This window comes from Taurulus bubalis, assembly GCF_910589615.1.
Source record: "Taurulus bubalis genome assembly, chromosome: 20".
Classification (NCBI taxonomy): Eukaryota; Metazoa; Chordata; class Actinopteri; order Perciformes; family Cottidae; genus Taurulus; species Taurulus bubalis.
This window is the reverse complement of record NC_136608.1, coordinates 4429408-4500967: the sequence shown is the minus strand read 5'-3', so window position 1 is coordinate 4500967 and position 71560 is coordinate 4429408. Positions and strand designations below refer to the sequence as shown.

General features: G+C 42.9%; 5 protein-coding genes across 6 annotated transcripts; 3 read left to right on the top strand and 2 right to left on the bottom strand.

The window, feature by feature from the left end:
* The first annotated feature begins 2638 nt into the window (after positions 1-2638).
* coa6 (cytochrome c oxidase assembly factor 6) lies at positions 2639-4216 on the top strand. 2 transcript variants are annotated; one of them, XM_079235743.1, is made up of 3 exons: positions 2639-2759; positions 3327-3476; positions 3632-4216. In XM_079235743.1, the coding sequence occupies exons 2-3, from the start codon at positions 3333-3335 to the stop codon at positions 3728-3730; spliced, it is 243 nt and encodes an 80-aa protein (XP_079091869.1). In that variant the 5' UTR covers positions 2639-2759; positions 3327-3332; the 3' UTR covers positions 3731-4216. The 2 variants fall into 2 exon arrangements, with proteins under 2 accessions (XP_079091869.1, XP_079091870.1); XM_079235744.1 differs by having other exon boundaries at positions 2687-2759; positions 3331-3476.
* Positions 4217-5986: 1770 nt separating this feature from the next.
* slc13a4 (solute carrier family 13 member 4) lies at positions 5987-23277 on the bottom strand (the record flags this gene model as incomplete). Its single annotated transcript, XM_079235926.1, has 16 exons — positions 5987-6124; positions 6392-6529; positions 7332-7493; positions 7725-7852; positions 8735-8847; positions 9027-9128; positions 9551-9652; positions 9852-9971; positions 12157-12341; positions 12443-12505; positions 12587-12623; positions 13331-13394; positions 13679-13854; positions 13959-14095; positions 16545-16673; positions 23155-23277. 16 exons carry the CDS (start codon positions 23275-23277, stop codon positions 5987-5989), a joined length of 1917 nt encoding a protein of 638 aa, XP_079092052.1.
* A 12439-nt stretch (positions 23278-35716) lies between these two features.
* On the top strand, positions 35717-51124 carry LOC306752302 (uncharacterized protein; the record flags this gene model as incomplete). Its single annotated transcript, XM_079236051.1, has 5 exons — positions 35717-35993; positions 48557-48748; positions 48844-48997; positions 49103-49288; positions 50803-51124. 5 exons carry the CDS (start codon positions 35717-35719, stop codon positions 51122-51124), a joined length of 1131 nt encoding a protein of 376 aa, XP_079092177.1.
* Positions 51125-54261: 3137 nt separating this feature from the next.
* Positions 54262-55701, top strand: LOC306752301 (P2Y purinoceptor 1; the record flags this gene model as incomplete). Its single annotated transcript, XM_079236050.1, has 4 exons — positions 54262-54339; positions 54518-54626; positions 54939-55166; positions 55304-55701. The coding sequence occupies 4 exons, from the start codon at positions 54262-54264 to the stop codon at positions 55699-55701; spliced, it is 813 nt and encodes a 270-aa protein (XP_079092176.1).
* Positions 55702-58922: 3221 nt separating this feature from the next.
* Positions 58923-70514, bottom strand: LOC306752300 (basic helix-loop-helix ARNT-like protein 2; the record flags this gene model as incomplete). The annotated part of the gene is made up of 18 exons (XM_079236049.1): positions 58923-59080; positions 59395-59491; positions 60340-60430; positions 60585-60696; positions 60808-60863; positions 61055-61205; positions 61417-61523; positions 61757-61991; positions 63467-63616; positions 63714-63828; positions 64679-64771; positions 64862-64944; positions 65034-65191; positions 65350-65391; positions 65481-65519; positions 65663-65756; positions 70246-70347; positions 70508-70514. 18 exons carry the CDS (start codon positions 70512-70514, stop codon positions 58923-58925), a joined length of 1890 nt encoding a protein of 629 aa, XP_079092175.1.
* Between the last annotated feature and the right edge of the window lie 1046 nt (positions 70515-71560).

The following is a 71560-nucleotide window of genomic DNA, read 5'->3' as shown; positions in this document are numbered from 1 at the left end:
ACACTGTGTATAAATACTCAATGCAGTTTGTTTAACAGGTAACAGATGACAGAGAACACATATCCACTCTGACACTGGTGATAACTGTGTCTTTATTAGTAGAAGTAGTAGTTTAACACCATTAAATCAACTGAAAACATTGTGCAATCATTTTTTTGTCAATATTTTTAAAAGGATTTTTATTAGAATATTCGCTAAAAACTGTTCCACTGATCCTGTGTTCAGACACAAACTCCATCATAAGTCTTTCCAGCTGTTAGAGCCGACTGACAGCTGATCCAGATGTGATCAGCGGCCGCCGTCATCAGAAACAGACGTCGCTTCACGTGACGCTTCTTTTCTCTTATTCTAAAATATTTCCTCGTTTCCTATCTCCTCGCATAGTTTCCTTGCATCTCTCCATGCATCCCTGGTGGGAGGAAAAGACGCAAGTGAGGGAAACAAGATGCAATTAAGAGACTTGGGATGCACCCACAACACTACTCTATCTTTCAACGCTTCTTCGTGTACCCAATGTAAAAACATCAACATGGGCAGGTGAGGTACACCTATGTGGAGTTACAATTCATAAAATGTTCATCTTTCTGCGTCTACCTTGTATAGAGCTCCTTCCATTCCTTCTGTTGCATTTGAAAGTTCAATGTTGAGCCAGTGGCCTCGTCACTGTAAGGTCATTTTGTGTAAGTCTGTCCTTTATGGAGGGGCTTGTGCTTTTTGCTTAAATTTTTACGATGCTGGCATCACAGCGTTGACTTCTTTCCACATTCTCTTTTGCAGGAATTGTGTGTATTTACACTTTTAAAACATGTTCTCGTACAGGAACGTGTGTACCTAAATCTCCCTACAGGAGCAGACGAAAACAAAAACACTCATTGACAGCGGAGGAAACAAACCTGAAGTGAGGTCAGTAAATGGTGTGTGGTATGAATAGTGAATAAAGTCCGGTCTCTTTAAGCAGCTAGAGAGACACACTCAAGTCACACACACGCGCATGGCAACAAAACACTTACTTCCCTCGGAAGAGGGCGAGCTCCTCAGCGCTGCATCAGAGCATTTGTTTTGTTTTTTTATTCCCTTCAGGTTGCTCAAGCACACAAACTGAGATGGATTGCTGCAGGGAGCCATGGCAACCAGTGGGGCTATTCTCCGTCACTGTGGCTGAGAAAAAGAGAGAGGGAGTTAATCAACAACACACGTTTTCCCTCCGTCTTCACTCCCTCTATACACACTCGCACACACACACTTTATTGTACGTTCACGTGGCTCGACACTTGTTGTGCTGTGGGGGAAAAGAGGCTCCAGGGATGAAACATTTAAAACATTTAAAGTGTTTCCTGCTTTATTCAAATGGAACATAAATGCACTCACAAAAACACACGGATCTAACCTTTAGCCTCTAGTTAACGTTACTGCATTTTTATTCACTAGTTTTACGTTTTACTATGGACTCGTTCATAAAAATAGTTGAACTCTAACTCAATTGCTTTCACATGTGAATTGTTTCTTGCATTTTGACAATAGGACTTCTAATATGATGCTGCCATGAAAATACAGCATCTATGGGTTACTGAAGGTCAGAGTTGTTCAGCAGAATGAAGTAGCTCAGTTTTCAAATACTGCCTGAAGACAACAAGTGTAAACCAATTTCTGTCATATTCATGTAATGTGCTGTAACTGTGTTACATTGTTCATTCTGGTCACATGACATCTATTGCTTCTGTCCATCCGGGGAGAGGGATCCTCCTCTGTTGCTCTCCTAAAGGTTTCTTCACTTTTTCCCTTGTGAAAGAGTTTTTACTATCTTTATTTGGGGGAGTTGTTCCTGATCCGATGTGAGGTCCCGGGACAGGGATGTTATGTGTACAGATTGTAAAGCCCTCCGAGGCAAACTTGCATTTGTGATGTTGGGCTATATAAGATAAACTGAATTGAATTGAACCCCCATCCATTCTACAGTCTTTTTGACTCACTTTAAATTACTTAAAACTGAGACATTTCATTAATGGACTGTTTTACTCACAGCTGTGCAACTAATCTTTTAATTTGTTTAAGTCAGCTCAAAATCAGATTCTGGTGATTATTTGTTAAAACATGTTTGGACATTTTGAAAGTAAGACATTACCCAGGTTAGCTAACAAAGTCGAAACACAGCAGCATTGCTTTAGCTGCAATGTTACAGTGTTAAAGCTAATGAAGCCCTCCTTCTCACCTGCTGCTTCACTTTAGACATATTTTTGTGCAATACTGTCACTATATTTTGTGCCTTATTTTTATTTATTTTTTGCCTTAAGTTTATTTTAATTCTGTGTGTTAGGAGGACCCAGCTAAATAAGCTTTTCATTGTACAGAATAACTGCCTGTTATCTGTGCATATGACAATAAAATATCTTGAATCTTGAATCTGAGGGAAACAGATTACACTAAAGTCCACATTATTGTTGTTTTATCACCACTTATTTAGCCGTTTGTACTCACGAGTAATGTTTAAAAAAAACTCCAAACATGTCACTCGGGTTTGTATTTCTTAACGAACTGCGCCATCACCTGGTGCGTGTCTTCAAGCACGCAGTGACGTCATCACAAAGCGACACGGAAGTGCTGCTCCGCGCGTCCTTCACTGCGCTCGTGAACGCGTTACTAAAGTCAGGCGTTTGGGGTTCAGTAACAGTATTTCTCCGGGGTTTTTTCGGGGTTTATGCAGTGACAGCAGCGGTGGTTGGGACGAATTAATCATTGTGGACATTGCAGCGGTTAATACGGTGAGTGACAGCTGAGTCAATGTCGGCTGTCAAAGCAAGCGACACTCTTCGTTACGGTCACGTTATCCTCTTCGTTTTTGTTGAGTGATGGCTGAGAGCGATTGCACGTTAATTATTCATAGTCTAATACCAAAGGGAACACGGAGGTGTGGTGTCACGTTAGTTAAATTAAGATATGTGGTCTTTTTAAAGCCGACAGGATGTAAATACAAAGCATAAACATACAGCAAGTGGCGTTAACCTATAGGATGTTGTATGAGGATAAACAACTATCTCTGAGCATAGAGTAGCAAAGGTATTACAAGAATGAAGAGGGTAATGAGACATTTATGGAAGCCCGTTTCCGCCACAAAAAATAATAATAATGATGATATTTTATCTCTTAATTATGACTTTTTATCTCATAATTATGACTTTTTCTCATAATTTCGACTATATTATCTCATACTTATGACTATTTAATTTTGTTTGTGTCGGAAACGGGCTTCCATTACCGAGTATAGGTTAAAGCGTGTTTTAGTGTATCCACTTGGTCAAATGGGTCTTTCAACTGTTTAACCATGTCAGGTAGCGATGACTGCTCTAAACGCTGCGGGGAGGAAGGCCTGCTGGGACGCCAGGGATCACCTGTGGAAATGTCTGGATGACAATGGAGACAAAATGGACTCCTGCCAGAAGTTCCAGAGCGAGTTTGAGACAAACTGCCCGGCTCAGTGGGTAAACTACCCCTTCTTTATCTTCGTGATCAGCAATATCTGTTTTTAGTGTAGACCCTGATGTTCTACAGTAATTTATAATGAGCCTCGACCCTCACCATGCAAGTGAAAAGCCGTATGCAGCATCGTTGCTCACCTTTTCCATCTTCCTGACAGGTGAAGTATTTCAGCAAGAGGAGAGACTATCTGAAATACAAAGAGAAGATGCAGAAGGAAGGATTCACACCTGCTGAAGGGCCCCGGCAACCTTCCTAACCTCTGGACTGCAGACTGTCAAACTCTGCAGACTGACAGACTTTCGGCCTCATTCAGACCAGGGTGGAGGCGCAGGGCTCCGAGAGGAGTCTTCTAACTTTATTATGTACCGAGTACCTGAACTTCACCTGTGTCGTTATTTATTTGTAGAGATAAAAGCTGCATCCAGATGTTCAAAACAAAGGAAACCGAAAGCACAGGTGACGGAAAAGATCCACGGTTATTTGGCTTTCACCTGAAAGTTACATCCAATGTTGTCACTTTAATGATGTTGGAATACTAATATTCAGTGCGGCCCTTAACCGCATCCAGAGTGGTGGTCTACCTCTATGGAGTTTGGTCCGAAGTCTTGTTCAATTACATTTTACCAGTGTGATTTACAGATCAATGCTGATCTTCACCAATTGCCGATACTCACCTTTTAATTCTAGGACAGGACCCCATTGGGCAAAAGTCTGATTTGTGTTGTTTGTAAATAAATAAAACACAAACAATCGGTGGTTTTAGTGGTTTTATTGTTGTGCGTGTATATTGTATCATCCTACCTCTAGTTTTTGTCTGACAACACATAATTTAGGAATATTACAGCTCATTCGGAAACGGGCTTTATATTACAAATATCTGAATGTATTTACAATAGATGTGTGGCCCCTAGGTCAAAGGTCACTGCTGCAACACCATCAAGATGTGTCAAACCTTCAGTAGAACTGAATAAATTACAAAATAAAAGCTTTTGATTTTGCCCACAGTAGGACCTACACTTTAAATGCAGTGATATAAAAACAAAAATTGCAATTAAAATGTGTAAAAAATATAAAGCACATCTTTTATATTTTTGCACAGTACAGTGAATGTTATGTGCAAACCTTTTCAACATCGGACAACAGTTATTGTGATTTGACAGTTGATTGAGAAAACAACCCTGCGCTGCCTCTCCCCTTGCTTCAGATGCTACATTCATCAACGACGTGGAACTTTTGCAGGCTCCCAAATCTGCATTTCTTGTTAGCCCTCACATGCCGGGAGACAAGTCACACCTCTTGACCTCGGACTAAACATCCTTCTTGCTTGACATGCCAATGGAACAAAAATCTCATAAAACACATACGCTTTTGTGATAAATAAACAGAGGCTATTGATTCTCGATAACAGCGTTTTCTACCGGCTGACAAGCAATTTTAAAATCATTTTGTTTGCATATAAACCTCGTGACCTCAAACTAGCAAAATACTCTGAGTTTATGACTTCATAATCTAATGATGAAGTTTTCAGATGTATTAAGTATGACCCCCGCCCCAAAAAAAAAAAAAATTGCTGAAGGCAAAGAAGTATTTAAGGAGAGGATAAAAGCACCTGGCTGAATACACAGAACAATGGCACTAAAAGTGTGACAGGAAACAATATGGATAAAAAGGCACTACTTTACTGCGAGTTGCTTGTTCAGCCTTGACAGTGAGATGGGGCTCAGAATCACCTCCAGAAACTTTGGTAAAGACATCCGGCACATATTAAGACACCTAGATTTCCAAAGTAATGCAAGCAGCCGCTGAGAACATCATGGACAGGACACAAGCGTTTACCTCTTTTAAAAGCAGATATCGTCTCCTCTGAGATACTGGGTTCATCTGAAGGGCTTGACCACAAGTAGCTCTATGTATGCAGCACAGTGTCAGCCAGAGCCGAAGCCTCAAATCCTTTCAGCAAACTTGTCACCAGCCCATCGTGGTTGCAATACAGCGGTTCAGCAAGCACCCAGTGAAAAAGAGGCAAACTTACATCAGCCCTGTAACTTATTTATATCTAAATATCAAACTAATCCACAGAGGAAGGCATGATGTGGCTCTGGTTCTATTATAAGTCATTTAACAAAATATCAGTTTCCTGATAACCAAAAAAATCTTTTTTTTTGTTGCTTTTAGTAACATCTTCGGTGGTTCATTGAAAACAGGATCAAACTTCGTTGGCGGAGTCAGAGCTCCACACAGTTCTGCATTTCTCGTGACGCCCCCTTGTGGCCAATACAATTATCATTCTAATTATTACATGTGGGCAACAGGTAATGGTTCTCCGCTCTCCTCTTCTTCTCTTCATCTTCCCTCAGGTCCAGTTTAATCCGAGAGGACAGGACTTTGAGCAACACTGTCCTCTTGACATCATTTCCTTGTTGTCTCTCTTTACAGAAACTCTCTTTCTTTCTTTCTCTCTCGCTCTCTCTGTCTGTCTTCCGGTGATTCGTCCCCCTAAAACCGGCAGTGGTTATAAGTCCCCGGTGACATTCCTGGCCATCGCCCAGGCCGGGAACTCATTTAGGTTGAAGAGGGGAACCCCCCACGTGCTGATGGCCAACATCACCACCGCCACGCCGATCAGGTTCACCCCGAAGCCGGCTTTCACCTGGGAGAGAGGACGAGGACATGAGAAGCCAGATGGTGACACGTTAAAATAAATTGAGTTTGAAATTATCCAACAATGCGAAAAGACATTTCAGGATAAGGTTCAGCAAGAGTTCAGAATGAAAATTCTTCATCCCTCTGATTTTGTAATACAAATTTGACACACTGTGCTCTCGAGCCTTTTGAAGCTGCAGGTGCAGAAGGAGCATGTGACCGTCTCGCTGTGTGTGTGTGCGTGTGTGTGTGCGTGGGGGGGGGGGGGTCGTACCATGTCGCTGATCTTCACGTGGCCGTAACTGAAGACGATGGCGTTGGGGGGGTTCCCCACTGGAAGCATGACCCCGAACGACACGCACATTGTGGCCGGGATCAAAGTGTGGAGCGGGTTGATGCGCAGAGTCTCTGACTGGAAGGAGGGAAGTGGGTGAAGAACAGTGGAGGGATGGAGGGGGAGACAGAAGGAAAAGGAAAAGAGAAACCAATTATCCACAGTCAGTGATGCTTCGTTAAAAATGGCCGCTTATTAGGAAACGTATGTGTGGACAGAGTAGCTTCTGCAACGCAGCAAAAGCAGCCCGTTATAAAGGAGATGACAGGTAATGTGAGTCTTTTAAAGGAATAGTTTGACATTTTTTATTGAACATCAAAGAGCTTATTTTGGAAACACGGAGAAACAGTAACAGAATCCACCCACCAACACTTCTTATGCTCACTAAACGTATTAAATCTTGTTTGTTTAATCCCGATGAGAACAAAAGAGTAATAACGAAGCAGCAGTTTCATATGCCAAAGTCCAGAACGTCAGTGTCTTTAAATTTTGTTATACTTTTGGATTGAGCCAGCTAGCTGTTCTGCCTTTGTTTTTAGTCTTTATGCTAAGCTCAGCTCAGTTTAGTCACAAATGCTAGATGAAGGGTCATATTATTTTGTTTTTGCCAGTTGAGAAGAAAATACCTCTGTTTTTGTTGCGTAAGTTATTGTGTAAGTTATCCAAATAGTGTGAAGCTGCAGGAGACATTGGCGTCATGTCACACATCTTGGACTATATTTATGTTTCTGGGATGGAGCCCAAAGGAGCAGTCTGCCTTGCCTGTTTGCGTTGTTATGTCAGCGCTTTCCCCCTTTTTAGTGTCTTGAAAAAGCATTTGAGAGCACCACTATGGTACTGGAGGACCAGGTATTGAGTGACAGTGTGTTGTGTGTCTTACCAGCGCCGACAGGATGGGCAGGAAGACGGTGAGAGTCGCCGGGTTGGAGGCGAACTCCGTGACCGCCGACACCAGCAGGCAGGCCAGCAGGGTGACGGCCCACGGAGGAAGACCGCTCATGGGCTCCAGCTGTCTGCCGATCCACACCGACAGGCCGGACACCTGCACACACACACACACACACACACACACACACACACAGACAAAACACATGTGAGCATCCTCAAAGGTTGTGACTTGAGGCGTGTAATCTTGGAGATAAAAATGTCTCCCAACCCTCAACAGTAATGCAACCACACACACACACACACACACACACACACACACGCACACACACACACACACACACACACACACACACACACACACACACACACACACACATCGCCGTACCTTGCAACCAGCAGCCAGTGCGTAGCCTCCTCCCACTAGGATGACGATCTCCCACGGCATCAGCCTCTGGAAGTCCTTCCAGGTGATCATGGGAGCCATCGGGTCGGACTCTGAATTGTCATCAGTTGCTTGAAAACCCACAGGAAATATGTCAGTTCAGCTGGAATGTTAACGGGGTGACATGTTGCTCATATTACTAATAAACAATTATTAAATTGTCATGTCTATAAATCATTTTGTCGTGGATATCTTTTATTGTTGAATTTTTAAAACACTGTTTTGTATTTGGTTGATAATTTAAAGATGAGTTTCTGCTGAAAGATTTGTTTTGCCTTGTATATTATATACTACCTGCATTGTAGTATATAATATACAAACATTTTTAGTAATGCTTTATTTTACCGGTAATTACCAAGATATTTCCTCTGTAATTTGTTACTGATCATAGGGAAAATAGGGATTTCTCTGAAAGAAGAACTCTGTTTAAACCTAAGTTAAAATGAAGTTATCAATAATTAATTATTGCAAACTATAGCGATTAATATTGATTATCAATTGTACAAGTTTAACACTATTTTGTATCATAAAGCCTGTCAGCACTTAAACTCAATGTGTACACAGCAAAGCGAAATACAATAATGACATTTTCCAATGCTTTTCCAGCTGTTGCACAACTGTAGAAAACACCGGCATCTGAAGTTTTTTCTTCTTCTGTTCAAGCAGAATCTACAGTGACCTCCTGAACCTGCAGCAAACAGGCAACAAATCAACCTGCAGAGGCTGAAAACAATAACTGTTTGGAGCAGGTGACTGTTTATGATTGTATAACGTTTGTGCAAATAGAGGAAAATCTTAATGGTTGTGGCTGACGAACGAATTTAGCTGAACAAAGATTTCTAAAAATCTTTTTTTAACCGTAGCTGAAAATATAAAAGCATTTTTCCTCCCTTTTTGGGATAAACTACTGTATCAAAAACGGCCAGTTGGACGGTCGGGTGTGTGGTCCTGACCTTTGTTCCTGTAGCTGGAGGAGGAAGAGGAGGAGAAGGGTCGCCTGGCAGGGATGAGGAAGAGCAGGAAGCCTAGAAGGACAGACACTGTCGCATCGGTCCTGTAGCCTTTCCTGAGGGAGAAAACACCCACGATGTAACGCAGCTATAAAAGATGCAGAAGAAGAGCTTCTAGACTCTTTGCATTTATCTCGTTGTCATAAAGTTTGACAAGAAGTGCCAATTTAACGTGCACGCTGAAGTGTGACCGTGTGTGTCTGATCACCAACTGTGGTGCATTATGGGTACTTACTTCTCAAAAAGAGATGTCCAGCCGGGCACGAAACCAGGCTCTCTGGTGAACCACAGCAGAGTCATCAGGATGAAGAAGATACCGGTCACCACCTCTGGGTAGCTGGGAGTCACACACACACACACACACACACACACACACACACACACACACACACACACACACACGCAACAATTACACGAGTGGAGTGATAACATGGTTTTGCCACAACGTCACGGCTGGGTGTGTGAGTAAGACACACACAAATACACAGAGGCTACTGCCAAACGTCTTACATTGTTTATTGGGACTAAAAGCTTTTCATATACATTTTTTAATGGGACGTGGAGACATTTTTACAGCGTTTAAAATTGCGTCCAAGAGATAAGTTTTTGGATTTTCCCATACATTTTCTGTAGCTAAGAGCACTTCCAAACGGTCTTACTTCCTGCTGTGTTTATGTTGTTTGTCAGTGACAGGAATTGACCAAATTCCCATAAATACAACTTGAAATATTGCAGGAAAGCTTGTGCAGAGAAACCTACCTGATGGGTCCCAGTTTGACGTACTCCTCCTGGATCCTCTTCTCCGACAGAATCTCTCTCCTGGTTTTGCGTTTCTTACTCAACGAGCACGTTTCCCTGAAGCTGAACACACAGAACGATGACAGCATCAACCACACAGCGCCCGCTCCGTTTCATTTCTTTTCATTATTCAACCTGCAGCCAACAGGTGCAGCGGCCTCAACGGCAGGCAGACAGAGGGATGATTGTGAGTCGAAAATGATAAGATGCATTACTCCAACACAAACATACTCACACAGTACACTAGGACACACACACTCACTTGCAGCCGAGGAAGAGGAAGTGCAGCCACAGCCAGGTGAGGATTAGCATGATGATGGCGATGGGGAAGCTGAAGATGAACCACGTGCCGAAGTTGATCACCTTGGCGTCCGGGTAACGACTGAAACGACAACGAGGGGGAGGCAGAGTTAATTCAACTGCGTGAGCAGGCGGTCAACCTTTAGCACTCGTTTCATACTTTGCAACAGGAGAAAGGAAGAGGGCTGATGGGATATGTGGTTTTAATTTGGAGAAACAGCAGCACTATTATTAGCACACGGCCACCAATCGTAGACGACAAGGTCCATCATTTAATAACAGCCGCACTGATTTTAACATGTAAGTCTGTGATATGTTGATGTGTCTTTCAAGGCTAAACCTTGTGACCACTGACTTGTGCTCGTATTGATAAAAGTGGATCTTATCCCAGTCCAAAATATCCATTTGTCCCCCATCATCCGACCTCCTCTGACCTCTGGTCTTTGCTTTGACTGACAGCTGTCGTCCTTCCCTCGACTGTCCACTCCTTATAAGGAGTGAGTGAGTAGCAACAGCAATATACTGTAGATAAGCTTTGCATTTTTGCACTTCTCTATTATTTGTTTATTTACACTTCACTTCACACACACTACACATACAAACTTTGCATTTTTGCACTTCTCTACTGTTTAAGTTAATTTATTTCCTAAATAATACTCTGCACTGTACACATCTTTCATCCCAGCTATTTTTATTTTATTTTTGTATTTATCTCTCGTCCCTGTTGTTTTTAATATGTTGATTTTTGTCTGTAAATTGCTGCTACTCAAACAAATTTCCCATTATTAAGTATATATTCATTCATTCATTCAAGCTTCTCTTTAGCCTCTTTGCAGATCCTCTGCAGGATTTCTGGTGAGGTTTTCTAATTCACAATGATGAGAGCGGTTGGCAATAAACATTCTAATATCAATACACATAATTAGTTAATGCATGTCAGCATCTGTCAGCCATTCAGTGCTCCAAAGCTCTGCCTCATGAACAGTGCGGGATCGACACACACACACACACACACACACACACACACACACACACACACACACACACACACACACAGTGTGCGGCGGCGCAGTAAAGAATTGTTTGCACAGATGAAAGTTCCGAGGGTCGGATCTTGCCGGCACTGGGATCCGATCAGCCAGACCACGTGCCGAGGTGGCAGGCTAGCAGGGAGTTGGGATCTCAGTGAGGCGTGGACAGCATGTGGGAACAATCGGGACAATTTATTAAACGTCTCGCCCCCACACGGTACTTCATCTCCCGAGGAGAAGGCAAGGGCGGCTGCAGTATATACTCAAAGTAAAACATAAGAAAGTATGCACAAGTCTTCTAATACTGCACCGAGGAAGGGTAAACAGCAAAAATAACACAATATGTTTATCTGCCGTTTTACAGCTGCTCCTTTAACCACAAAATATATCCAATCACTATCCAATCAGGCCGATTGCATCACAGCGTGGACACATGCGGACACAGTTCAGGTTCGATCTGGCGTAACCACCGCTGATATAAGCAAGAAGCTATAACTGATGATCATTGCATACACAGTAAATATTCAAAAGAGGAGATTTGCTGAGCATGCAAGTATGTGATCGATTGACCTCGTCGTTCTAGCATGAGCTTGTTGCAGACAGGGACTTGGACCGACTGACCCGACTGAAACATCAACCTCACCAGGGACCACTCACTTAAAGATGTTAACTCTTAATGCAGTCACTGACATCTGGTTTACGTGCAATCTCAATTTATTTGACTAAATTGAACTTCAAAGTTAGAGGTAATACTTAGGTAGTTTTATAATTTTTGTATTCATTGCTTAGATTGATAGCTGCTCACACACACACACACACACACACACACACTGGGTTGACAAGCATCCAGGATCCGCTGTCGGTGAGAATAGATATTATAAGCAGCTTTAAAAAGTGGTATCAGAGGATTTCTGCTATGGTTGCTCCTGCAGACACCATCTCAACTCAAGCTTATTTACAGCTCGATTGAGTTCTTGGCTGCCGTGCCGGTCAGACCGGGACAGTTCAAGGTAACCCGGTGCCTTGGGGACCTCGCAGGCTCTGAGATCAAACTAATCAGCCCCTACGATCCTAACAGAGCCGATTTCCTCCAGCCGCAGCACTAAGCCCGGCAGAATGGCCTCCTTCATGTCGCAGCTTGTTGGACAAAGGTCAGGTTTTATTCTGTGTGTGTGTGTGTGTGTGTGTGTGTGTGTGTGTGTGTGTGTGTGTGTGTGTGTGTGTGTGTGCGCCTACGTGTTAAACTGCTCGGCGAAGATGAGGTTGGTCGACGTGCCGGTGATGGTGATGAGGCCGCCGATCGTCGCGGCGTAGGTGATGCTGAGCGACAGGCATTTACAGATCATGTGATCCCTCTTGGTGGGATACTGGGAGTCCCTCCTGGCTTTCACCCGCCTCACGTTCGGGATTTCGATCGCAACCTGAGAGGGAGCGACGGGGTTGTTGTGAATGAATGGAGGAAAACATCTTTACCCACATTAATTGTCAGGTGTGAGTGTGTCTGCCTGCGTGCGTCCCTCACCTGCGGCAGGTGTCCATTGGTGTGCCTGAGGAGACCCAAACCATTCGCCTCCTCGGTCTGCACCTGAGAACAAGAGCAATGGACTCAGGGAAAAATATTTCACATCATAGGATTTGTCATTATTTGACTTCTCGAGGGTCTCACCTCGCTTAGTATAGAGAGCTCCTGTTTAGTGCAGTCGCTGCTGGAGGGACAAGAGAAGAGAACATGAAGACTTCACAATGACTAAAGATGAGATAAGACTGAGGTTACTGTTCATGCTGCCAATCGAATACACGAGACGCTGCAGGAGTGACGCCAACCCCGGAAGGTACCATCATGCTGGTTCCCTCCCACAAAAAGCCAATAGTATTTGGGGATTTTGTATCAATGCAGAAAGTAATCTCTGTGGCAAACAAATGTTTACCAGGTTTCCACTTTTTGTTGTTTCCAGCATGAAAGCAATGGGCAGAAATAAAAAGCGAACGCCAGGCTATAAACAAACCACACCATGGTCACGTGACTTCACCAAGCTAAAAGCAGACTGGAGCGTTTGGCGTGATGACATTTTGTAGTTTCATTTAGCGATCGCCTTTCTAAAAAACACGTAAAATCTCTTTAGCTTGTGAAAACCCATTGACTTCAAGACGAGGGAACCCGGAAATGCTGACTCATGTCCATGTTTTAGGACTCATTCCTGCTCATTCCTCATCAGCTGTGAACAAAAAGATACCTGACAAAGTGAAATGTACTTTAAAAGTTAAAGTGGGACTGTGTTACACACCGGGAATGACTGGGATTTGCAATTGAGAAGAAAACAAGGAAAATTTGGGAGAAATAACTCCTATTTATCTCACAAATACACACACTTACACAAACGCACACACACACACCCACACACACACGTACCTGTCGTTGCGATAGAGCAGCTCCAGCTGGTTTTTGTCAAAGTTCTCTTCTTTGTCTGAAACAGCTGCAGACAACAACATTCGTCACAAGGCTGAACTGTTTGAGGAACCCGCTGGACTATAATAAAGATCAACTGTTCTGCCACAGTATTCTGAACACATCACATATTTGTGACTTTGAGTTTGCTTAACGGCACCGACGGTTATCCATCCACGCAGTCTTGCGTTGGTGTTGGTGCGAGCATTTCTATTAACATCTGTTTAATGGAAGAGGGTTTTTTTTGGTTTTGTTTCAAAGAAGCTTTTATAGTTCAGCGACCTCCCCCTGCGGTGGCGGCGCCGGACGTACCGCTGTCGTCCTCGGGGGCCTCAGCGGTTTCGGAGTCGCCGGGGCCGTCGGCCAGGCCGGTGCAGATCAGCTGCTGCAGGACGGCCTCGGCGATGGGCATCACCATGGCTGTGGTGGACGTGTTGCTGAGCCACATGGACAGAAACACTGTGCAACACATGAAGCCCAGCACCAACCTGGAGGACAGAGAGGGACCGTGAATCATGTGCGTGTGAGTGTGTGTTTTTACATTCATGTAGTGTGTATAGCGAGTGTGTGGATGGGTGTGTGTGCTGCTCACATGCCAGGCTTGGCCCCTGCGATCATCACCATGCGCAGAGCGATGCGTTTGTGCAGGTTCCACTTCTCTATAGAGGCGGCCAGGCAGATGACTCCCATCAGCAGCAGAGTGGTGTCTTTGCAGTACTCCGCTGCCACCTAATCACACACAAACAGGAACATTTCAAAATAAAAGTTTGTGTGAATTCAAATTCAGGAAGATAAAGTAGACGGGGCCTTTTTGCTTTTCCCTCTTTCGGGCACTTTGCCACGTCCCCCTCCTTCTCTTTGGATCAACACTTACAGTTTCCCACTTGTTCTTTTTAATCTGCCCCACTTCCCACCCGCAGGGTTCCCGACCTCGAAGTTGTATAAGCCCACGTCTCCTCACCTCTCACCTAAAACCTGCTGCACTTCCTCCTGCTGGACATTTTTACACATGGCTCCGTCGCACTCTCTTTCTCGGCCCATGCTTTTAACTCTCCTCCTCCCTTCACCATTGTAACTCTTCAAATTGTAAAAATTACCTAAAAGAGCAACTTTCTAGATTGCCCCAATAAATAGTATTAGACTTTACAAATATTTATATATTTGAACAAACAGAATGGTGTCAAGCATGACTTTGTTGCATGCTATAGACTGGATAAAACGATTAGTAAAGAAAAGTATTAACATATTTAAATAGGTTCCAGGTTTGCTGAATGAATGCCGCAGTATGCATAGCCAATATAAATACTGGTTACCCGTCGTCCTACAGTACTTAAAGTTAGTTGCATGTACCATAAGTAGTAATGTGTTATAGGTGTTCTGCACTTGGGTTCATTTGGGAAAGTGGGGGTGTTGGTAGAGTACGATATAAAAACAGAACATGTTGCATAAAGCTCTCTGTTGACATATTTAGAGAACGCCATCGCAAGAGGCTTAGAGCAGCGTTAACAAGCAGCTTGTTTGTCAATGCGATTTGGCACAGCTCACTTTTTTATGTAATGGCTGATAAGAAAGGTGAAGTAGAGGGAGGGGAGTTTAATGGAGAGGAATCTTGTGTTACTAAAACGTCATCGGCTGTCATCATCGGTCGAACCAATCAAATCTTCCCTGGAGACGGACTTGGCGGTGGGGATGATGGGTAAAGTGTTTGATTGGCATGTTTGAGTGCATGTACTCTGAGATGAAAGAGCACTAAGAAAACACCAGTGAGATAATGGTGATGAGTACCAGGTTAATGGGGTTTCAAAACCGTTGCCGCTGAGCGACGGCGCCTCAATAATTAACATATTGTACAACCCCCATGGAAACTCATCCAAGAAACCAATCACATTCTTAAAAGTATACGTACACATGAAGGTGGATCAGAGTTCCAGGGAAATGCTCGGTTCAGCGCACAGAAAGGCCTTTCACACATTTTCATCCTGATCTGGACTTACTGTACATCCACATATACAGTAATCTGACCGTGCGTTGCTGTTAAGCCTTACTCTGATAAGTGTTTTTCTCACTTTTCCCTCTTTGAGAGTGACAAAGGTTGACACACTGCAACAGAACCCTTGTTTCCCCTTCACACCTTTAATCTTCTCAAAGCAAAAGATTTAAGTTTCACATGCCTTCAGGAAAAACAGAGACCTTGTGACAAACGGGGAATGGGTATCCTCAGTTATCAGTATGTAAATAGAAATATCAATGGAACTGTAAGTACCCCATGTAAACGGACACATTTCATCATAGACTAATCTAGATCAATCAATCAATCTGAAGTCCTTGTTTACGAGGCAATTTCTAATCACACTGATTTTGAGCAAATTGCAATCGTAAATGTGGTCATTGTGATGAGATAATGTTATCAGCGCCAAGCTAATTTGTCTATTGGATGCAAGAGCGCAGGAGGTGGAGAGGGACACTCAAAATGTTAGCGTGCTGTCAAAGGCTGAAGTGACAAAACCAACAGAAAAGTATCACCCCACTCCGGCCTCATGTGGCTTTTTCGCCTCTTTTAGCTCACTGTATCCAATAGCAGCATTTGTTTTTGCAAAGAAGATCAGTAGGCTAATGCTAGCTGGGCATTAGTTGACAGCCAGTGTTTCCATGCTAAAGTTAGCTATGGAGGGAAGCCAAACACAGAGCTAGCTAATGAGCAAGATATTTCTTCATTCGAGTTGGAGGAAAATCAAAACAGAGCTTCAACAACAGTGAATATTGGACATAGATGTGTGGTCGGTTGAATGAACTCAGAATGTGTGCTAATGCTGCTTTGAGTCTGCTGGATGTGTAAATAGTAATAACATAGCAATGCTCTGCGTCTGTCTTTTGTAGCTCTTCTGTTCTCAAGTGGCAACAATAACTAATAACTATAATAAATTAACAGCATGCTAACACCGAATTTGACCCTTATTTGGGGGGCAAAAATGATAAGATAAAGGATAATGTATAGATTATGTTGCACATTGTCTAACTAGAGTGTTATAGTTAGCACTATAACTGCATTGCTTCCTGTCTTTGACCCCTTTTGTCCTCACCAATTCTAAGGGAGCATTTCTTTTCATATTCCATTGAGAAAATGTTTGCACTAAAACTATAAAAACAGACAGACAGCTGGCAATACATAGAGACTCACCTCGCTGGACTTGAGTACCCCAAAGAGCGGATAGAGGAAGGCGGGTACCAGAGCAGCAGCACCCAGGGGAACAGCCTCCGACACCCAGTAGACTGCGGTCACCATCAGCACGTACGCACAGCATGCCTCCTATAAATGAGAAAACAAATTCAGGAACAAATAATGTTTCATCGCCGAGCAGATAAGACTCATCTTCATACTTCTTTTTAAAACTTGCCATCAAAAGCAGACATATTTAGAAATGTTTGGCAACTTTGAGAAACAAGAGAAGCTTACAGACAGGATACGGTTAGCTTAGCATCGTAATGCGTGGAAGCTGGGGGGAAACAGCCGACATGCCTCTGTCCAAAGGTTAAACAAGTTATACCTCTCTTTTGTTTTTAAAAAACAAAGTTGTGGAAAGCAAATGACACGTGCTATAATTTAGGGTTATAAGCTAAATTAATTTTGGACAGAGCTAGGCTAGCTATTCACCTCGGCTTCCAGTCTTCATGCTAAATAAATGATCTTCTGGATTGCTTCCTATTTATCAGACAGATATGGTGTGGGGTTTATACTGAGAATCTAACTGGGCTGCGCACACACACACTCACACACGTTGATGTTGCATTAATCTGGTAATGGTTATATAATATCGACATACCAGCCTCTCGTACGGCTCTGTCGCAACAGCCGAGGGCTTAGTGACAGGCTCCCCAACCTTAAAAACTAAAGAGGAATCTCGTGACATTTATTAAGGCCTTGTGAAGATTACCAAGACTTTCATTTTAACTTTTACACCACTCGGAGGACAATCTTATACCCCACATTCAAGCATGGTTATTTACAGTTGACACTTAAATTGCAGGAAAAGTGTACAAACTTAGTACCAGATCAAATGGAGGTCAAAAAGAAAATGGAGGCAAAGGCACTGTGAGAAATTACGTCACTGCACATGTTTTGAAAATAATTATTTGGATAACCTGCTCCCCAAATTTGGTAAACATATGCACTTTCCACTTCTGCCACATGCTGTGTGAGCTTGTAGTACAAAGTAAGGGCAACATTCATTGTAACATCTTGCCAGCAACAGGTCAGTTAATCTCAAATTAATAAACCCAGAGGGAGAGAATTAGCCACAGGGCTTCAGGATGAAGCATGGCCAGACCTGTTCAGACCTCACAGGCATTCAAACCGAGGACTTTACAGAAATCACTGCCAAGTGTGTTGCATAGCACCCATTTTTAAGACGATTTATGCATCTCTGTTGTGTCCTGTTTAAATAAACTCTAGTGTTACGTTATAAAAATGTCCATGAAACCCTTTTTGTTGGTACAAGGTACAAAAACTACAACTTTCCTATACTTAAGCACAGCGGTACTTCAAGGTCAATACTAGCTTGCAGCATTCAAATATTTACTGACATGCTGATGTTAAACAGGTATTATGTTCCCTATGTTCACCAACTTCATTCAGCATGTTAGCATGCTGATAGTTTCTATTGTTTACAATAAAGCAAAGTGGAGCTGAGGCTGATGGGAATGTGAAATAGACCATAAAGCAAGGCATGTTTAGGGTGTGGCTACCTTGTGATTGACAGGTCACTACCACGCCGTTGTCCAGTCTGGAAGTTGTCCTTGATTTCGTCTTACAACTTTAACCCTTTCACAGTGTGTTTTCAGTTCATGGAAGTTAATCGTAGCATTTTGAACGCCTACAAAATGTCTTAATTAGCGTTCAGTTGTATTTAGCTCCACTCTCTCGTGTCACTTCTGCTTCTAAAAAGCCAAGATGGCAACGGCCAAAAGTCTGAACTCGAGGCTTCAAAAACGGCTGTCCAAAAACCAATGGTGGAAATCACAGGGACTACGTCCACTAGTATATGCAGTCATTGGGATTACCAAAGTTGCTTCTGGCAGCTGTGTGTGGCTTGGTATTTGTTTGCATTTCAATGCACAGGTTGTAACTCCAACACAACAACGTGTGCTCCTGTTTGGATGATTCACTGTGGATTAACTTGGCAAGAGGAAAGAGGCATAACCAGGCACAGCTGTTGGATTAGGCTGAGAGCAGAACAAGTTGTTAGGGTTCATAACCAAAAGGTGCCTTGCCAATGAAAATGTAACAATTGAAATCCTCTCAAAGCACATTCAAACTTCACAAAGAGAGAATGTGGTAGAAAAAAAGAAAAGAGTTGACAATAACAAACGGTTTATTCTCCATTTAATTAACTGTTGTTCTAATCAGCATGTCTCCACCCCAACTTTACGTTGAAGAAACAAGAGGTCGCCTGATAACAGAATTAAAGCAAAGTTAGGTGTCAGACTGTTAATCTGTAATTTACGATGAGAAGAGTGGAAAGAGGAAAAGAGATGTGGCAACTAAGGTCATGTCCACACGACTACGTCCCCGTTATAAAACACATATCTTTTGCTTCGTTTACGCTGCATGTCTACACTAGGCCGAAGTTTGAGAGCCCCATATGAATTTTATAATTTACTACTGCCGGCAAGCGGACGAAGCAGCTGTTATCGGAGCGATTAGCGAGCTGTCCATTGCCCTCCTCATGCCTGAAGTCAGGGTTTGCGGCTTTAAGGAGGGCGATGGTCACAAAACGGAGGACTTTCTGTTCATTTTGTTCTGCACAACTATTGTCCACACAGAAACTGTAAAGGAACAAAATCATAAATGCTCTCACTACGACAGGGACTACAGATACCCGGCAGAGCTACGAGTGTGAGAGCAGACAACAACGAAACAGAGCTCGTATGGACAGAAATCATTTTGCAAATGGCGTTAAAACGCCTGTGTGGACGGAGATCGCTTTTGTTTTAAACCCCCGGTTTTAAACGTATTAGTGTGGATGTAGCCTGAGAACAAATGGAGAGATAAACAGAGACAAACATGGACGACTAAATAAACTCAGAGCCTGATGTCTGATTCAGCAGTCACTAACTATTGGTCTTTGTTTATCAGAAGAGAGTTGCATCACAAGGACTGCAGCTTCAATCAGATCCTCCAACATCCATCGCTGATGCAACCTCAGTCGATTCATGCTAACGGAAGAGAGCCCGTGTTTGCTTCGAGGTCAGACTGCAGTGACAAGCATGAACATTCAAGGATTTAAAAAAGAAAAGAAAAATCTAAACAAAAGTTGAACTTGATTTTCTGAGAATGTAAGAATGTGAAGCTCGAGTCCCTGAGGTGAAAGAGGCAATGTGTGTGTGTGATTGTGTGTGTCTCGGTGCGATGTATAGAGGAAGAGGCTTGAGCCCCTGAATAGGTCCTAATATCTCCACCCAAAGGGTTCCAGATGTGGTTTCATGGACTTGGATGTCCAGCATATCTCCATGACCTAAAAACTTAAATCCGATGAGTTGGACGTTTTGCTCAAACTCCGACGGTTTTACAGCTGACAGGCCAATTGTGTATCTCATCATGCAAAAGAAGCACATTGATTGTCTCATCAACTCTCTTTATCTGTGGACATGGATTGGTATTTAGAAAAAAACAACACACACACACAGTGACTTAAGCACTCCTGATACCTCGATTCACTGAACCAATCAGCAGAAGTCTAAATGGGCTTTTAAACTGACAACATTAACACACACACACACATTCTGTTGGATACCATTATGCAGACTAAACCAACACCACAAATAAAAGTAAACACATACATAGAGCGTAATAAAGCCTTAAAATCTAGAGGCCGTCAAATAAAGTGCGATTTGAGAAACCACCAAACATGCACTCAACAATAAAAACCTATTTCACCATCAGCGGCTGAGTTTCAGTGCTCTCTGCTCATAAATACCAACAGGGGAATCATTTTAACGACGGTATTTCCAAGAGTACTTTAAAAGCAGGGGACATTTTCTTTGTATCCAAGTATACATTGTGCTGTACTCACTTCTGTTCTATAGCTTGACTACTTTACAGCTATTAATTTGAATAGGGATGCAAAATATCTGCTATTGGCTTTGGATTTTTGTGAAGTCTCTCTCCCCGTCCCTCTGACCTGGCCTGACTGCATCCAGCAGATGTTCTGTCTTTCTGCAGCTGGACACAGTACTACTCCAAACCCACACACGTACACACACTCTCTCCCTTCAGACCCCTGTCACATTCTTGACCCAGTCTGGGGTCCCTGGTGTCGTAAGGAAGCCACGTGGGGCCCGAAATCCAGCGTGGTGGTAGGTGATTATATAACTTAATTGCTCGGATTGTTCCTTTCTTTTTCTTTGTAGTGAAGTTTTTGTTCTCGGTTGGCCTCATCCTGTGCCACCGACTCGTGCCAAACATCCACCGGCCCCGACATAACAGCACGGCTCCAGGGCCAAAGAGCTGATTGGCTGACGGACAACATGTGAGCAAGTAACGGTTCCTTTGAATATTAATGACGTTACAAAGAACGCATATACCTGTGACGCAGAAGAGCTCATTTATAATACAGACACACACCTGTCGCAGTTATTGTTTGAGATGGTGGTTCTTTTAGCAACAGCCAGATGTGTTAAAAAATAACTAAAAGTTCATATTAATTATGTGGTAATGAGGATGTGACTGCATGATTATTTAGCAGCAAACCCAGTTGTTTATTTGAAATAACTTCAAACGTTGGTCCCGTTTAATTCACCAGACAAAATCATATTATTTGATTTAAAGGAACATTATTGTTGGTGTTTGACACAGATTTGGACCTGGCCCCAGTTCAATGCCTCTTATGAATTATCATTAAAGTGAGTCACAGCAAAAAGCATCAGTTTCTCAGAAAAACTAAATATAATGATATTTAGCACTTTCTCAAGTTGCATCTGTATTTTCTGAACTAGGTAGCTGGAGATAACATAATGCCTTGTTCTTTTTGGAAAGCACCAGAAAAAAATTATATGAAAGAAAGATATATATATATATAATAGAAAGAATGAAATATAGTTGATAACAGACAAATTATAATTTTCTGACGGATTATCAAAGATTTAGAGATTTTCAAAGATTGAGGTATTATTTTGCATAGAACCTGACGCTCAGCACAGTTACTGTAAATGTAATATAGTGGTAATAATACATGACAGGCACAAACTGGGGCTAATGTGGCCTGCCAGGGGTGGCCAAACTTTTTATAGTCGCATGCTTGACAATAGTAAATGTGTCGTTTTCAACCCGTTACACTGCAGATGAAACAGTGTTCTGGACCAGCAAAGTGTCATCTCTCATAATTCATTAAAGTTGATTATTGGTGTGCCTACATATTACAAAAAGTAGTTATATATCGGCTGCTCTTAAATGTAATTTACATTAATTAAACCCTTTTATACTCTAAAGGCCCACTTCAAATGGGATGTTATGTATATCTGGAAATAAGTAAAGTTACATTAAAACAGGCAGACGATGCCAAATATCGGTTTCTGTTCATGGCCTCTGATGCTAATGTAAATCTGTAGGTCTGATATTAAGACTCAACAAAGAACAATGGTAAACTATTGGTTTCTGTGCCATGAGGTTAAGACAGAGTGTCCTATGCATTCTCACTTGTCTGGCTCTTTTGATTAAAGACGAACATGAGCTACGAGGCAGAACGAGGACTTCTGTCACAGAAAACAATCCGATTGAGCGTGAGCCCAAATGGGCATCAAGTGGTTCTGTCCTTATCTCTCCCTCTTTACAGCATCTCCATCTCATCAACATGTCGCGACATCTCCTCTCCACACACACGGCTCAGCTGGTGATCGGGTCAGCTCGAGACAAGCATTCATCAACACAGTGGACAGTGTGCCTTTTGATTGATTCTCTGTCTCTCTCTCTCTCTCTCTCTCTCTCTCACACACACACACACACACACACACACACACACACACACACACTACGGAATCCCATCAAGACAGTGAAGCCATTAGCAGCTACTAGGAGGGACATCAACACATCTGCTGCATCAGCTGTTTTCTAGGTATTTATATGGTTTGATGATATATTTATTAACTAAATTAGTTTTTAAAGTATTGAAATACAATTAAAAATCAATATTGCTTTAAGCAGCATGTAATATACTGGCAATTCTCCTAAAGTGAGCAGTAGTATTAACTAGTTTGATTTGTTGTATTTTATTAATCTCCTTAAATTCCATTTGCATTGTGCTCTTAATTTGAAAAATCATGACTTTCTGGCATTTTTTTACTTTCTTTTCCATCTATAATTAAAAGATAACAATATTACATTACTGATCTAGGTAGCTGGAGATAACATAATGGCCTTGTTCTTTTTGGAAAGCACCAGAAAAATTATGAAACGTGCTATGTTGTGTGAAAGAAGGAAATATAGTTGATAATAACAGACAAATTATAATTTTCTGCCAGATTTTCCAGGTTTAGAGATTTGAGAAGATTGAGATATTGTTTTGCAGAGAAACCTAAAAAAAAAAATATTGCTGTAAGCAGCATGTAATATACTAGCAATTATCCTAAAGTGACCAGTAGTATTAATTGATTTGTTGTATTATATGAATCTCCTTAAATTCTACCATCCATTTACATTGTGCTCTTAATTTGAAAAATCATGACTTTCTGGCATTTTTAAACTTTCTTCTCCATCTATAATTAAAAGATAACAATATGACATGTCTTGTACTCACGCTGGTGGGGTGGATGAGCGGTAAGGGAAGCAGGGACAGCGGGATGAAAACCACGAGGATCAGCTTCCGCGCGTTCCACAGCTTCCTGAACACTTCCATCCTGGCCGCGGCCTCTAGCCTCATGGAGGACCCGGGGCTCTGGATCGGACCGGACACAGCGCAGCAGAACCGGGTGTGAAAGTCACCAATCGGCCGACGGGAAGGTGTTACACCGCCACCGGCCGCAGGAGCGAGAGGGAAGCCGTCTCCTGGGAGCGCGTAAAGTTCTGCTTTGGCTGTGCGCCTTTACGCACAGACCGCGGGCTGTGGACGGACCTGTGCGCGGCACTGTGAGGTGAGTGATTTGTTTTTTTTTCCTTTCCCAAATCAGAATTTCACTTCCACTCTCGTGCCGTGCACACCTCACCCGCAGTCCCTCTCCTCCTGCGCGTGGTACTGCGTGAGGCATCAGGTGAGGCTGCCGCCACATTTATCAGCCACGATAGGTATGCTAATTAATCACGACTTTAGCCCACCCTCCTGACCCTGTATGGACCAATCAGGGGTGAGTAAAGTTTTCACAGGGGCGTGGGTGTGTGCGTGAGCGCGCATCCGGAAGTTTTTGCAGCAAAACTGTCTATGCGGGAATTTAATGGAGTTTAGAGGGAAATGATGTGTAACATAAAGGGATATTATTAGAATGGCAGGTTTGCTGAATAAAATTGAATTATTAACATTAAAGATACATAGATATAATACCCAAAATAACCTTAATCATACAACTTGCTCATTGTTCTCGTGTGTGTGGGACACATTACATAATTAAAACAGTTTTATTTTGTAATATGAAATCACTAACAGGAATCATTAACACATCAGCAACATTACGCCGTGAAGGAAATAGAGTCCCCTGAAGGGAATCAATCAGTTGAGCCCTGAAGTCACACACTGCCCTCTAGAGGACTCTGTGAAGTGGTGCAGTGGCGGTTTTATTCATGGAGCAGATTTCATTGGACGTAAACTCAAAGTGCTTAACATTTAAAAACAACAATAAAACAATAAAATAGAAACCGCTGCACCATCAATTGTATAACCAATTGTAAAAGAAATAAGCAATACATTAATATTAATGTCACATATTAATTGGCATTGTTCATCCAACTGTCTTAAAGGTCTAGATTTGGGCATCTTGTGGTCAGAGTTGCAGCCAACAAACTGAAACTCCTCTTGAGTGTCAAACGTGTTGGAGAACTGTGGTTGCAGTTCACCCAAACGGCCCTTTCTAGAGCATAGACTTGAATGGGGCCTTGTAACCGTGACCTCGCCCGTTGGTTTGTGGACTGCCGAATTGAAGACTCAAGTTCAGCATTTTGTCCGTCACCAAAACCGGACGTGATGCGAGAGGGGGGATCTAAATACAACCAAACTCTGAGACGTTTTTTCGTCGACCAAAATGTTACGACTAACTTTAAAACCCTGAAAACACTCTGTGAAATGACTATTGTTCTCAAACAAAAACACAGGCAACTCCCAAACCCGACAACAACGTGGTAGGGACCTGTCAATCACAAGGTAGCCCTGCCCAAATACATAGCCTTCTTTACGGTCTATTTGACCATCATTTACGAAATGAACGTCACGCTGAATTGCAGAAGACTTGAAACTATAGAGATTGAGATAATAAACTCATGTTTACAATGTTTACTGAGGGAATAAGTCACGTGAGGTGTAGGGTCATTTTCTCATAGATATACAATCCGACGTCTTTTTGCAACCAGAGGAGTCGCCCCCTGCTGGTCATTAGAAATAATGCAAATTTAAGGCACTTTTGTATATGACTTACCTTTTCAGACTAAGACGTGGCCGCCTCGGCTCGGTGAAGAGGACCCAGACCCTCTTCACCAGTATGCAGATATAAAATGAATTAAATTTAAGAAAATACATTTCTTAATATATATATGTTCCACTTCTGCCAATAGATCTAAACGCTAAATGCAACACACTGGCTTCAAATGAAAAAACAATATGATTCAATATCTTAACTAAACATTTTCTTTTCTTTATCACCAGGGCCAGGTCAACCTGCAGAGCAAGCGCCAGCAATTAGTTTCAAACCATTCATTTAAGAATACATTCGATTGATTTATTAACTATTAAATTAATTATTTATGAGTGCTAACAGTGTTATATCAGCTTCTGCATGTAGTATTAATTTAGCTAAATTAAATGACTCACACACAGGAGTCATTTGATGTTGTACTAAATGACTGAAGTACCAGAAAAAGGCTCAGTAGCTGTAGCCTCTTCATGCAGGGATTACAGGAAACACCATGATGTCCGCTTCATTGGGATTCACAGTCATTATTTCATGAGTGTTGTATTTACATTACTTTTAACAATCATGATATTTACATTTATAATAATTATGTCAACGTTTTAGCTTTGATCAGAGGGTCAGATATTTTTGTTAGAGGGCCTGATTTGGTCATTTGATCTTCTTCTTTTTTTAAATGTTCCCTAGAGTGACATTTTCCTGCCGGGAGCAGACCTCCGTTAAAAAAAACACGGGGGATGCAAAACCTTGCGCAGAGCCGTCACATGACAAGAGTTCCCACACACTGTATGCACCATTTAAACTCACAAACAGCTTTTCCTCCATTGTGTAATGAGGATTAATTATTGGTCTCTCCTCCAGCCAACTAAAAAACAACCCTGGCTGCCTGTGAAAAACAAGGGAGACATTTTAAGGGATTGTCTGCGTTTGTCTCTTCTTCACTGAACCTTTGAGCTCACATAATCCCATCACTGTTAGCCCGTTCTCACTAAACCTCTTTGAGTCTTCAACTGCGTAAGACTTTGTCAATGTCTTCACACTTCACACAGTTCCCACTATGTGTGTGTAGTACGGAGAGTTATACCATACAACTCTATTTTCTGTTGTGCACATTAATAGTATTTGTCCAAGCGTGAGTAACAATAGGCCGTCCCGTCTAGAAGCCTCTCAGGAGGTGAAGTTGGTCAATTCCATCATTTGGCGGGTCTCCGGTTCTCCTTGTGCTCCTCCCCCATGGTTCTTATTGGATTAGAGTCTGTGCGGTGGGTCTCGTTTGGATTGCCCGTGTCCTGCTCTGCAGGGCTACAGGCGTTGCCGGGTACTCACCGGACGGTTAGGAACTAGAGAGCTGGATGTTTCGTAAAGACCAAGGCGGAGCAATAAGCTGAGTGAATATTGGACTTTTTTGCTAACATCATGGCTACGACTGAGTGCTAATGTTGCATTGTGTTTGCTGGAGAAAACAGAATAAGGAACTGTCCGTAAACACGTGATTTGACGTCATTTAAAAGGTGACGATATGTATGATTTGTTTCTGCTGCCCCCAAGTGGCCAGAAATGAATCTGTGAATGCAGATCTTTTTAAACAAAAAAAAACTACTATGTCTATAAATGTGGGATGTAAACTCATCCTCAGGAGGTTGACATCCTGAAATTCCTATACACATATGGATAGGATATGACTTTTCTCAGCTGTGTCCACACCCTGTGTGTGTGGAGCCTAGTTTACATTACATTGTGAGGTCCCAGTAAATGGTAACTCATTCCATTGTGGGGACCTACCTTCTGTCTTGGGGGATTTTTACTAGTGAGATGAAGGTATTGCTGAGGTTTTTCTATAACCATCTTCTCCTATAGACAGAGCAAAAACTCTTGCTCTAAAATAAAAACCAGTAGCGGAGTCTTCAAAAGGACAGAATGGGGTTTTTCTTTTGAAAAGCAAACTGTTCCTGCAGCTCTGGAGCTCCTGTAGTTCATACATTATACTGAGGCTGATGTTTGCGACCCTAAATATATGTTAAGCTGCATGGTCTCATTTAATCATTTTAAAATATATGTTTAGAATAGACTAAGATAATAAATGAACGCGGTTAGTCTGAGGCGGAGCTGTCCAGTCTGCTGTGGTGCTGAATCTTGATAATGAGCACCAGCTTGTTTTATTTCGCCTCCTATGGTTATGTAGGTTTATCCCAAATATCCAAGTAAGAGTTGGGAATGAGACAGGACAATAATCCCAATCCTAAACCTTTAAATTAAATTGTAAGCCGTGGCTTTCCAGGTCACTGACCCCTAGTTTCAACACCCAAAAGTCAGCATGGCATATCTGGTATCTTTAGACATTTTGGGACCTCCACAATAATCTAAAATAAAGTTTGTACAGACGTAAACATACCGTTTACTGCAGTTGTACTCATATTTACTATTTACCTTGTTTTGTTAAGGAATACAAAAGTATTTGGGGGGAAAAATAACTTAATTTGTGTGAGTGAAGAGCAAGGGAGAAACGAGTGAAGATTACATCACAATACCATCTAACAACCACAAGCTGGTGCTGCACACTTCCTATGAGTTAGAGCTGAGATATACAGTACTGCTTGTGTTTTATGTAAATACTGAACGGGCTTTGGTTCATGAGAGAAACCAGACTTGTCACTGTCGGGGCTGAAAGAATATGCATTTTAATTCAATGAGTTTCTATAAATACTTAACATTTTTGGTCAAGCTTTTTTATCCTAAAAAACAGCCAGAGTTTATTTTTGAAGGTTGCACATGTTCTTATCATTTCTAAGCATTTTCATTTAGTCTTTTTAGCACTCTGCTTGTGTTGCTAATGGGATCAAAAAAAATAAAAAAATCTGTTTCCCACCGGATTACAGTAGTTAAAGACCTCAAATGTAAATAGAAAATGCAGTGAAATCTGACTTCAGATTAGGAACACACACACACACACACACACACACACACACACACACACACACACCTGTTTGGTAACCACATCTAAATCCACATGAGTCTGCTGTTTGCAGCTCCACACTCTCAGTTCTTTAAACCTTCAGCTCTCAAAGAGGCAAGATTTATATTTCCTAATATTTTCCACCCGTTGAGCTTTTGTTGTTTTGGTTTTGTCATTTTGAAGTGTTTTGATGCTTTGTAAATCCTCTTTCCCCTCTTAGTTCCAGCATATAAAATGCTTCTTATGCACTGCAAAAGGTGAAATATGAACGTTTATGATATACTCATTTGTTGGCCTCTCTTGGAACCACACCGACTGATCTCTTTCTTACTAGTAAGTGACTCTCACTGCGGCCAGGGCCCGCTGCGCAGATCAAGTGAAAGATCAGACAGGCCCGGGGGTCCCAAAGTCTCCCACAGCGTCACACAGCGTCACACAGCGTCACACAGCGTCTCTCTGTCCGATAATCTGCCGCTGCTGCTCGCCTCTCATTAACGGCCAACCTGCGGGGAGTCGCCCAGAGCTCGGCTGTGAGTTGAGCGGCGATCTGGAGAAAGAGAACTGTCAAAGTGATTACAGTTTGATAAAAGTTAAGTTTTCTCTGGTTTTTCTTCACGCCTCGCCATCTTCTCTTCCGCTGCTTCTTCCAGAGATCCATAACTTCAACTTATCTAACCTTTCACGCTCAGCGGCGTTTTCAGGTCACACTCCAATTTTCAACAACTTAAAAGTCTACAGTGTGGGGAGAGCTTTTTCCTTTTCTTACGGCCACGTGTTGTGAACAGAACGCTGAAGGCCACTTGGAGGACACTCCCCCAGCTGTCCCGGGGATTTGAACCGACCTCCCTCCTGTCCTGACCCCTGCCCTGCAAATCCTCTCCCTCTTGTTTCATCTCAGCCTCGCTTCTCCTCGGGAATGAGAAACAGAAGATCCCACTGGCGCTCACAAATGAAAAGAAAAAAAAACACACTTTAGCAGATGTAGAATACTTTCAGTAAGATATGAGAAACATGAATCCAATCAGTGAAGCCGCTTCAATCTCCAGTTCCCCACTGAGCTGCAGTGAGACCCTGGGAGTTGTTTACCGTGGGTATGGTGATGTTGTTGATGGGAAAGAAGAGTTACATGCAGTGCAGATGTGCTGGCAGTAATGAGTCGACTTAGTTTGGGAGCAGACAGGTCCAGAGAAGAAAGAAGCTCGAGCGAAGGATTCTTACTAAAAATACAAAATGATAAGTTGATGAGATGGTTCATGAAGGCGTGCTCTAAAAAAACACCAACCTTGTTTGTACCTGAACACTCTATTGTGAGAGCTGAAGATGATTTGAACTATGTACAATGATGTCGTGCTAAAATTAGTAAATGGCTCATTTCAGATCTTTTAGCTCCTCATCTTACCGTCGCAAAATTATTTCGCCGCCTGCACTTGTTGAGTCCTGCCCTCTTTTTATAGCTTTTTCTTTACAACAGCCCGTTCTCGCCCTCAGCTCTTCCAGTACGGCGGTTCGGTCAGCGGCCCGAAGCCTCAAACTCTGACGCTCTACGCGGCTGTTAGTTATGACGGGAGTAAAGGAAGGAGTCAGGTTGCGTAGTATAAAATGATAAATCTGCGTAGGGAGGAGGTCGCTGTGGGTGATCGGCTCCAAAAGCACAGGACTTTCACACAGGAAACCGCTGTGTGTGTCCCGTGTGTAAGGGTCAGGGTTTGAATAGACAGTGTATGCATTTAAGGAGCGGAAATGACATGTGCAAAACTCTGACACTAGAGGGGTACGTAGAGTGTCATAGATGCCACTGACCATGCAGGCGTATTTGACACGTACTGTAGAAACATGGCGAGGTCCCTCGCTATGTAGATATGAAGAACTTATTATAAAGGTAACAAAAACACAATTAAACATAAATTTTCTTCAACAAATATCATATTCCATTTCTGCCAATAGATCCCTGTGTATCCTAATCACTGGACCACGACCACTGGAGTCGTGTTTCTGTCCAATACTCACTCTCTTTTTAGCTCTGCTTTTGGTCTCCTCCATCCCTTGAGAAATGCTAAATGCTAATACACTATGTTCACTAGCTAGCCTCTAACTATTAACTACTAACTGAACTATGTTCAGACTTTCAAGCTGAGACACGGTGTTAATGTATGCAGAGTGAAGTACAAATAGGATCAAAGTTCGACTTTCGACAAATAAAAACAAAATGTCACTCCAGACGAGGCGTCCACACGTGGTTTGGACTAAATGCTGAAGTATTTAAGTAAAATATAATCAAAGTGTCACTGGAATAAACAGAATTAGAACAATCAGAGCGGCTTCAGGCTCATCATCCCCGATTCCTCACGAGAATTCCTCCAGATCTCCACCGTGTGAGCGGCTGCCTCAGATTAGAGGAGCCCTGGTGAGAAATGGCCGTCTCGTCCTTCGCTAACCTCTAGTTGGAGGAAAGCCCTTCTGTCCTGAGTGACCCGCACTTCCATACTTAGCACTGATTATTGGCTTTATATGCTGCTGCACACACACACACACACACACACGCAGAGTTCAATTGCATGTTTTTGTATTATATAACAGTTTAATGTGCTCTAAGATGTCGCTTTAGGGATTATGTTGATGGTGACAGAGCTGCAGATTGCCTCGGCCCCTGTGAGTGTGTGACAGACAGATTTCTAATGTTCAACACTCTTCAAAATAATTACAATTGTACATGCATGTAGCTTAATCATTGTCAAATCAAAGTCAGCGTGCATTTCCTCCCTCTGGATGATGAGCTCAGAAGCCTGTCTGTCTATTTTATGCAGTGTTGTCGCAGGTTTTTCCAGACATTACAGGTTTTTCCACCTTTATTTATCTATACTATATATATATATATATATATATATATATATATATATATATATATATATATATATATATATATATATAATTGAACGTTGGTGTTTACACCGTGTTCTGTGCCGTCTCACAGACAAACCTTGTGTTGCCACGACCACCAAAAACATCGCTAAAGGAAAGTAGGATCCTTTTCTGTGATGGACGCACACATTAAAAGAATCCACATGAATATGAACCGTTCAGAGCTGGTGACGTAGTTTTAAACAGTGAGGAACACGACTTATGAGGTTTGTGATGTTTTTCCTTTGTTTTGTAGCCTAAACCCAAGTTTACAAACTTATTGAAGTCTCAGAGTAAATTGCTAAACTGTCAATCAAGTCCAACATCTTCCACTTTGTCATCACACATGCTGACTAATTTCTTGGAGCGACTTCTATGTTGGAAAAATAATCATAAAAAAAAAGCTTCAGTTTCACATTCCAGTTTGGGGAGTGAGTGACGAATGTGAATTCCATCCGTCTCCTCCACATCTGTCCTTAATCTTCATAATCCACTCAAACTGTACTATTGAGCCGTAGATATTAACACACAGTTCTGCACAAACACACACACACACACACATACACACAGATGTCTCAAAAGTGATGACATCTGATGGACATCTGTCAATCTTTCAACCATCTGAGCATCACGTCTCTTCATGTTTTATTCCAAACACAAACCCCAAAAATAAAGCTGGGGTTTAACACAACCAGTAAATGGACTGCATTTTATTTGACGCTGTTCTCGTTCTGCAACACATGCTGACAATCACACACACACACACACACACACCCATAGATCAGGAGCGGGTAAGGGTTCAGTGTCTTGCTCAAGGACGCTTCCACACTCTCTGGAAATGTTCAAAATGTGGCCGCCCAGAGCGGACAAATGCTTTGGCCTTCGGTGTTGCTGCTTGCTGCTTTCCTCCAGAACCGCTCATGCAGACAACTTCGCACCTGTCCCTGCGCCGCCTCTGGCATCTGGGTGCAAAAGTTCACTTGAGCATCGACGGAGAGCGAGTTTTACCCAGCATGTCTTTAGCGGCGTTAATAAGGGTCCCCTCTTAACACAGTGTGTACACAATGCCCCGGGTCCTCAGCAAACCAACAAGTGTGAAGTCCATCGGATGAACGGTTGTCAAGAACATCAAAGGAGCCTCCTTCTATTTTAGTTACACAGAGAATGCAGAGCAGAGGCTGATAGAGGCTGATAGAGGCTGATAGAGGCTGATAGAGGCTGATAGAGGCTGATAGAGGCTGATTGTCTGCTCAGTGACGAGCTCAAGTGCTTGCAATAGCTATACGTACAGTACGTTTGATAATTTATACGGGTTATGATTTATTGATGTGAAAGAATGCTGCAAGTAGCATATTAAGGACACTATATATTATTCATAGTTAATGTTTATGCAGACGGCCTCATAGTAAATACTGGTAAATGCCCTCTCATCAAACTGTCAGTAAAACAAGTTGTTAATGAAGTTGTCGTGGTGAACGAGTATTTTTCATCTGGGATCATATTTTCCCATGTTTACGTGTCAAAGTGAGTAATGGGGACAAATATTTCTGAAAATGGTCCATAATGCTGCATTTGTTTTTACCACTGACTCAGGCTGTAATTAAAAGCGTCTGAGGACATTATGGGAAGGACCCCAGATGTAAATAAAAGGTTTTTCTTTACATTTATCCTGATCAGTTTGTTCTTGTGTCAAAGTCTCCAGGAGAAGTCATGCCGTGACATCTGAATGCCATGCAGCAACAGGTCCCACTCTTCACAGCACCCAAAGGAACCCAACAAAACCCTTAGCTCCACGGCCTCGCCTCCGCCACTGCCTTTCTTATCCGCTCTCCAATAATGTCAAAGTAAAAAAAAGGGCACCCATCTAATTCAAAGACCTCATCCACATTGTTGCAATTATCTGATTAATTCAGCCACGTCATTGGCAGTATTTCCGATGACACTGAGCTACGCTTCCTGTATTTCGACATAACAAACTCCACCCGGCTGGACCTCACATTGGATCAGGAATAACTCCCCCAAATAAAGATAGCAAAAACCCTTTCACAGGTCAGGGATAACGGATGGTTCAGTTTTAAGTAGGGGAAACACATCGACACCGGCACTCGTGTTTCCACAGTTGACACGTTGCCAGATCTCAGAACAAGACTTCTCCTTGAGTGTGACCCTTATAATAACAATGTGAGCCTGTCAGTGGCAGAAACAAGCACTTTCTTAGTGGACGTAAATGACGGTTTGCTTAGATATGATAACAGCTGCCGTCCAGATTGAAAAAATACCTTTAAGTGCATTTTCTAGCAACAATTATGCTAAAACCTGACACCTGGAATCGATCTTTCTGATTCACACGGATGGGACGGGTGTATTTCTACTATAAAAAACGTCGTGCAGCTGTAATTTGATGGCTTAAAACACAATCTTGCATCAGTCCTTTGAAGCCTTTCCTATGTCCACTTTGGCAAAGCCGTGGCTGTAAATAATGTAGTTTGTGGCAGCAGAGCCTTTTACTGGCCGAACGATTGATAGATGGCGTTTTCTCAGGCGAAAAGCGACGGATCTCACTTCATCTGTCTTTCCTTTGCCAATCCCGTTGCTGTCTCTCCTCCTCTCTCTGATTGTTGTCCTCCCGCTCTCGTGTCATCGCTCACAACTGCCTGCTCCTCTCTCGCTCTTCAATCGCTCTCCACCTCCGTCTCTTTTCTTTTTTTCCCCCGTCTCTTTCTCCTATTTTTGGTCCCACGTGCATTAATTATTCACGTCTTTGCATGGACTTTCTGACGAGAGAGCTATCAACAAGAGCCTTCGGGGGTCATCATATCACACCTGGAGCATCACCCTGTGACACGTACAGCGACACATGAGGAGGCACGCACACGCACACACACACACACACATACTGCAGGGAGATGGTGTACACACTCACCCAGGGGAAGGTAGACAGGTACGGACGTCACGTTTTTTCACCTCGTGTTTGCAAGTGAAAAGCTCAAGAGATCCAAAAACATGTCATGTGGAAGTTAAAAAGCTTGCTGGCTAGTACTACTGGTTCTCCATATACATCTTTTAGCACATGACGTCTCACTCATGACCTTGATGTGAAATGAACACACAACCTTCAGTCAGACGCCACAAGGCCTTGACTCATTCGATCTCAGTTTATTGTGACACAATAAGACATTGGTGTGAGCTGAAAGTACCGTGTGTGAATCTTTAATTAATTATCTTGCGAGTTTAGCTTGGTTTTAGTGTGGCAAAGATTCGCTGAGGATTGACTGAGCGACTGGAGGCTGGACTCACTCGCCTGGTCACAATGAGCCAAGTAGCATCTGTGGGGTAGCCACAGGGTGCTGAGCCTTTCTGTCATGAAGAGTTGACCTTGGTTGTTGCATTTCTCTTGTTTTTGTATTTCTCTATGTTTAGTGGCCCGATACATACGTGTGTTTGGTGGAGAAACCTAGCGGGTAATGTTACACCGGCAAGAAATTCTGATCAGACAAGTCACTCCGTTATCTGTGGTCATGTACAGAACGTTACACACCAGAGGTTTGACTTGATTGAGTTCTCAAATGGGAACAGCAAACAAGAGCCCAGTGGTTGTCGACACGTTTAACAGCTTGCAGCCATCGCCGGCGCCGGTGTTTCGGTTTAAGGAGCGGCCGTGTTAACGGGTGACTCTCAGCCGAATGCGTGTGAGGTTGCTGGTAGTGAAGGTGGCCTTCAATCGAGTTTAAATGCATCCTCATCTGTTTTTATTGTCCACGCCAACCAATGCACGCAAGTTACAACGGGCTGAAAGTCACCAACGCGGCCACTCAAACCAAAACACGGGTTTCTCTCAAACGGTCAAACTTGTGGTTGGAATATCAATTCTGACAACCAAACACGCATCAACCAAGACATTTTCTTTTAATTCAATGTTTAAAGCTTGTGAAATGGATGTCTGGGGCAAAGCGCCACTTCCATTGCCAACGTGCTCGCACACTTTTGATGACTTTGGCTGTAAAAGGGTCTCCACATCTCCGGCTCTGATAGAACGGATGCGATCGCAGCGTCTAGGCAACGCTCTTTAGAGCCGCCATTGTTGTTTTGACCAAACGGTGGCTTTGTGCGTACTGTGTTGCTTTTCTTCAGTCCTCTTTACAACTCTCTACTCAAACTTTATACAGTCTGAGCAGCTACAACGTTCGATTAGATGGGGGGGTCACAAGCTTCTTTTTTTGTGCTCCATCGAGGCGATCCAATAGCAAGTATTGATCAGTCTGAATGACTTCCCAGCAAAAGTCTAACTGACACCTTCGACTGTCTCCAATCGATACGCTGCAACTGCAGAGTGCGAGGGAAACGTGCTGAGAGGGGCAGAGGGGGGAAAGAGCAGCAACCAGGAATACCAGGACTTAAGGCCGCATGAGTTACAGCTCAGCACAGCTCAGCGAATGAGTTACTGTTATGCAAGAGCTCAAGTCAGCCCAGTGGGAGATCAGAGCGAGAGAGAGAGAGAGAGAGAGAGAGAGAGAGAGAGAGAGAGCAGCGAGAGCACAAGCTGAGGGACAGAGAGGAGAGGGCTGGAGAGGAAACAGCAGCATGCGAGAGCAGATTACAGCTGGATCTACCGTACACATACATGCACACGCCTTTACTTCCTCTCCTTCTCTGGCATAGCTTCTCGCAGCACGGCAGCATCATGAGCGGGAGCGCAGAGGGGGTTCTCCTCTCTCCGCCAAGGGAGTGAGGAGGACAGAAAAGAAGATAAAAGAAGAAGAAGGGCAAAGGACTGGAAACACTAGAGGGGGATACAGGGGGAAACAAGAGAATGCTGTGAATCCCTCCTCCTCCTTTTTCCTTCTTGCAGAGCACTTCTTCTTCTTCTTCTTCTTCTTCTTCTTCGTCACCTGACCCCCATGTCTCCCAAAGTGGGACCCGTTGCTCGGGGTGCCGGCAGCCTCCTCTGGGTGCTCCTGTGGCCCCTGCTCTGTGCTCTGGTCCCGGCCGGAGGCTCCACGCTGAGCCCCGGGGACTCGCTGAGCACCGCTGCCACGTCGGCGCCGGAGGACTGGACCGGCACGCCGATCCGTCTGCAGCCAGACCTGCAGACCGAGACCCAGGTGCCAACAGGGGCACCGACGGAGGCACCGACGGAGGCTCTGCCAACTCAGAGCACCACCAGGAACTATACAGGTCAGTCAGTCCTTTCTGTCCTCTTTCTGTCATCTTTCTCATCCGTGGGAGTCGAGGTTTCTGGTTTTTCATGATGATTCCCACTTGTGTGCAAAATCTTTTCAGCCACATGCCGGAAGTGTAAAAAGTTGAATTCACATTGAAATTAATCTTTTGTGCAGTTAGAGCTGAACTTACTAATGTTTGGGCCAAAATTCCCTTTCAAGAAACTCATGCCACTCATGTAGGTGGATGTTTTTGGCCCTGGATAAAAGTGTGAAGGAGCGGGCTTTCTTAGTCTTTGGTGATTGTGAATATTTTTGGATTTTGGACTGTTGTTTGGACCAAAATCACCTTTTCAAATGTGTCAACTCGGGGAATTACAATGGGCATTTTAGTCCTTAAAAGTTCTTGAAACTGTAGCTGTGATCTGGTCGTTCTATCCAGAAATCTTTGAAAGTTTATGAAGTGCCATGAATTTCAAAGCTGGTTTGCAAGTTGTTTTTTTCCAAGAGATTCCAAAAAAACAAATACAAGAAAAGACTTGTTGATTTTCACCTCGAAACCCACCCAGAAAATTCAGAAAGTAAACATGTGCAGGCCGTAATGTGTGTGTGCTTGGAGTGTTGGTGCATGAATGTGTGTGTTGTCCTGAACATCTGTGAGTGGGGAGATCTTCGTAAAGTATGTGCCATGTGTTATTCTGTCAATATGTATGCAGGTTTCAAAATACAACAAACTTGAGTGTTTCTATATTTCTGCGTCTATGTCGGACATTCTTTGGCGTGTGAATGTTCGGGAATACAGAAGAGTGCATACAAGCGAATATGCATTTTTGTGTGTTTTAGTGTGTGTGTGTGTGTGTGTGTGTGTGTGTGTGTGTGTGTGTGTGTGTGTGTGTGTGTGTGTGTGTGTGTGGCGGCAGGTGATGCAGTGAAAGACAGTTCGTTATGTCCAGGCTGGAGCAGCTCAGCCTGAAGAGAAAGCTGCAGCACCGCTCGCATGATTTCACCTCAACTGGAGCATGAGCCGCCTTTCTCTTCTCCTCCCTCCATTCCCTCTCTCTCTCTCTCTCTCTCTCTCTCTCTCTCTCACTCTCTCTCTACCCCATTTACTTTCCCCAACCTCTGTCTCATCTGTTTCTCTTCTTCCACTAATTGCTCTATCGCCCCGTTTCTCCCTTCACTTTCTCTTATTCCTTCTCCTCTACGAGTGACTGTCACTTCGTTTTTTATGTCCTTCCTCTTGTCTCTCTCTCTCTTTTGTTTTCCACCATTTATTCTTATGTCCCTCGGCCCGCCCCATCTCACTCACAGATCCTCACGTGCATGCATAAATAGCCCACAGTAGATGACAAAATGCAAACATCACGTGTCTAATACACACTGCACATAACGCACACATACACACACACACACACACACACACACATACACACACACACACACACATACACACACACACACACACACACATTGAAAAATGGACGCACTCGGCCCAAACGGCACCAATCTTCTTAAAGGTTTAGCGAATAAACAACACAGTTGCTCGTTTCATAACGGCAGCTCTGTCTCCGACAGAGCAAGAATAAGTACTTTATACTTTAATAACACACACACACACACGCACACACACACACACACACACACACACACACACACACACACACACCAGTAATCAGCTGGATTGCCACATCGCACCACATGCATGAATTACACCAGACCGGAGTGCTTGTGTGCTGCAGTTTCTCAAAAAAATACAAAATCCTGGAGGTGTGATTAATATCAACACATCCTAAACCAGCCAAAGTGTGTGTGTGTGTGTGCGTGCGTGTGTGCGTGCGCGCGTGTGTGTGTGTGTGTGTGACATTATAAACAGCTTACCCCGACCAGCATTAACAGATAAAAGCATCACTCTTCATGTTGTTTACTTTTCTCCACCATATTCCGAGCCGTTGGACTCAGGTCTTGCATCACAGCGGCGATGCTGCGTTCATGTTTGGTCCTTTTATTTCCAGCCTTTTGAGAATAAAACCAGCCTCAGTTGTCATTTATAGGACAGAAATAAATCAAGTTAAATATAGAAGCGTTTGTACAGTTGGAGCTTTTGGACACAATATTTATAAAACTTAAAGTGCTGAATGGTGACAGATCGTTCCGGGAAGAGTTTATGTTATATTGTGTTAGTGATGCTGCCCTGTAGTTGAGTACATTGAGTTAATGGAGGCAATGTTCCAAACCTTAGGAAGACAACATCTATTGTTGCTGACTATGTTTATTTGTATTAATTCATAGCAGTTCACAAGGCTCGTTCACATAGAGGTCAGAGGTCAACCCTTTTCCCACTACAATTAGCATGTTTCTTCAATTCTTGCTTTTTATATGTGAGTCTGTTACCTTCTCAGTCTCTCCTTCTTCAAACCAGACACTCAAACCAGAGGCTGTGATTGCTGGAACATTAGAAATACTTTACTTTGTTCCTGTTGATTTTAAATGAATGAGTGTTTTTGTGACGATCAAATCACTGTCGTCTCACTGGACTCTGGTGAGCAGAGCACATTATTATATATGTTTTACATTAAGAATTTATAACAATCGTCCAATATTCATTGTTTATTCACTTCAACGCACGCCCCATAGCCTGGCACAGGAAAAAAGATGAAAATGCGTGCCTCCATCCGGGTGTCATGTCTCCATCATTTACAATCGAAGCCAGAACCAATAAATATCTGCGATTACTGCAAAGTAATTTGACCCCGGTGTGATTTGGAACCGTAACCTTTCCCGCTAAAGACAAGCGGCGGATGTTAAGGGTGTTGGTGGGACTGCAGAGAAGACACAACCTGAAAGTGTCCTCCGTGCCCACACCTGCTCGCTGAATCCATTTTATAAATCGATGAAGCTGGTGAAGCAGACGCGTGAAGCCCACAGAGCCTCGGAGCACTGGATCAAACCAGAGCTTTCAGACTCCATCGATACGAGCTGTGACTCATTATGCAGCTCGTCCAGGAATCCTCGCCACCGGCCGTTCTTGGAAGTAAATTGAACAGAGTTCTGCTATTGATTAACTCGTCCTCAGGTGCTCCTCCTTTCACAGACTGCGTTTACACACTTTAAATCTGTAAGGTTTATATCTGTGGGTTTCTCGTTCCTTTTCTTTCCTTACCTCTATGGAAGGGGAGGAGTTTTGTTGTCGATAGAGTCCATCTTGCGCTGTCATATCTCACACTATCAAACAGCTTTCATACGGTGTTTACTATAATATCATTTAGCATGCTAACATGCTCACAGCAACCTGTTCCTGTGCAGTAGATATAATGTGTTCCATCTTAATGACCTGTGATGGCATGCTAACATAAGTAGTAATAATCTGATGGGACTGTAGCTAGTGTTGCAAACATTGGTCATAAACAAAAGTATCGGCTGATACAAAATAATATATACAACAAGTATATATATATACCACAAGTGAACTCTCTTCTGGTCCAAAAGGCCATCAAGCCACCTGTTTGCAGAGCGCGTTGGCGCGAGGAGCGAGAAGCTGCAGTTGGCGTCCCGTTGACGATCTGGCAGGCTGCTGATGAGTAGCGGGATTTTCAGCCTGAGAAAAGCCGTAAGCCTTGACGGTAACAGAACCTATTGACCTGGACAGAGTGTGTGAGGGTTAATGTTAATGCCTAAATGAGATATATATCAGTTACTTAGCAGGCAGTCTGCCTTTTGATCTGGCCAAGCAGGAGTTTACAGTGGATGTTGTTTTATTCGGTAATATGATTTAAACTTTTGTTGCCCCAAAAAAAAACTGCATAGTTTTCTGAAACATTATTTTGTGTCTGATGCAATGACCCCCCTTCTGCTTCTTTCATATTCCTTCCAAAAGGAAGCACTGAAGAATAAAGAAAGTGCAACGGTGTGCAACTAAGCGGTCGGTAACCACAGCCGAGTTCTTGTGGTCCGTCCAAGAATCCATCTTCTTGTCCAAAAACTAATACCAATGTCCAGTTCTGGATACAGCATCTACCTCACGGTGACAGTAAGCTGCTTATTCGTCCCTCTGAATCTCTTCAGAAAACATCGTCAGCCAAAAGCCTAAAATTTAAATGTGAAATGTTATAATGTCTTTAATCTGATTATCTGTGAGGCAAAGCCAATTACCTTTGTCTATTCATGGCTATTTCTAGCGCAAGAAATGTAGTTAATGATCCAGAAGTACCGATGCACACACTAACCGGTAGCAGGTGGAGTCCAGTGTATTTTGAAGCCAATTACTTCTTTCTATGCTAGAAATCGGATCCGCATATTAGCATTGCAAATCATTGCCACATTCACTTATGATCAATTATTCTCAAAGCAGGAGATAAACAATGCATTTGGATTTCTGCAAAAACCCATGACCCACAAGAGGACTTTCTGTGGGGACACTTTCTGTACGTGCAATGGCACACACACACACACACACACACACACACACACACACACACACACACACACACACACACACACACACAGTGCCAGGGGTATTTCTGTCAGCGACACACTACCGTCACTCCTGAGCCCGACGAGCTCGGCGAGCTTCAGACAAAGAGTTCCTTCTGTCTCCTGCATGTCAATCCAATATGGTTGCTGGCAGTGACTCAACTTCATTATTACCTTCCCACGGCTTACAACTTGCGCCGCTCGCTCACGGAGGGAGGGTCTGGAGTTAGACCCTCTCTGTGCCCCGATGGTTGAAGCTGGATGGGAACACACAACATCTTTAATGTCAGGTCAAACCACAAGCTACGTCAATGACAGCAGTTCGGCACTTAAATTACACTTTTTTTTGCAATTGCTGATATCGCTCTCACGTCTATACATGATACATGTAGCTGGATTCATCAGCTGGTTAGCTTAGCTTAGCACAAAGACTGGAAACATACTGCCGACATATTTAAACATGAGAATTGATCTTCTCATCCAACTCTTGGCAAGAAAGTGGATCACCTTATTTCCCCAAACTTCTAACTGTTGCTTTAAAATAATCACAAGAAGGGGCCATTGACTTTGAAACTTTACCTCAGGTGAAAGGTGAATAGTAGAAGTAACACAAAGATCTAGCGCCAGTGCTCATTCTTATAATCTTGAATTACTTTATTGAATATAAATATCCCCATAAATATCGCCATCATGAGCTCTTGCGCCATCATTTCAGATTTTCAGTATCGTCATTCATCTTTTAAGTCTATCCATTTCCAAGTGTAGGTCTCTTTTAATTTAATATCCTATATTTCCAGCATGCCAGAATGGGTCTCAGTCGACTTACTCCATTTGAAACGAGGTGACAGCCGCTGTGGCTGAACACGCAAGAAAAGGGAAGTAGAATTGAAGATCTCGTGTCTCTTTGTCATGTAACTTTGATGAAGGCTTACATTTTAAATGTGCTGTTTTTTTCTGCGCAAACAATGACAGTTTTTATTTCAAAGTCGTCTGCTGAGCTCCAGGCTCTGGTCCCCACGTAAAGCTGAAGGTTTTGAGACAAGTGACGCCTTTTCTGGCATGCCATTAATTAATCTGTCATTCAAAATCAGCCCTACCGTCCCTGATCTGTTTAACTGGAGAGGTTATCCTCAATCAGATCCAGCCAAAGCTGCTGGTTAAAGGTTCTCGACACGATATTCAGAGCCTTAACAAACAGTAGCCTCAGACAGCTATTTGCTGTGTAAAGTAATGGTGGAGTAATGTGTCACTATGCAGAAGCGTAGCTCTGTCAGCACTGTTGTCCTTGTCTGCGCTGTTTGCACCGTTAGCTTCCAGCCACCCGTGGAGGCCCTTCTGTTACCTTTCAGCTTTAGCTTCCGGTCATCCAAAAAAAGAATCGCTTCAAAACCTTTACTGTATAAATCATTTTATTTCTCTCAACTAGCATGTGGGACTGGACACAAGCACTAAAGCAAGGCTGAGGCAAACATGCATGCGTGTTTGCGCAGGAACACACACCATACGCAAGCAGGGCGAGAGCCGGAGGGGATTAGGTAATCAGTTGTGATACCGCGCATCAGTGAGGTGCCTCAGAAATAGATACACCGGTGGAGAGGGCAGAGCGAGGCATGATGTCTGTTCGAGGTCAGATCGGATCGAGCAGCCGGAGCAGAGGGACCAAAAAACACTCAAGAAGAAGAATCAGACAGGAACATGAGGATGAACGAGATGAAGCTAGTCAGCCGTCAGCCAGGAACGCCGTCTTTCATTAACTTCAACTCAGACTTTTAGCATCTGGTAGTCTTCAAAAGAAATTAATTTTGATTTTTGTTTATCCAGGGAAAACTGAGCGTTTGGCTAAGGTCTAAGTTTAGGCAGTTTTGAGTACTTTGCAGGTAAGCGGGCGAGATCAAAATGAAGGCTAGTTTTGAAGATAAGTGTGGTTTGAGCATGGACGACGGTGGTTGGAAGTGGGAAAGAGCCATTGGCCCCACCCACTTTACACTGCTGGTCCGATTTGTCGTCGTGGTTCATGTTATCCCAACGCAAGACCATTTCTCAGTGTACTTTACTCCTATGACAGACATGAGTGTTCACCAGGTAGCGAGGGTCAAACGATGCAAAGACATTGCATGATGGGAAGTGTAGGATCCATCATAGCTTGACCCATACTTGGGCCAGGAGTCAGGATATCTCCGCCTCTGTGTGCACAGATTTGGAGGATTCTCCGTCTCACCTGACCTATGACTGTTCACTCGTTCTGTGCATGTGAATGGTTGTCTGTTTGAATCTTTAATGCAGAAAGCCTAATCTTTATTTAATCACAAACTATTCCGAGTGCTTCCCTGACAGAGACAAGTGGGGAGGGTTTTAGAGAAGAATGCAGCAGAGTGGATGTTTTGTCGTCTGTGTCGGGTTGCCAGGTTCGGGAGTCCAGAAGTGTATTAGCGACCTGCTGGCGGCTGAGCGCTTTGATTGGCAACGCACAGTTGCCACGATGACAGAGAAGCTTTTCTGAATGTGAACCGAAGTGACGGGAAAGAGCAAACAGAGCGCAGAGTCAACACACACACACACACACACACACACACACACACACACACACACACACAGAGCTAACGAAGCCTCCCTCTTCGTCAAACACACACTACCTGGACATAAAGTGCAATTTCTAGACACACAAGTTGCATGCTTAGAAGTTGTGTGTGTCACAAACACACACAACACGCCAAACTGAAGTGAAAAAATGATCAACAACAACCCAAAACCAACACACATTTTCAGTTCTTTCAGGCATTAATACCAGCTTTTATTGAATCTGGTCTCCACTGGGGGTGTTCTGTTTGTTCACCCCACACAGGCGTCATTGTTCTTCTCTGTTTACCATAGCGTGCCGGCGGGAGGTGGGTGTTGCTTCAGTGTCTCTGGGTTTGTAGGGATGGCAAAGCTTCCTGCATCGGCGTGGCAACAGACAGCAAAAAAATACACCTCAACGAGAATCTTAAAACACACACTGTCACGTAATATGTTTAATATTTTATCTGCCTTTATAGAGGTAAAGGCTTTTTCTTTAGCTGGCGAGTGTGTGTGTGTGTGTGTGTGTGTGTGTGTGTGTTAAGTTTCCAGAACATAACAGCATGTACATAAGGCCGGGCAATAACTCAATATGATAATCTAACGTCTCTAAATTTTGTGATATAATAATCATAACAAGCACATACTTAATTTCTCTGAAAATCTGAAAATGTATAAGAATTCTGCTTATGTGAATACCCCAGTGTAGTTAAAACAAACAAGTCTCTTAATCTGTTTGCATATTTGTGCATGCATGTAAAAAAAAAGAACAATTCTTAATAAAATGAGAAGCTTATTTATTTAAATGCTTTTCATTTAACACAGAGTATGCAGACAGAAATAGTCTTTAGCCTGTGGTTATTTCATATAGACTATATATTGTGCTATATTGTGATAGATGCCTTCATCAAGATATGAGATGACCTATATCGAGATAAACATGTTGGCCATGTCGCCCAGCACCACATGTACAGAACATACATTAGCTAATGTGCTAATGGGGTTTGAAGAGTTTGTTCGCTAGCTAACAAGATGATATGCTGTAATATAAAACACAAAACACTGTTTTTCTTGCAGACTTCCTGCCCAGCAGGAAGTATATCAGACATACGACGTTGCCGACTAGCTGGGAAACAAAGTGGAGCATTGAGCCGCCAAAGAGCCAGACGTTATTATGCTGATGTTGCTCCATGTCTGCAGGATACATACACAACCCACTGCTTCACATTCACATTTGCTGGAGAAGAGTGACGGCTAGTTAGCTGTCAGCTCCCTTGAGCTGCACCTGAGCTCACCTGCAGACATCACGTGGGCGTGGCCCCTCCTCTTGAGCACCACGCTGTCTGCCCACGTCATGCCGGCTACAGCACACGCCTGTTTGCTTTGTCTCTCACTCTCCATGGTGCAACACCTGCTTTCTGTAGGCCTGCCAGCTGTCAATCAAACACGGACACGCCCCTGCGGCTTAGTGCAGCATTTCTGATATTTCCTTAAATATCCATCCATCCATTTTCTGTAAACGCTGATCCTCTTCAGGGTCTCAAATTATCATATATTTCCTATTCTTATAAAAAAAACTATTCATTATAATAATTGATTTTTTTTAAACACATTTTATATAACATTTAGGGATGATTAAGTGTGATATCAAAATTAAAAACACTTGCGTAGCCCGTCTTTAATATACAATGTTTTCTTATTGGGCTGCTGTTAATTCATTTTACTGTAAAAGTTAGGCCATTAAGCCCAACAACCTTCCAATAAATAAGACATGTAAAGTTAATTTATCGTGCCATCTCATGATCAATATCCCCACGCGGACAGCACAGAGATAACGTGTTGTTCTGCGCCATGTGTGACTCGTCATAGATCAATAAATGAAAGCTCCCGCTGCTGGAATGAGGTCTGATAAACTCACCGGATGAATCTCAGATCATAATTCAAACCACCGCATTTTAATGAAACAATATAATATCGCTTTCATTCTAATCCAAATGTCCCTCCCAGATTTGCATCTCTCAAGAACAAATGACAGGATTATATTATTTTCAAACAGAAACCGTTTTATTGCGCTTAAAACAAATAAAAAGATGTTTGGCATCAGCCAATCTTCATATTACAGTCACATTTTAGTTATCCAACTTTCTCTTGACCAGTGATAATAATGTCATTGTCTTGTGTCTCACTTTAGTGTATTACAATTTATTCAGTTTTTATGAATCTACAATGTAGTAAAGTAAGTGATATGTTAATGATGTCATTTCAATATGATTACACAGATGTTTTGAATGGAGCTATTGCCACTAGACCACTTAAACCTTTCTTTTTGCTACGGTGGCGACCACTTACACATTATACACGTGCACACACACACACACACACACACACACACACACACACACACACACACACACACACACACACACACAGTAATAGCATCAGTAAAAGGCAGCCTATTTTGGGGGAAATAGAGCAGCTTTTAGTTTCCCTTTTAAAAACTGAGTCAGCTTGTGCTTGTTTCCCTGTACTACCCATTACGTGCACGTGTCTGGTGTGTGTGCCTTGATGTGTATATGTGTGTGTGTGTGTGTGTGTGTGTTGGGTAGGAGATGCTGTCATCTTACCACAGGATCATGGGATCCTCTCCCTCTCTACCGCTGCAGAAATCCTCCCATCTGTCTTTCCTAATCAGCAGAGAGCAGCTTGCATGTTCACAGGGTCTTACAATGGGAGGATCTCTCTCTCTCTCTCTCTTTCTCTCTCTCTCTCACACACACACACACACACACACACACACAGATTACACTAATACTGACACAGCAAAGTAAACTGCAGTATCACATGCCCTTTTGGCCATTAATCATTAAAACATCACCATGCTTTAATTTTATTTTCTATGTATTTCTTGCAAAAGTGAGAGTTTTTTAAACTGTGCTAATCATGATTTTTTCATCATCAACTAAGGAAAATAAAATACCACGTCTAATGCAAAAGTTGTCTCTCTTATTGATGATGCATCACCCGGCTCTGCAGTTCTTTGTACCGTCTTTCAGCTCATTGTTTTGGTTTTGCAACCCCCAATTTTACTGTTTCAGTTCAGTCTCATCGGCACAGCAGGCAGCTGCTTTCAGCAAGGACACGCTCTGATAACCCACTAGTGCTCCACCCAGCCATCAAACAGTGCACACACAGTTAGCAACCAGCTGCTGAACATAGGGCAGCATTTAGTTGCTAAAGAGTAAGGTGGCCAGAAACACGACTCTAAAAGAATACCAATCAGTCGGTTAGGTTGTAAATAGGCAACTGTTTGCTGCCATGTTAGCGGTATCAGGTTTAGTCAAAGGTGATAGTGTGTGTACAGCTTGTTACACTGCTGCCCAGTGGACAAAACAAGTATTAATGCAGCTTTAAAGTGGTAAACAACACATTTTTAACTAGAATGTGGTGCAGCGTAGTGTTTCTGAAATGTAATTTTTTGGGGGTTATTGTAATCTAATCATTTTGTCTCTTTTCCATGTACATTAATGTCACACATAGTTGCCATTAAAAAAGGGAGTCAGTGAAAAGCCACAAATCCCAGCAGCTGGCCAAGGCACAGCATTGATCGATAATCCACTGCACTATCATATAGTCTTCATCATGTGGCGCGCAGAAATAAATCATACTTATCTTCAGTTTGAGTAAGATCTTCCAGCTAGTGGGGTTTTTAGCGTGTCTAGTGACGCTGTTACAGGTTTACATGAGATTTCCTGAGAGCCTTGAAAATCCCCACTGCAGAATCTAACAATAGCTGCTGTGTCACGAGGCCTCTCGGTGGCATTTGCGTATTGTAGCATCAGGAAGATAAAAAGAGTTATTTCTGTCTCTCCATCTCTCTGTGTCTATATCTATCCAGTGGGACTGATGATCTCAGGCTCCGCAACAGACACTCTGGACCGAGCTGTGCCTGCGTTTGACAAGAGAGAGAGGGGAGAAAAGTAAAAACAAAGGGAAGAGGGATTAGAAAGAAGCAGGCGGAGACAAAGGAAAGGGCAGTCAAAAGAGGACTTGGGACAGAGTACAGACAGAGAGTCTAAATCTCATGCATCTGATTGAAGTAAACATTATGAGTGTCCGAGAATCAAACGGATGCCATAATCCACTAATGGTCCCCAATTATACACAGTCCAGGATGTGACTAAAATAAAATAAAGACGGGCAGTGTTTTTGACAAAATATATCATTTCTAAAACAATACACTCAAATCACTGCACGGATTTTGCGTTCTTAAAAAACTCACTGCTGATTTCAAGTAAACACTCATAATGTGTTGTTCGCGAGAAGATAACTCTTGTGTACGAACGCTAAATATGAGGCTTCAAGAACATTTCATGAAGATCAGGCGGCGACCTCCGGTTCGGAAAAGTGAATCCAATGGCGAAAGTGCCTAAAACTACATTGTCTCTACTGGCCATTAGGGGGCGACTCTTCTTGTTGCAAAAAGCAGTCCGATTGTAAAGAAGTCTATAAGAAGATGATCCTACTTCTCTCTTGATTTATTACTTCTTGAATAAAGCATGATGTTGATTTAGTAAATTATGGTCGATACACCATGAAGAGGAGTATGCTTTCGGGTATGGTTACCAAAAAACAAGATGGCGACAGACAAGATGCCAAACTTGAGGCTTCAAAACTGCAGTCCACCAACTGATGGGTGATGTCAGACAACCATGCCCACTTCTATGATTTTTTTATTTTTTTAAACAATGTATTTATTGATTTTCAGTCACATCAAATTGAATATCAACAAAACAATACACAGCAAACATGTTCACCCTGTTCCCCCTCCCATAATAATACAGCAACTAAATAATATTTAAATTAAATTTAAAAACAGATAATAAAAAGAAAATAAAAAGAAACATAAAAATATACTTTACAAACTGAATAATGAGTGTTTTTTGTTGTTGTTTTTCCTACTAGTCAATGTACATAATCAGACAGTTGTCCTACTCCCCCTGAGCCTGTTCTTGCTGAAGCAAGTCACCAACATTAGTATTATGCCTTAAGAAATACCTGAAAGGTCCCCAGATATTAACAAAAACATTTTGTTTACGTCTAACAATATACATCATCTTTTCCATTGACATGTTTGAGGCCATTTCTTTAACCCACATACCAATTATTGGGCCATCAACACTTCTCCAATTAAGGGCAATTATACGTTTAGCTAGTAATATACACATATCTATGAATCTGAACTCTTTGCTTTGTAGAAGTGGTATGATAGGATATACACCAAGAATAAAAAGCTTGGGGGTCAATGGTAATTTTTTTTATAAAATTTGATCAATCATATCAACAACATCTTGCCAGAAGGTTTTCACTTTCGCACATTCCCATATACAGTGAAACAGTGTCCCCCTTGCCTCAGCACACTTCTGTCCCACTGCTATGATTAAGACGGATGAGCTCTCATGAATCCAAACCTCCGTTCTTCCTTATTCATGTCCCTCTCTCTTCAATCACAAGGTGTTTTTTATGGTCCGTGACCTTCTGTCTTGTCCCGTTCAGGTCTGTCCTGTATCCCCGTCCTGCCGCCACGTCGGGGTTCCTTCTACGTGGAGAGCGGCACGGGCGTGTCGATCGGCAGCGTGTTGGCCTTCTGGTGCCGGGAGGGATACCAGCTGGTCGGCAGCGACAAAATCTACTGCAATGTCAGGAACGGCAAATCGCAGTGGAGCAACTACCTGCCCGTCTGCGAAGGTGAGCCGCTTCATTTGGCCACCGCCGAACACAGACGTTCTCGGGCATTTGCTGATGAAATAAACATAATTCATCCCCTCTTCCCCACCCCACAGCAATCCCCAGACCTGAGGACCGTGGTCTCAGAGTGGCTGTGTTGGCTTCAGTGGTGAGTGGCATCGTCATCCTCGCCATGTCCCTGTCCTTCCTCATCTGCTGCCTGCAGGAGCGATCCAGTCGGTACCAAGCCAAGAAAGACGGACGGAGCAGGTAGGACCAGAGAGAATACCCCCCCCCCCCAACCGGGCTGGTTACACGTGGTCCCCCCCTCGTGTGTGAGCGCCACCTGAGCCGCTAAAGTTGTCTTCTCCTCAGGCGCAGAGACAAGCGCTCGTCCCGTCGCAGCGAGTGTTGGCTGGAGAGAGAAGAGGGTGAGTGGGAAGCTTTCCCTCCTCCCAAGATCTTCCATCTCTCCCAGAGGATGAACCCCCGTCTGGCTCCAGACAGCCCGCTCTACCTCACCGGGGGGCTCGGTGGATATGAGAACAGAGGATACCAGAGGTAAGCTGGAAAGCGTCACTTGAGGCTTGAGGAAAAAAGAAGATCCCGCACTCTGCTGTCACAACCTTTCGGTCAACCTTTTCGATTACTCGGGACCTTCGTCAAGAGCGCTTCACGCAATTCATTCAACATTGATCTGAAATGCTTGACTATTTGCAAGAATATTTCCAGAGGTTCAGCATATGTGATGGATGAAACATCGGCCTCGCAGCTTTCATTAGTCAATCGAAGTTGTGTAACCTTATGCTACTACTTGTATCTTGAGTTTAAGAGTCCTGAGAGCGCGACACACCACAGTATCTCATCGTTCAATCCTTTCGGGGATAGAGTCTGCAAACGAATACTTCTCTTCGGTTACCACCTCTCTCTGTAGCAGAGTCCCCTTTTCAATGCCCAAGGAACCTGAATGATGGGATGTCGGACGTGATGTCTTACCAACGTAAGGACAACCGAACCGCAACACATCGGACACACACTCCGTATTTGTAGCATCAATCTGGAAAAGGTTTTCACCAAGACTGTGTACTTCTTTTCCCTATGATTTACCATTTGTGTGTACAAGGCTGTCTCTAAGATGACATCCTCTGTGTTGGACTATTAATGGTCAGATCCATGGAGATCGCTGGGTCGGATGTGTTTGTAGTAAATGAGCCCAGTCTGAAAGTTGGACTAAACACAACAGAGTGTTTCTTTTTCTGTGGAGGATGTTTTTGTAACAATTCATTTTTTATGGTTTCTGCAACGCCATATAATAGGCTTTGTCCACACAACCATGTTATAAAGTGTTTTTATTTGTATCTACAGATTTGTGAACAAAATCCTCTGTGGTGGAACACATTCGTCTTAAAATCCTCTCGTTTGTTTTAGGAGCGTGGGGTGATAGCTATCTGCAAGCAGTAGGGTGTTTCGCTATATTTCATCTCTGTATAAAGTAGACTTTTTCTCTAACCACATGTCCAGGAAGGGGACTCTATCAAACGCATGAAGAGATCTTTAAGTCGAGATCTTAGGGTCTTGTAGATGCTTGTAGTTCACTAACAATATCAAATTTTCAAATGCATCCAGTTCACCAAGGGAGGATTTCATGGAAATACCTTTAGAAGTATTTGAGCTGAGATGAAAATAAAAGGAAAGAAGGTTTCTGTCCCTCGACTGTCAGTGTTTGACACAAGCTGATCTATCGTCTCATAACGGGACCGAATAGAGCACAACTGTGCTATGACACATGGGAAATGCAGTCCAACGCATTTATAGTTCCCAACATCCAGAAGTGTATCACATCACAGCACGCGGGCATCCAATGTGTGTTAATCCACCGCTGAAAATAGTCCCCAGAAATTAAGATTGACGTATTCAGTAGGAACCAATGGGCTTAGAGCTGAGTGCCACAGACACCGTAGGGAAGTATGAAGGTTTTGAGAAATGGGCTTAAAGTGACCTCTAACCGTGAGTTCTAACTTTCAGCTGTTGGTTGACCTTCTTTCTTTCTTTCTTTCTCTCTCTTTTTCATACAGGAGTCAGGAGAGTTTGCTGAAGGCCTCCCTGCCCGGACTCTACCGCTCCGAGTCTCAGCTTTACCCACACGTCGTCCTGCAGAGGGTGGCGACCCCGACGGCTCCCTGCGCCCCTTCCGCTCCGTCCGCCCCGCTCTACCTCCACCTGCCCTCCTCGGCCTCCTCTACCGCCCACCCGCCCCACGGTCAGCCTCACGTCATGGCGCAGTACCCGACGCCTCCGTACCCGCCGCACCCCAACACGGCGGTTCCCGCCTACCACCCGACACCGGCGCCCATCTACCCCAACCCCAACCCGACGCCGCAGCGGCCATGGCAGTAGCCACGCCTTCCACTTTCCACCGTTGCAGGGCGCCGTCCCCGGATGAAGCCGTTGGAGGGACAGCTTCACAGGAGATACTCCTCATCCCTGTTTTCTCCCAGTTCTACAAATGCAAAGCAAAACTGGAGATGCATCCGTGTAGAAGTCCCCTCTTTTACTGCATGCTTGCTGAACTTCTCCTGTATTTTGGACTTAGCAGGAACTGAACACTCTAGATGTTTCTTGTCCATGATTCTTGCTGAACTGCTGCTGCGCTCCCTTTAAGAGCAGTTCAATGGAGGAAGTCAAGCTTTCTTTTAGCCGTCAGAAATTAGAAGACAGCTTCAGGTAGCCGGTCGACAAGGGAAACAGGAAGTTGTACTAATGCAGTTTAACCGTTGACATTTATGAAGGATGTGAAGGCTCTTAAAGGACTTTGATGATGGCCGCCAATGTTTAGGCAGCTCAAATCTCTCAGCAGTGTTTGTTTTTAATAGTTTATTGTTAAAAAAAAGATCCCTATCAGCCTTTCTGAAGTCCACATTATCTACTCTCGACAGATACATATATATTTTTGCTTTAAAGCTAAAGACCTAACATGAAATTCTGTGTTCTATGTTGACCTTATTAACTGGTATTTGGCTGGTATTTCCTCCCACTGTGAAGAGGAAACAGACTGACGATGGCTTTATGGGTAGCAAACACACGGCAAAAAGCTGGTTGTATGGATTTAAAGACACATGATCGTTTTTAATTGACACTTTTCACCAGAATCTTCAATGAAATGTCAAAGAAAAATGTTTTATTTTTCTCTGTCTGCACTGCAGAATATGACTAGTGTACAGGACTGGAAAACAATACCTGCAATAATAACTGCAAATAATTATAACAACTTGATTGAATTAAAGTCTTACAGCGAGGTTCAGATAGTAAGTTGAAAATCATGTACAACTCAATATCAAGAAACCCTCTTGCATGATGTAAACTACGGTTCTCTGTGTAAGTCGGAGCAATAATAAGGAGGTCAGAAGCACTGTGAGGCTGCTGTTTGTCCCTGATGCACTGCAAACACAGAAATGCACTGACATGTAAAGTTTGAGCAGCGAGGTGGAGAAACATCTGGACCGTGAGGAAGTATGAACTCTGATTCGCTTGAGTTCAACGTCAGCTGCAGCTTTTACAGCTAATGTAGATATTGCTTCTAATTTAATTTAAATATAAATGAATAATTAACCTTTATCATTCCCATGGTCTACTGTATGTACATGCATTTTAAACATAACTCTGTCTCAGAGCCCCTTTATTGTTGCGTTAGTCCGTTTCCACTCCAGCTGTGAGCTCTTATTTTTTTAATAGAAGGACTCGAGTAGACACACTAAAAAATCTGCACTTTACACTTTTTGAAGGGGGAATTTTAAACCTGTACTGTAAACTACTTGTTGTATTATAATAATAATACTGCCATTAAGCTGAATAAAGAGACATTTGTTTAGTTGAACAGTTCATGGTTCAGCATGTGTTTCTCAATGTGTGCTATTCTGACCGCAGAGAGGAAGAAAGGAGGGACAGAGATGAAGGAAGAGAGAAAAGAGGGACATTCAGGATATTCAGGAGGAGATGGACCTAATTCATCACAGTCGAAATGAGGAGAGGACCTCATTTGCCTGCAGAGGAAGACATGAGGAAGACATGAGGTCAGTCTGCTTACGCTGGACTTAGCTGACAGAAAAGGGACTCGTCTCACACCTGAGTAATAGATGTGTGATGCAACCATGAGGGATGGAAAGTTGATGTAGCAGCGAATAGGTAACAATTGGCTTCCTGTGACACTGATACCGAGTGAGAAACAGGCTGGTTATTGACAAGGAGGAGGACCTGGGCTCCAACAGTTTGGTATTACAGTTCAAAAATGTAAAGGTTTTGATAGATTTAATAAAAAAAATGAATGAAATCACGGTTGGATAAATTAATCTGAATAAAACAAACCTCCACTAATACGTAGGGTGTTGTCAAAACTTTGATAATGAGAATTGTCCCCATATAGACAGAAGAGACCACAAGCATGGAAAACCTGCCAGTGAAAGCAGGCAGTGAACACACTGCAGCCGATGTAAATGACCTGTACTGCAAAGACATACATTCCTCTTTGCATTCAGGAAAATCCACAGTAAACACCTGCTCATTTGTTTGGTCCGCCTATAGCTGTGCATGTGCGTGTGTTGCATTCAGTTGCAAGTGAGCAAGAGCAACGAGAGGAGAAAGAAGACCAACAAAGAGGTTAGTTGGAGTGTAGCTTTGATTTGATTGATTGCAATGTATGTATTATCTATGTATTTTACTTTAATTCCTTCTTGAAGACGTTTGAAATCCATCGGCTTACTGCATAAACTGTATCTACAGTCACTTAAATTTGCAATGGAGTGCAGGCTTTGGAGAGTTTGAATTCCTTTAAATGTACGTTTTTTTATGCACGTAAATGAGACAAACTTGAAGGGTCATTTCAGCCAAAACATTTTAAGTTTTAGTTGCATTTCTTCAGGTTTTGAGATATCCCTCTGACGTTTATGCCTCCGCCTCAAAACAAAGGAGTTGAACAGCATTTTCGATTTGTAGCGTTTACAACTTTTAAAAATGAAAGAAATGAACAGCTGCAGCTCTCTCCAGAAACACTTACCCCGTTACTGCAAATGAAGCCCTGGGAGCAAAGAACAAAAACAGACATCTGTCGAAAGTCTGAAAATACCCTCCGAACTTAGCGGGGATGCTCCACAGTGTTGGTGACTCTCAATGTGCACAACGTCTCTTCTACTTCCCTAAATAATCCTCTCAATGTGCTTGAGAGGCCAAGGCAAGACGGCTTTCCCCTCTTTCAATTACACCTCGTCATTTGTAACCTCGCCTGTGAATATTTAGCATCCAAACTATTCATACTTACACTCTGTGCAAGAACAATAGTTCGTAATAGTCCTAATGTGTCAAGGCCTTAGGACAGGATGTTAAATGTTGATAATCACTCTTTTTGACTCTCTGAGAATCCTTTTAGGAGGAACACTGTATCCGAAAGAGCCAGCATGTCAGCGCCAGGGGACAATATCATAAACATTCACTGTAGCCAAGACAGGTGGGACGACATCTGGTTTGTTGTGGACATTTTCATCATGATCACAGGGGCGGTGGCTAACGGTGCTCTGCTTTGGCTGTTTCTGAGGGAAAGGAAAACGCTGTCGGCCTCGCAGGTAGAGTGCTCCTACCCGCTCTGAGGTGTTGCGTTCAATGCCATGCAACAGGTACTTTCAGTGGGGTAGCCGACCCAGCTAGACTTGTGCTTGGCATTGGAGAAAGACTACGAATGTAACATGTAGCACACCGCTCTCTTGTTAAACTGCGTCTCGTGTCTGAACCTTTGTCTTCCAGGTTCTAGGTTTGAATCTTGTCGTGATGGATCTCATCTATCTGTCTGTGATGCCTTTCAACATTATTTACAAAATGAGGAGAAGCGGAAGTGTGGACGGAAATAATTCAGGTGAACTTGCCAATTTGCACCTTTGACCAACTGCAGACCGTCATGTCAGTGCTGACCTCTGAGTGAGAGTCTAGAATATAAGTTATCATGTTATCATCTGTGTTGGACCATCCACCTTTATATGACCTTTATATGACCACCTTTAAGAGTGAAGAGCTGCTGGTCCTACTTTTAAAATGTGAAATGTTCTTTAAGTAAGTAAGTTAAATGATTTTGCTCGCCCAGTCCTCCGATGTTTGCCCCGACCCGTTTGGAAAGCCTTCACATTTGACTGCAATAACCAGATGCAAAACCCTGTAATTGTCTTTTCAGCCATTGCCTGGCAACCTCCCACTGTTTCACCTGTACTGATTTCAACAAGCGAGATCTTCAGTATGTTCAACCTGGTTGGCTGTCCCCTGCTGCTGGCCTGTATGTGCGTGGAGCGCTACCTGGCCGTGGTCAGGCCTGTGCTGTACCTGAGGGTGAGGAAGTGGGAGTACCGCATGGCTGTTTCTGCTGTGGTGTGGACGTTCACCTTGTGCTTCTGTCTTGCGGCAGGTAAGTGTTGGGTAAAGGTTCGGCATAGAAGGATCCAATGGGTTTGAAGAAATCGACAGATTACAGAAAGCAGCTTCCTTCCAAAGTGGAATTCAATGTTTTAAGTCGACTTCTTCATTTCCTTGTTTTTTCTACAGGTTTAATGGGCAATGTTAATATTATTATGATGCCCATTGCCATCATCATCTCCTTCCTGTTCTGCCTAATGCTCGTCTGCCTCGGGGGAGTGATCTGGTCCCTGCAGAAGCAAAGTCCGGCCCACACCTCAAATGGTAACCAAGTCCGCTCCGCGTCGCCCCTGAAGAGACGGGCGGTGGGCAATGTGCTGGTCGTGGTGGTGCTTGCAGTGATGGCTTACCTCCCAGTCCTGGCGTTTGTTCCTATGGTGGTCTTCTTTTTGACTGATACTTTTAGTAAGGCCTCTTGTGTTCTTTTTGAATTATCTTTGACATTCCCTGTGTTTGGTGTATTCATAGGCCCTCTGTTCTATCTCTCTAAAGCAAGACAAATGTGCTGCCCTGGTAAAACAGCATAGACATTTAAGTAATAGAGACATCTTATTTGACCTGTTTTGGTTTCTTATTTGCTTTCATGTTTTATTGTGAAGCACTTTGTAACTTTGTTTTGAAAGGTGCTGTATAGATAAAGCTATCATTATATATATATATATATATATATATATATATATATATATATATATATATATATATATATATATATATATATAGGGTAATAACAAATGAAGAAAGCATTGCAAAGACAATCTTTCAACCCAGAGATTTGATGGTTGACAGTTATATTTTCCATGGATGTGTGACCAGGTGTGAGCAGAAGATAGATAGATAGATAGATAGATAGATAGATAGATAGATAGATAGATAGGGATTAATAAAGTATCTATCTAAGGGGAAATGTGTTGTCATAGTAGCGTCTTACAACTTACAGATACAAACAAACATATATTTGTATAAAAATATATAAAAAGCAACAGGGATGAAAGATATATACAAAATTAAATTAAAATGAAGTAAAATACTTTTTTAAATAAAGTAATAAATATATATATATATATATGTGTATATATATATATATATAAAAACACAAATAAAATAGATACAAATAACTGGAAGGAAATATATTCATTCCAGATTGTGTGTTTTGTGTTGTAAACTTTATACCTTCAGATGTAATACGTTTTAAATATATATAGACATGAATATTGTTATCTGTACAACCTTTAGGAGAAGGAGTTTTGTTTTGTTTTCAATGTGAGCTGGGACCGGCTCCAAAAGAATGGAAAAGTACAATATCATCGGCATAATGTCAGATTTTAGTCTAAAAACAAGAAAACAACATCTACTACATTTCGATTATTTCCAATTTCTATGGCCAATCTTTCTATTGAGAGTACAAACCGTCCCGTAAAAGTATATTGGGCAACATCGTGCAAGCTGACAAGAAATCAGTGTCTTCCTTTACAGATTAGCTTGAAAGCATTTACATGTTATAATCTTTTCGTGTGCATTAATTTTCTGTGAATCTGCATTATTAGGTGTATAAATAAAGATTATTTATATATATATATATATATATATATATATATATATATATATATATATATATATATATATATATATATATATATATATATATTACAGAATTTGTACCATGTTGTAATATGAATGAACAGCCATGCTTCGTCAAAATAAGACCTTCAGTAGTATCTAACATTTTATAAGTGACATGACTTTTAATGCATTGTGTAAAAGCCAACAACTCTGTTCAATAAATATTTGGGAAATAAAGGATTTGTGCTCCTTATTTGTCCCTTTTTACCTCAGAATTGTTTCACTGAGAAAATACTTTATACAGCGGATTAGCAATGCAGGAGTTATGCACAAGATTCCTACAACAAATTTCATACTGTGGTAAAGACTAAATAGAACTTGGATCATTTATGACATTTATTTTTATTTGTAAAGACTTTAACCTCCATTCCTCGTTACAGCAGATACAGCGACGGCAATTTTCATAAACAAATATCAGACACTTTTCATAGCAAGACAATGTGCTGTAGTGTCCATGGCACATGGTTTGATGGCAGCAGCAAATATTGTCCAACAGTTTTGCTTTCAAGCCGAAGAGAGCACATAACGGTTGATTTACAAATGAACCTCGTCAGAAACAACATGAGCTCAAGACAACACAATCACATTATGCTTTCAAGATTAGAGGAACCAGTGATATTACCAGAGTTTACAGGTAAAGAGGCCCGGCACCGAGTTTAAAATGAAAACCCCCGATGACCGGATCGTTCCTGTTGCTCAGACTTCAACATGTCGGTTGGCTGTCTTGCTTTGGCCCTTTTTCAAGGCTGATGAGGGGGTTCAAACTTTTCTCTCTGTTGTGCCTCTCCACTGACGAGTTCTTCATGCTGACAATGAATGTAAAAAAAGACACCCAACAACTGAATGGATCCAGAATAGCTGTTAGTATAGGGATTTCCCTTCATACGAGGCTGTTGTGGTAATGAGACATAGATGGACTGCAACAGTAGCGTCTCCCTGGAAATACCAATGCTATGGCTATCAGTGCAGTGCAAGGCGGTTCAAATACTATGTTGGTGCCAACAGGAAGGATAAGGAGGAAAGTACAGGAGACATGACAACCTAGACACATGTTGGCTTGTCCCTTGTTACCACTGGAAACATTCTCCCCTCCATAACTGGACCATCCATATCTTCCCTGGAGTTCAGTGCACAATGGATTACCTTCACAGTACTGTCTGGAGTACATATGTGAACACAGTATAGACATACTAGAGCTCACTCCTGAAGTGCACATTCAATATGAAATGCCTCATTTCATTGTCGTCTGTCTGGACCACCAGGTGCTGGTTCACTTTCACACTGAACTGTGGCTTTAGCTTCTATCTTTTTAACCTATTCTCCTCCGGGATCTATCCTTGAAATGTACATTGTAACAGTGTAATGCTGAGCCTATTCCAATGACAACTATTTATCCTGGGACCAAAACTGTAAACAGGAGTCAATATTCAAGTATTATTTTAATTAAAAACAGTTCCCTGAAGTAAAGATTTCGCCTTAAAAAACAAATTCCTGTGGTCAATTTTGATAGCGTTAGCACTCACACAGCCGCTAGACATTTTAAGCTAGCTGGTCAAATGCTGGTGAAAGTATATATGCATATTTCACGAGCTCTTTTTTTGCCTTTTTCCGATCTTACAGGAAACAATATAGAGCAAACATGACTTGGGTCCGAAAGGGGACCTTTAAAAAAACAGCGTTAAAGAAAATATTAATAGAACAATCAGACCATGTCCTGAGAAACATGCAATTCATCACTGGGCTTGGCAGATGTCAAAAGGTTTGAGGAGTTTCTCTAGCAGCGCTGCACATGGCAGGAGTCTGACTCTCCTCACAAGCAGAGCGGATGGATGAATGGTGGAAAGTCTAGGTTCAAGCTGAAGTGTCACTGAGGAAGACACTGAATCCCCACAGGCTCCGGGTACACTTGAACCTCACATTCCTTGATGTGAGAGCCGAAGGGAGGGAGGGAGGGCAACAAGGTGATCACAGTAACAACAATTCCTCTCTACTCTCGTTAGGCTCTCAAGCATGACGCGTCTCGACCTTTGGTACGAGTCCAGTGGGTTCAATTGCGCAAGGCAGGCTCAGTCGGCCACCGAAGGAACAAGTGCACGGCCCAGGGGAGAGCTTAAAGTCCATGCTTCCCCTAGAAAGGCCAGTGTAAGTCCTCAAAGTCCCCAGATTTACCCATGTTCACATCCGTCTCCAGCAAGCTCATGATGACCGCCATGGCTGCCTCGTCGCTGCTGAAGCTGCTCAGGCCCGGCACCACCATGCTGTCCAAGTCCAGCTGGGACGCCTCGCCTGGGCGGAGAAAAGAGAACTTTAGGGGGGGAAAACTGCACCGATGTTGTTTGGGATATTGTTATAAATAACCCCCATAGTGGGATTAAAGTGTTTAAATCTCATGGAACATTTTGGATCACCGGCTGATTAGCTGTGAAATGGTGAGCGGGGTCAACAAAACAAAGACAGCAGGAGTTTAATTGTCAATATCAAATGTCTAAAGGTCTTTTTGAAGCCTTTTGAGACAGCCGCACATTTCTTCTTTGTCTCTTCTGCATAGATGTAGAGAGAAGCTGCTGCGCTTGGATTCATGTTTATCCCGCTGACATTACCTGAACTTTCAGAAGTCGCACTGCCGGCGCCCGCTGCCGTCCTGGAGTCAGACTGGGACTGTGAGGAACTGCCCGCCGCCTCCTCTCTGCTGGACGCCTGGAACAAATAGCGAGACGTCAAAACACTGCACAGGGCCTCTACTTTCTCCACTGGAGTGTGTAATGAAACCCAGGAAAACAAGATGTCGAAGTAGCCGCTGCCTTTTCTGCAAATAGCAAATTTGAGTATGTCTAACATTTGAATAAGACTCGCACTATAAGCACACGTGAGCGTGCCGTCGTAGAAATATAACTCAAATCACTACTTTAGGTAAATTACAAGTATGATTGAATCATTCTATTACAAGTGACAGCGCTTCATATTACTGTTACATGAGGTGGAGAACTCAATGAATTGTCGGGTCACCTGGAAGCTGCTTCCACGTGATGCACCTGCATCCCCAGAACACTCATTTGCATGTACGAACAACTAGCCTGGATTTGCATACAAATAACACGCAGCATCAACATTAGCATAAAGTGATGTAATGAATTGAAGTGTAATGAGGTAGAGGTTTAAAGTCTCAATATTTGAGGAAAGGTTTACATACGTTGATCAGAAGGTCATCATAAACACTGATCATGGAATAACTACCATGATCATGATAACAAAAAAGGGCCGCCAGTCTTGCAAGCAAACATCTCATCCCTTCATCTTTTTATCCCATTAGATGTTTGTGTGAAATTGGCCCAATAATGTTTTTGTGAGGTCACAGTGACCTTGACCTCTGGCCTCTGAATTATAATCAGTTCAACGTCGAGTCCAAATCTAAAGAAACTCCCTCCAGGCGTTCCTCGTTCAGGAGAATGAAGCGGACGGATGAACAACGCGAAACATTATGAAATAAAACAACTGGTGTATGTGCCTCTGAGTCAATGTGCTGCTGTGGTAAAGAGGACACTCACGCTGTTGCTGGTTTGTGGAGAAACCAGTGGGCATTTCTCCTGGGCCGGGCCGAACGGACTGGAAGCCCCGCTTGATGGAGAGGAGTTCATCCTGTTAGGAAACAGGCGGGAACACAGCAGGATGTTAGAGCTTTGATTTTTTTTTAATCATGCAACCGCATTTAGTCAATGTTGACTTTTAACCCGTTGCTCCGTAGGCAAGATGTCTTCCCCTCCCATCTCATACATATATTCCCACAATGCACCTGTAGGACTCGATGAGCTCATTCGCGATTTGGGTCCCTATGCTGCCCGCGTAGATCATTGTGCCCACACTGCTGGAAAGGCCGGGAATTATGGGTAACTGCTTTGTGTCCTCTGGGGAATAAGACAAGTAGATCAACCGTTATGATAAAAAATAAAAAAATCACACACAAGAGATAAATGTATGTGTATGTAAATAAAATATACACGGAATGTATTTCTTACCCTGAAGATCTTTTGAGTCGTCCGTCTCCTCATCTTTAGTGTGACTAGGCCCCCTGCTGGTGCAAAGGAGAATTTATGCTGCTATTTAATTCATGAATAAACTGTATTTTACAGCTGTGCTACAGGGATATGATGTCATCAGCACAGAAACAGAGCTTTTGGAAAGCATGAGTGAAAAGCGGGAGCTGAGGTGTTTGTGACAACACATTGCATCTGTCAACATCTTCATGATTGAATCAATACTTACGAGACAACCCTGTTTGAAGACACGATGAACTCTACTTCTTTGGTCCATGGATTGGTGAAACTAAACCACTGACTTTGGAGGGAAACGTAGGAGCCGTATTTCGTTTTGAACTTGTAGCACTGCGTCTCCATCTTCTCTTTGCTTCGAAGAACTGCTAAGAGATTTGACACGGGTGTTACAACAGAAACTAGTAAAGGAGGGTACATTTCTTGAGCTTCTCCACAACAAAAACACAAAAGGTGCCGCATTTCTTTCCAAACACACACACGCATCTTGTTTTTGGGGAACACTCATCTCAATCAAGTTCTGGATTGAAATCAGATTTAGGGTTAAAGTTGCCAACTGCGTTTGCTTTCCATCACCTTGCCTGTGTTTCTCCGCCAGGTGCCGCAGGTCGTCCTGATGGAAGTACTCGTAGCACGACGTGCCGAGAACTTCCTGCGGCAAATAACCGATGACTGTCGTGGCTCTGGGGGGAAAAGAGGAGGACGCAGAGGGAGTTCAGTTACTCCGGCCTTCTCCGTCTCGGCAGACAGAAAAGGATTGTGTCCACTGACAGTCAAACTGACAGAACTCTGGCTGTGCTCAGACGCCTCCTCGCCACAACTCTGCCGTTCTTTTCTCAGCGGAAACAAATCCATGACTCTAAAGATAAATGGATACGTGTGCAGATGGAGGCGGCTCCAGTCGGAGGAAACTCACTGTTGTTCTACGAAAGTGAACTTTCCGTCGATGGCACAGCGGGTGACGAACTCGGAGGGCCTGATGCTGATGCCTTTGGGCGGCTGGTTGGGCACGTGGGTGAGCAGGCGGCACACCGTCACCAGGCAGGTCAGGTTGGAGGTCTCCTTCTCGGCGTCGCCCTCCGAGTCCAGCTGGCTGCTCGGCCAACTCCGCATGTATCCGGTGCACTGGAGGGTACAGTATCTGTAAGTGTCTGTGGGCACAGAAACAACGAGGTATTTGGAAACATAATATAGATTTTAGTTTACGTTTTGAGTGCAAAATTGCACTTAAAATCAATCAAATGCCTATGAAGTAGTCATGAATGCCCTAATTAAGTAATTTAATTTAAGTTAAATTAAGTTAATTAGTGGCCATTTAGGGTCCATTATAGTGTTAACTTGTTAAAGAAATAAGCCTGCCGATACTTTTTTTCCCCTCATGGTAAACAAATCCCATGACAATAATGTGTTCATACTTTTCATTTTCCCTTTCTCAATCAGCCCCAAGCGCATTTATTCCAAACCAAAGATGGAAATCTATAACAATGGTTACAAATGTTTTATAAAAAAAAAAGTCAAGGCTAAAGAATGTCTTTAGAAAGCTGGGAACTGTAGTTTCAACTAAACGCAGGGGTAAATTGTGCATTTGTCAGGGACTACTTCCAGCTGCGGATTTATTCACATTTGGTTCAGTGCAGTTGCTGATATGAGCCACTGTGTGGCGCCACACCTCCTGTTTCTGTCACCACAATGCAACATTGCAACACTGACCTACTTCCTGTGAAGGACTAGTGTTTTGTTTTCTATTGTGGCAAAAAATATCTCATTCAAACTCTTTAGGGAAAGTAATATATGTGGGTATTTTAACAAGAAACAGTACAATTGTTTGCTCAAAATGTATCTATCACAGACAATAGTGTCTGTAAAGAGGGAAACAAGTATAGTATTTAATGATTACCTTAAATAAGCAGCTACAGAAATAAGAGACTAGTTTCTGTTAATGATTTCCATGGACATTATCTTTGGCACACAGCCTTATTCTCCTCATCTGTTTGGGCCAAAGGGCCAAAAGGGCCCTGCAGGTCCAGAACGCAAACATAACTCTGTATGCGCTTGTGTGTGTGTGTGTGTATATATATATATATATATATATATATATATATATATATATATTACCAGGATTACATTTACCGAGCCTCAAGTAGCAAATGAGTGAGATTTACTGCTTAGACCTCATTCAGTGGTCAGTTAAGTCATCTAGAGTTCAACTGATATGAGAACGTGAAAGAAAATGATAATTATTCTGGAGCCGATAGCTTAAATGTTGTTGATATTTGACCATCTGCATGCCAAACACTTAAAAATGCACGTCTATTTCCTGCGCAGTTGTGTAGTTTAGAGAATAGAAAGGCCTCAGTTACAGATCAGCAGCAATGAGAATCCTCTTGAAGCGCTCTAGTGGTCACGTGAACTGAAGGAAGTCAAGGTTTTTGTCTCTACCTGAGCATATTCACCTAAAAGAAAGCTTTCTTTTACAGCGAGGTGGCTCAAGAAGATTAATCAAAGCAAAAGCAGCATTGCTGCTGCACGGATAAATGTTCAGTTCCTTCACATGAGTGTCTCTGGTTGAACCGACGTGTGGCTAAAAACCCCGATGGTGATGTCACAGCGACATCATCGAACCCACCTTTCTTTTTGGGACTACAGGGCAGCAAGTGCTTGTCCTCTTGCTTCCCCGCCAACCGACTGTGCTTCATCCGACAGAAGAAGGACCTCCGGGCCCCGGTGGACAAGTGGGGCGGCCTGACGGGGGCCTCCGCCTGGACCTGAACCCCGGCTGCACACAGAAAGACAGCGATAAGCTGTAGTGTTACTCGTCAGCTTTCTGTCGTCTTCTACTCTTTTCCCGCCGTGTTCTCAGGCGACAGACTTACTGTCAGCGTCGACGAGGCGTTGGCGAGGGGACTCTGAAGACGACAGCTGCTCCTTCACCTTATTGATGTCTTTGGGGTGGATGAAGTCGAACAAGCTCTGCCCAGTCAGCTCAAACTGTGAAGGCAAATGACGTGCACCCATTGATACATTAACATCTAGGGCTTATTTTATTCGTCTTTCTTCACAGTCTAACAACCAGTTGCTTAATCGTCGTCCCACAGCTCATTGAGTAAACGCATCTGCACTACGAGAGAGTTGCAGCAGCAAGTATCCAGTCAAGGTTCACTGGTAAAGCCAGGATAACACGCGCTGCCCTGCAGACACGGTGTCAGATTACACCAGACGCTTTTCTACTTCCCTAAAGTCCGCCTTAAAGCTGGAAAATGTGGTCAGGAATGTAGAGCAGGTGTGGTTAGCATGCCTGGCTGCTAATCCCCACACTGACAACGATGTATAGAGGTCAGAAACTGTTGGCCCTGCAAAAGTACAAGTATATTTGGCCTTGATTGATACGTTTTACTTGCAATATTATCAGACTTTCATTAGAGCTTAAAACAAAAGTCATATGTTTTGTTTGCTCATACAATCCGTAGACACACGATTTTGTATTGTAGGCTGGATAAAGATCCAGTTCCTCAACCAGCATGAAGTGAAGCACATGCTGAGAGCAGCTGGATTGGAGACTTTCATACGGGGCCCCAAAGTGACCAAATGCAGGAGCCCTTTAGCTGCTAACATGAAAACGTTCCACTGTGTTCACCAGCTTTAACATTCAAGTTTCTGCCATTTGTTTTGCCTCTTCCTGCAAATTGACATTCAGATACAAGAATAGAAGTCCAATTAGGGAACACTTGAGTTAAATGTTTTGCATGTCAGCCAGCTGGCCCAGCCGGATGGCCTGCTTTTTAATAATTACAGCTGATGACCGCAGCGCGATGAGGTCGGATATAGAAGTGCAACATACCCGGTTAAAGTTGAGGATCTTGGAGATGGACTCGGAGATGAACAGGACTTTAGCCCGGTCACAGCTTACAATTAAGAGGAAACCATCTGCAGCCTGGGAGAAAAATGTAAAAATGGACAAATCAATACACAGATAGATGTTGCGATCACGTGGCACTCATCGGGGTCGTACAGGAGGACCTACCCTGAGCAGAAGGTGCCTGAGGTCATCGTGAGGCAGGATTGAAGGCTTGTGGGTGCCGTTTGTGAAGGCGCCGCTCGACCCAACTGGAAACAAAGAAGGGGAAAACAAGCTTTACGATGGATCAGAATAGACGTCGCTGACATTTTAAATAATCGTGTGGGTTCAGACTTACCTTTGAGGACTTTCAGGTGTTGCACGGCCTTCCGCAGGACAGTGAGTTTGTCAAGTTTCCGAGCCATGGGCAGACAGGCGGGGATCATGGCCGCCAGCTCGTCGATGAGGTTGTTCATCTTATCCCGCCGCCGCTTCTCGATCTGCCGGTGAGGCTCCCTGCAGGCGCAGACACAAATCAGACAGAATTATACCTACTCTATCTATCTATTTAGTAGTCAAACCTAGTCAAATTACACATTAAATGAGACCAATCAAAAGCCACAGAGGCTTTTCAAGACAGATGTTGCAATCATTTGATGTAAAAATAGAATTACCTGAAGCATTTTATTTTGACGTGCTGATCGTCATCCTCAGATCTACAAAGGAATGCGATCAAAACAGTAAATATTTGCCCGTGTTCTCTCAGAAGACAGTGTGTGAACAAAAGCAGGAAGTAAGTGTTTACCCGCAGAGGTCGTCATCCAATTGGAAGTCGACGCTGTGCCTGAAGGATGGGACATATTCTCGGTCATTTAATTATAAGAAGAATGTATGCATTGTACAGTACAGTGTTTTTCATATATATATATATATATATTTATATATATATATATATATCACTCTTCTTACTGTACGTGGGTGCCTGACCTCTCCTCCACATCTCCCTTCCGTTTCCTTGGCAGCTCACCAGCCGGCAGCGAGGAGCCCGCTTGGTTTGGGCCTTCCTCCTCTGCAGCGAGATCTGATACAGGAAAACAAATCACAGAGGCGTGAGAGACGGCATGCGAATGCATCAACCTTCAGAGCGCTGTGGCGCTGGCTTGTCGGGTGCCCTATTAATAATTCACCATGAATGAATGAATAAGACTTGCTCTGCCACTGGAGTTCGTTGGGTTTGTTGCTCATAGAGAATGCAAATAATTAATTAACACACGAATGAAGCTGATTCCGTTTCTTATTCAGTGCAAATGCCTTGAACTACTTTTCAAATGGACTTACTGTAAATAAAAAAAAGAATGTGTATAACAATAATAATAATACGAATCACCTGGATTGGACAACAGATAGCTGACATGGAAAACTGTGTGACCACAACAAAGTCAATGCAATGTAAGATACTGTATGTTGTCTAATTACTAGCAACATTGGCAACTGTTGCACCCAATCTGGTTGACGTTTTTAGAAATATTTAAGTATTATAAATATTTATAAGTGCTCATAGGAGGCAATGCTACTTTAATAAAAAGAGTAGTAAGTAAAGAACATTAAAAACAGTTCTGTTGGACAGTTCAGGGCTCAACAATAAGACCTTCCTGCTTGCATGGGGCAAGTAAGATGCCACATCGGACTAAGGAGTAAGCCTTCTTATATATTGTATTGTTGTTTCACCACTGTACAGCACTTTGGTCAACCTTTGATGTTTTTAAGTGTGCTCTTTAAATTAATTTAATTAAAAAAAAATGCTTATCTCCGTTGAGCGTTGCACATGCAGAGCACCGATCGGCGCGCGGGGAAATGGCGGCAGGTCAAGACGAAGCTTACGAGTTAACGTGTAAATGAGCATTTCAATGAAACCGGAGTTCAGTTGGATGGCGTTAGAGAGTGGGAGAAACTCCAACTATGTATTCTGCAGTTTGTTGCAAGTTAGAGAGCAAGGCTGATAAAACATGACCATTCACTTTACTCTTTGTTGCTATATTGCTACTTCGCACTAATAAATACAACAATCTGTATATGGGGCAAGTCAAAACTGACTTTGGGAATGGAGAAACATTTTTGTTTTAGCATTGACCATACTATTAATCACTGGCCTTCCTTTGCTCCTACAACGCAGACATGTGCATCCATCTACTGTCAGTCCCAGAGTAGCACATCTCGTGTGTTTACGTCTTCTAGATGTGACCGTTTGTCTTATTTTGAAACTACAAGCTATTGTGGCACAACCTGAGCAGAATGCCTCAACATTTGAAACCAGTTTTCTGTTCAATGACTCAAAAACAAAAAGGCTGATACCTCACTCACTCAGGAATGTTGTTCCAAAGGTTGGAAATCTTTTAAGGCCGACCCATGCCTGCCAGAAACATTTCTGACAGCACGACTAACAATTCCTCCCTTCCTTCTATTTATGTCTCTCGCCAAACAAACTCCCCTCCCTCCCCCTCTACCCACACACACACACACACAAACCTCGGCCTTGCTCCGCTGTCATCCGTCTCTTTCTGTGCGTGCGCTGGCTCATGGGTGCCATTAAACGCTCTGCTCCTGACTGTCAGTTTGAAGGCACGTGAGAGTAAAGTCGTCCTACCTCACGTTTACATAATGCAGCGACACTGACCTACTTCCATCTCAGGACCGCCGTGTGTGAAACTGTGACATTTACTGGAAGGAACTTTTCATTCAACGTGACTGACCCACATTCTCCTGCTTTTCCTCTCTTACGAAATGAAGCAGATGAGCTTCACCAGTGATGCTGCACAACACGCCGCCTCCAACGTTACAGCTTAGTGAAGAGTGTGTGTGTGTGTGTGTGTGTGTGTGTGTGTGTGTGTGTGTGTGTGTGTGTGTCCCGCCAGCTGTCTGACTAGAACGCGTGCCCTCGAGGAAGGGACAGTGCCTGCTTTGTGCTGGTGTGGAGGCGGGGTGGGAGCTAGTCGGAGCCAAAAGCTGGATACACATTCTGACCAATGGATTTCCATGACCAAGCATTTTGTGAAATCTCGGTGAATACATATAAAAAGTGAGAACATGTAGTATTTGAACTAACAATGAGAGCGTATGCCTGCTTATGTTTTGAGCGTCTTTCTTTTAAAAGCATGTTCATTATTTCAAACTCAGCGTGAATGAACGTCATGAACACATGAATATAACACATTTACATGACTTTTCCAAAACTTTTGGGATTTTATCCCAGGCCTGCGGATGACATGGCGCGTTACTGAAACGTGGACTGACCTCCGCGGGGTGGAGATGCACGGCGGTGTAACAAACCCAGTATGACCGCGGGGGCAGGAGCACGATGTGACCTACATGCATTTTATAACAAGTGTACGCTTTATTCCGCTTGAGTGACTTGAAAGTAGAATAGAGTATGACCTGCTTCGAATTGTAGACTTGACAATAGTATTATATAGAAAGTCTCTTTAGCTGTGTGAGAGGACTCGGATGTCTTGAGCAGCATCAAGACAAATCATTCTGTTTGCTTACTGTAAAAAAAAAGCTTTTCTTCTTCTGTTACATTGGCAACCATATTTTCAGTTGCAGCAACCAAAAGCTGACGCCTGGTTTTCAGCGTGGCGTCCACTTTTAATAGTTGGGGTTGAGGCCTGGTTATATGAAGACTATGAACGGATTAATTAACAATACATTTACCATTGTAGGTGTCGTTATTGGCATTTTTGGTGGTTTACTACTGATTTTGATTATTGTCTGGGGGTGAAAATACACACATGACCCTCTACAAATTATAGGTTTGAATAACATTTACATTTTTACAAACTGAATGAATGAATATATACTTTATTAATCCCCAAGGGGAAATTTGGGAAATTTGGCAACTGTATCTGCTTTATGTTATGAATTAATTTTTGAATATTGGAAATTAACTTATGAGCACTTCACAAATATATGAATGAAGTGTTCATTATATTTGTTTTAACCAATCTGGAGTTAGTATTCATAAGACTATTTGGAGGCCCTTTCACAGACACATCATGTTATTACAGAGAAGAAGCATAACTTAACATGGGGGGACTGGGGATCGAGCCGGCTACCTTGTGGTTGCAGGACGACCACTCATCCCTCTGAGCTACAGCCACCCTAAAATTAGCACAAAGACACAACTATACTCAAAATAGCTACAATGACACCCGAAAACAACAATGAAGACACACTAAAGAACTACAAAAACATGCAAAACGACCATAAAGATCCCAAAATGACGATGAAGATACTCAGAATAACTACATAACTACTGCACCATGTAGAGTATAATCAAGTTAAAGATGTCTAATAGTCTTCTGACCTCAGCTTGAGTTCAGTATAGTGTGTTTTTAACAGTGTGATCTGATCCGCCTCAGATATTTATATAGTCGCACTATGCCAGAGCTCAGTCTGCTGGCTTCTAGGAACAGACCCACGAGAATTGGGGTTTTTAATGGATGCAGAACAGGCAGGCATTAACTAAAGTTACAGTATGTTCTTGGCTATTTCTGGTTCACTGACCTACAATGTCTGCACGTACAAAGCACATGCAAATTAAATGACTTTTTGGGGCAACAACAATAGATTGTGACCGTGTTGGATTATAAACATGATCTAGCAAAGTTAGAAGCAATAGTAGCAGAGGCTATGCACCTAACATACAGTTAGTGACACGTTTTGGGAACAAGGTTAAGCATGTATTTCTTTTCTATTTTTTAAGAATTGTATTTAATCTGTGCATTTTATACTTCAATCCCTTCACATTAGTGAACTGTCTCCAGCTCCCTCTGCTGCACAGCGAAGGCAGCGCCGCTCTACTGATCTACTGACCTACTTCTGAAACAAGCTGTGGGAGAAAAACACACGGAACCTCGTGGAACCACGTGACGCGCTAAGCTCCCTACGGACGTTTTGGGGAAGGAGAGGCTCATACAAAAATACTTTGGCCAGCGAGGAAAATAAGGTGGCAAAAGCTAATGAATAGGTTAGGCTTGACAAAAACAGTTAAAATGACTTCATATCAGGGTGATATTAAGCCAGAGGTTTACCCTCCCGGTGCAGGAACAAAGCATACCGTCCGCGCGCCGCCAATCGGTGACGAGCACGTTGTGCGGAATAATGAATGGACAAAAGGCTTTTGGCCGCTGCGGCACGGTCGTTCCCCGGTTGCCAAGCGGTATTTTCGGCACAGCAGGTTATGAGGCAGGTTGCCGCAGACAGACACTTCTTCTGGGCTAGCAGCGCACTTCTTCCGTCGCGTCTGACGGACGTACGTTGCGTCAACTGGACGCTTCAGTGTCAAAGTTGAAAGTAAAGTGAAACAATACAAAAGTAACTCGCAATTCGTTAGTTGCATGAAGGGACGAGTGAAGCTCGGAGGTACTTTCTGGAAGGATTCTCCGCAGCTTTAATTGTCCATTTGTCCAGTAAAAAACACACACAAGTCACGGATAACACAACGCTATAGCGCGCGCCGGAATGCGCACGAGCATTGCTGTGGTCCTCACGCGGCCCGTCCCATCGGCACGTACCTGTCTGCCGGTCCGTCCCGTCAGAGCCAGAGGCCGACATGCCCGCGGCCTGGAGCCGTGTCCCCGGTGCTGACTGCGGCGCGCCGCATGCGGAGCCACCAGCTGTAGAGGAGCGGCAACAAGAGGAGAGGGAGCTGCACAGAGCCGGGTGTTGTTGTATCCTTTACTTACATTTCTCCTCCTCCTCCTCCTCCTCCTCTTTTTTATGAAAGGAGGCGGGTGTTGGGGGTGCAGGAAAAGTGAGGGATGGGTGAGAACGGACCACCCATGTCTAGGAAACAACAAGGAATCGTTCACACTTGTCTCCTCCTTCCTCGCCTTTTGGGTTCATTGGCACAGCTGCTATCCATTCATCACTATAGTGAATCAGCAGCCCTTTAGTTTGAAAATAAAAGCGGAAATAAAAACGTAAAATGTGTTTTTCCTCTTCTTCATTGAACTGGCTGACCTCGTTTCTCGGTGTGAAAGCTGGATGACATTTGCACAATTATGTATGCTATTTTAAATGTATGGTTTCAGAATAGTCTGCAGTTTATTTGTTTTATTCATGCATTTCACTGCAGTTATAACATGCACATAGTGGCTGTTTTGTATGTTGGCTGCAGTGAACTATGTTCTGCTGGTTTGTAGTGCGCATGACAAAAGGTCGTAAATCATAACTCGCGTTAAATGATTAATTTAAGAAGGGATGGTGTAACTGGACTGGAACGATACCGTGACAGTGATATATTAAGTATCAGATTCCTTTCAGTACCGGTGAGAGATTCTTCCGGTGATCCTGTGTTGCGCGCGCATCACCGGTCTGACTTTTTGCTCCTCTCTTTGCTCCCACCACCAAACACAGCGGCGATAGGGAGGAGGTCGCACTCCGTCAATATTTCCTAGTACACAAAAAGAACCATGGAAATAAAGACACAGTGGGAATTTTCATGTACACATTTCCTACGAGGACACTATTTGAATAGCATTATTCAAGATGTGCTTTTAAAACATAAACATACTCTGAATAATACAACAACAAAAAGTATTTACACAGTACAAAACTGTTAAAACTTCAGTAAAGGTTGTTCCTTCATAAAGGATGACAAGTTATCTATAATACTACTTTCAAGTCTGATAATGAGGCCATCAAGGGTATTAAGTGAGACAATCTTTCTGTGTTTTACATAAATATATTTGACATAGTGACATTATAAGAACCACAATGTAGAAGAAACATGTTGTTGGCACTGTGAAAATAGCCTACTTTGAACATTTTAGTCAATAAGGTTTTCATCCTCGTGAATTTCTCAAACACAACATCAAGTAGAAAAAC

Bases quoted from the DNA above. Each gene is read 5' to 3' on its own strand.
- coa6 (XM_079235743.1), top strand. From the start codon at position 3,333: ATGACTGCTCTAAACGCTGCGGGGAGGAAGGCCTGCTGGGACGCCAGG. The intron at 3,477-3,631 runs GTAAACTACCCC...TCTTCCTGACAG, and splicing joins CAAACTGCCCGGCTCAGTGG to GTGAAGTATTTCAGCAAGAG.